The sequence below is a fragment of the Hemicordylus capensis genome, chromosome 3 (assembly GCF_027244095.1).
Source record: "Hemicordylus capensis ecotype Gifberg chromosome 3, rHemCap1.1.pri, whole genome shotgun sequence".
Classification (NCBI taxonomy): domain Eukaryota; kingdom Metazoa; phylum Chordata; class Lepidosauria; order Squamata; family Cordylidae; genus Hemicordylus; species Hemicordylus capensis.
The window spans coordinates 261,124,215-261,196,303 of NC_069659.1; the positions used below are offsets into that span (position 1 = coordinate 261,124,215).

Here is a 72,089-nt window from a genome sequence, read left to right on the forward strand (position 1 = left end):
GTTGATGAAATGGGTTCTAGTCCATGAAAAAGTATGCCATATTAAGTCTGTTCATTTTTAAGGTGCCAAAACCAATCATTTTTGTTGCAACAACAGATTGACACAAGTACCTCTAGTCTTTTTCTAGCTGGAAATTTATCTCTTACTCTTTGGAGCCTTTAAAAAAAACAACAGTTCCTGTGCCCTCTAGTGGACCATCCCATTGATGCACTTATTCTTTTATTGGATAGTTGCCAGACCAAGACCATAAGCTTTGAATCTTCCCATAACCCTGTAAAGTACATTCTGACAAGAAATTATTATTACCCAAGGCAAGTAGTGGCATAGTGGAGTAAAGTTTTGAACTTGGACCTCACCGCTGAAAATCAAATACTCTAGCCACTGTACTTTATTAGTGTATTTTATTATATATAACTTATAACCAGGGTCTGTTGGAGAGGAGAGGCATGAAGTCCATATGGTCCAACCACGTGTACTTTTCTTTCCTCTGCTGCCAGGCTCCTTCTTCTTCTCTCTCCAGCAACTTTTCAAAGGGAGGTCAAGAAATCCACAATGGTTCCTGACTCTCATAATGGGCTAGAGCAGGGATTCTCAACGTTGGGTCCCCAGATGTTATTGGACTTCAACTCCCATAATCCCCAACCAAAGGCCACTGGGGCTGGTGCCTATGGATTGTTGGCAAGACTTAAAGGGGAAATGGTATAAGGACCTCAGCCTGGACTTCTCCAGGGCCAAACATTTCTCCCATTAATAACTACACACTACTATTATACAACAATGTCATTTGTTATCTGGCTGTATGTCCCAACACCACTTTTTGACTGATGTTTGTTATTTGGCTGCCACACTTGTTGACTGCAAGCTATAGTTTGCGTCTTCATTTCTTTTGCTAGAAGAAAAAGCTATTTGGGCTTCCTGAAGCCAAGGTTTTGTGAATGCCTACTAGGTTGTTCTTGCTTTTCTTTTCTTTTTAAATTAAACCACAAGACAATCTAATAAAGTCAATTTTAAAATTCATTTTCAATAGAGTTTTATTTTAAAGTCATACAGGGCAGTTGATTGGCTTTTAAAAAAAGGCTACATGCGACACAAAAATGCATTCTTAGTTTCACCTGTGACAGAGCCCTTGTGATCATACAAATTTAGGCAGAGGTACCTTATGAAAATGGTTTCTCTGCTTTAGTAAAGTCATGCCATCTAATATGTTTCTAGGATTGGTTTGAATGGGATCAAGGTTGAGCCAAAAATCTGTAAGAAAGTAAGGCAGCCCAAGCTAGTGGTGGACATGCTTCCTTGACTGCAGGCTTATTCCATATATAAGTACATTTGGTGTGGTGGTGAGGGAACATAACTTTATGTTTTTGTTTTCATTTTTTACTGCAATGAAATCGGTAACATAGAAAACTGCTGTCTACTGAGTCGGACCATTGGGCTATCTAGTTTAGTTCTGTTTACTCTGACTGGTAGCGGCTCTCCAGGTTTTGGGGCAGGAATTTGTATCAGCCCTACCAAGACATGCCAGGAATTGAACCTGGGGACCTTCTACATGTTAAGCAGATGCTCTACCACGAAGCTACAGCCCACCTTCCAGTTCCGTGAAGCCAGTAGGTTATTAACAACTGACCATAAAAAGAAAGAGAAGCCTCAGGGTTGAGAGGAAGCTTTCTATTTTGACCAGGGCAGATACATCTCCTGAGTCCTGACACTGTAGAGGCAAGTCCTCCTGAGACCATTTTGCATGGTGAGCATGGTGAGGTGGAGACATACAAAACCTACAGGGTTTTGTTGTGTGTAGTTTGGATGATCACTCCTCTTATGCAAGTAAAAGACATCCTGACAGTGTGACAGGATGTCTTTTAGTGGTGTGGGGCGGGTGTGTTCTCAGTGCATCTCTGCCTTCAATGTGTGTGCTGCCAGTGATCATGTGATCTGGCCCTGTGACTGCTTGTACAATCACCCATTCTACAGCACTGAGCAGTGCTTCCCTCTAACAGAGATCCCCAGATGTTGTTGACTACAACTCCCAGAATCCCGAAGCAAAAGCCATTGCAGCTGGGGATTCTGGGAGTTGTAGTCAAGAACATCTGGGAACCCTTGTTAGAGGGAACACTGGCACTGAGGCTTCCTTATGAGTCTGTAGCCCCAAGGTGGTATGCAGCAGCTCTGCACCACTGTGCATAATGTCAGCCGCTGTCCTTATTCAGGCTGCACCAAATGTTTATAAAGTTCTTTTGTCTGTGTGCTAAAGATGTCATTTAAGGAACCATGGTGTTTTGTCTGAAAAATCAGTACCTCACCCTGAAAAAAATTGTGTTTGGTTGCAAAATGCTTGTCCTCCATTTCCCCCACACAGTTATATTCTTTAGAATTATATTTCTGGGTTTTGAAACCACCTTTCCCTGAATACACCATGTTCTTCTTTGGACTCCGATGGGGGTCCACTCAAGGGAAGAGCAGAAGGTTTCAAGTTCCCTCTCTGGCTTTTCCAAGATAGGGCTGAGAGAGATTCCTGCCTGCAACCTTGGAGAAGCCGCTGCCAGTCTGTGAAGACAATACTGAACTAGATAGACCAATGGTCTGACTCAGTATATGGCAGTTTCCTATGTTCCTATGTTCTATACAAAAATGTTCTATTTTAGAAGTGTGGATACTGTGCTTCCTGTGCTCCCCAGTTTCTTGCCCGTTAGCTGCAGTTGGGTATGTGATTCAGTTTTGGCAGGTAGACATTGTTTGACCCTCTGTTGAAACAAATTTTACCTTTCCCCACTTAGCTTTTGTGAGAAGTGGAACAAGTTGTGAGCATCAGTAATGTGGTAAGTTTCAACATAATTTAATTTCTCCCTTGAGTAATTTTTTTTTTTTTTTGCCTGTCCCTTTATTCCAGTTTTCTCATATGTGCATCTGAGGGTTGGGGCAGGCAGGAATGTTGTGATCTGGTGAATTTAGTGATCTATGCTGGAGAATAATAGGGAGGGTGCAAATTGTTCTGCTTTCTCTTTTCCGTTTGCCAGTTTACTGTTTTGGGGTGGGCACCTGCCACTACTTATCTGGGCTTTCAATATTGATTTAAAAAAAGGTAAGCATATGATATGAGAGACCAATGCTGAAGCAATCTTTAAAGGTAAGTAATGCACAGGGGAGGTGTGGGGAACACGGCAGATATTGTTGCTGCTGCTGTTTGTCCTTGTGAAGCACTGACTCACAGGCAAAAGGGTCGAGTTAAAAATGGCTTATTTTTCTGTATGTTGCTTGGTTTGGGGGTTGAGTAGGAAGGTGAGCATCTATTGTCAAGTGCTGGAACGTTAGTTATGGTTTCTAGGGGGTATGGCTGGATTTGATTGATGGGAGGAGTTTCAGAACCTGGGCAAGAGGAGAGAATGCAGTGGGGAGTCAATTGTAGCAGAAGTCGCTGGCAGGTTGCAAACAAGATATTTAAGGCAGGGGCATAGTAAGGCTGGAGTGGGCCCTGGGGAAGTGAAGATGGACCATTCCCTGTCCCCGATTATTGTCTTTGTTGAGGTGGGAACGGGAGAGTGAAAAACAAGCTATTGCTCAGCCGGTGGGCCCCTCTCCCTCAGGGACCCAGGGACATTTGACTCCCATCCTCGTTCAGTTACAGTTATGTGCCCCTGATTGACTGACAAAGACATTAGTTAGTTAAAATATAAAGGGAACAGTATGTAAATAGAAGAAGGAATGGTGGACTTATGTTAGGAAAAGGAGCTGGTGGAAGGAAGGTTAGGAAGAAGTGTGAAATGTTTTTAACTTCATTTTCAAAATGGCTCCTGTGGTCAACCCAACCACTTATATTTGCCAGAGTGAAAGATCAATGTTATCAGAGAATGAGGAACAACCAAAGACTGAAAGGCCATTGAGAAATCCTACAAATAGTTATCATTCAGTTTCTTTAATTAATTATAGAAGGACAACCTTTTGGGAAATAATACATTCTCTTTACCTTCTTACTCAATGGACTAATTCCCATGCTTTACAGCATCTACCACCTACAAAGGCAGTGAAGTGAACCTGACATATTGAAGGGAGAAAACATAGTGAAGGCAGTAATGAATAAATGGTGGCAGTGGATCAAGCAAAAAGAAAGACAGGTTTGGTTGCCTGGCTGTAAAGTGTCTGAACCATCACAGTCCTAAAATCAGTTTGAGGAGTGCATCTTTCTCTGCTTACCTTGGCTTATAAAACCTGTTTTGTTTTTCTCCAAGCAGGCAGTGTTGGATCTTTCATTCCAGTGCCAAAAGCTATCTCACCCACTGTCCAGTATTGTGAGTGGCAAATAACATAAACTTCAGTGTAATTGTTTTTTAAAAATTTACATTCCATTTATTTCAATTTAATTTTATTAAAAATGTAATTTGATTTCCATTTATTTCAATTAATGTAATTTCTTTAATTGTAACTTGATTCTTTTAAATTTAATTTTATTTATGTAATATTTTAAGAATCTAATTTATTTACATCCATTTTAATTTCTTAATTGGATTTATATTTGCATTTTCCCTACTCCTAATCTCTAAGCTACTCTGTTTAAGTGTGTCTCACATTGCAGGAAGGCTTTAAAAAAACCCAACTCAGCAGAAGAAAATATTTGTGTAGCATATTTGCAGACACTAGCAGTTTAGTCTTCTTGGGCTTGGAGGAGGTAGCTCACAGACCAAACGATGCACCTCCTCAGGAACTCCTTGAGAAGCATTGTAAGAGATCCTACTGAGAAACCCCTATCAAGTGTGTGGCACCTTTGCTTATTTCTGATTGTTAATCTTTCTGGAACTTCCAAAACAAATTATAGAATTTAACAAAAATTAAAAAGATTTTATGACATCATTTGTGTCTCTTTGGTAAATTTAAGTTGCTGGTGTTTAGGGTGGTGGTGAATTTTAATCTGAAACCTATAATTTTGTTTGCTTGCTTTTTCAAGATTTCTTTCCCCCAGGCAAGTTGAGAGAGGGTGCAGAGAGCAAGATGAAACTTAGGGCCAATCTATATATTACCCTTCTCATGGGAGGAAGCTAGGAATTGCCTCCTTCCAATGGCTTCGCACTAACGGCTTCACACTACTCTAATATGCAGCACAGCTGGTAACATGGTTCTTCCACTTGGTATGGACAATTTTGCCTGCTCACTAACCACTGCCATAATGTTCAACACTGGTAGGGGGACGCTATGTAATAACTCAACTACTTAATAGAAAGCAACATGAATAAGCTGTTACACAGAAACCTTTTTTGCTGCTTTCTCTGAGTGATGGAGGCACTGTGTAAATTGTTCCTTGCTTGCCATTTTCTAGTTTCCATTCCTACAAATGCTTCCTTTTGAGGGGAGAAGAGAGGCATTTCTTCACTACATGAATTCCAAGGATGGGGAAAAACTGATGTTGCTTAAATAGAAGAAGAACCTTATTCTATAGCATTCAATATACTGCAGATTATGTGCAGCTCTGTTTACTTGGAGCAGTTCCAGCGTTGGGACTCGAGAGTGATATGGTCTCTGTGTGTTTTAACAACTAGATAAGATAACATACTTAACTTTATAACAACATGCCAAAGGTCAAACTTTAGATACATCAGAACCAATCTCTCACTCCTTATTACAGACGCAATCTCTCATTGATGTCAGTCTGAGCCAGTTTGTTTGGAGATTTCACAAGTGCTGATCTGCAGCTCACACACACACGTTCTTATTTTACTTAAGTTCCTTGTGTTGTATTCCTAAACTTTGTTAGCCGTTTACACATAGAAGCAGCAGCACTTAAGAGAAGTGCACACACAATGTCTGTCTTACTGCCCTCACCATGTCCTGCCCATACCATAAGATCAGTTTCGTTATACTGGTCAAGCTACTAGTATATATGCCATTTTCCCTGTAGGTGGAACAAGATTGCTTCTTCCTATTAATTTGTACTGAATGATGTGTGACCTAGCAGCGTTGTGGACCTTCCCAGTCCCTGTGCTAGGGAGTGGTGGGCAGGCAGGAAGGCAGAGAGGCAGCCATGAGCGCTCTTTGCCTCAGCCAGCCCCCACTCGCCAGACAACTGATCATTGGGTGAGGGGGAGCAGGGGCGTACCAAGGTTGGAGTGGGCCCGGAGACGAGATTTTGAAGTGGGCCCTCGCTGCCTTCCTCTCCTTCTCCTGGCCCCATGTCTCTGCTAACTATCCCAACTACAGTTACATGGTGTAAACAGCAGTAGAACCAACTAATATGACCGTATCAATGAACAACTTTAATAATTGCACATATCCCAACTCAAGTCCTTGAGCTCCATAACTTGCAAGTTCCAGCTATCTGAAGGCTCCAACTGTATTATACTACAAGGAGGGTCGGCGGGGGGGGGGAGGAGGAGTTATTGTTTGCATGACAAACATGCCCCTAAAGCCTTGTCTGGTAATTAAGCAATAAATGAATAAGGCCATTTCACTATTTTCACTTCCCCCCACAATATATGCACCTGAGGTTATACTTGATGTACCCAATGATGTGGACTGTACTCCATGAAAACTTGAGCTATAATCCATGTATTAGTCTTCAAGGTGTGTTACAAGACTCTTCATTGTTTCTGAAGAATAAAGACGTCCTGCCAAAAATAGCAAACAGATGAAACCTGGGATAAAGCTAATCTGGTCAGGAAATTCTCATCCAACCAGGCCTCATTGAATTATGCGGGGAAATTAATTCTCAGCCTTTGCTTCATATCTGTAAATGGGTGCAACACCAACCATACACTGTAGACACATTGCAGCTCTAACTACATGAAGTTTGAAGATTTATCCCTACTGTTACTACCCTTAACAAACTCCTTAGCCCTGGTTCCCTTCCTACCATCCCTGTATTCTCTAGGCTCAACCCTTACTCCACTCTGCCTTCTCTTTCTCTCTTCTTGTCACTTAGTCAAGCAACTTCCTCAAATCAACCTCCTTTCTCACCAATCCCTGGCACCCTTCGTACCAAATTCCTCCCTCCTTTGCTCCTTCTGCAATGGTCCACTTCTCTCTTCCTACTCTTAAAATAACCAAGACATCAGGGATGTTGCAACATATCCTTTGCCTTTCTGGCCCAACAACCTTTCCAGTTAAAATACTAATAATTATGTAGTAGGGCTGGGAGAGGCCTCTGCCTAATTTAATATCAGTGTTGAAAGCTATATAAACCTTCTCGTACAGAGGCAGTATGCCTTGGGAAGCCAGAAGCTAGGGACAAACACCAGGGAGGGTACCCAGCTTTTAAGTTCCACAGAAGCAACCGGCTAGCACTGTAGGAAACTGAGTGTTGGGTCACAAGAACTGTTCATCTGTGCCAACAGTTTTCTTGTTATGATTAATTTTTTTTTAAAGTCTGGAGCTAGAGTTTTGCCTGCATCACACCCCTCCTCAATGATTGTGCTCCCCCTTAATTCCAGACCTGAGTGGGGGATAGCCATGGTGAGGGAAGGAAAGCACTTTGCACATCCACGGATGAGATGTAATCTTTTTGTTACATATCACGTTCATGAGAACAAGTCCATGGGATTGTTGTTCTTCAAGACTTAACATGTCCACCCCTGCCACTGCCCCAGTAGGTCTTCAATGCCTTTAACAGGAAAACGAAAGCAATTCTTACAGAGGAGGAAGTGACCATGGTACTCTTAGCTCAATTAAGATTACTCTTGGCTCAAATTACAGTGATTACCATTAAAATAATTTGACTCCTATGATGTTCCCCTTCTCCCACCCCACTGGCCCATATTTACTTCTTCCAAGAGTCCCGTTTGCTGCTGTCTATCCTATGTGGGATGAGGATTTCTGGAGAGTTTTCTCTCGCATCTTTGGAGTTTGCTAATAGCTACTAAAGTAACAATGCAGGAGGGGAAGAGCAGCTCAAGTGGTGGAGTGTGGAGACTAGGATGTAATGGCCCGCCACCGCAGCAGCAGTCCCTACCCTGCTTGCTCTGGAGCTTCTCCTCCTTGTCCCCTCCAGGTCCTTGGTTCAAGGGTTTTTTGGGGTTTTTTTTTTGGCAATGCCTCTGGCCAGGCTGGCCAACCTCACCACTGCCTAGCTTCCTGTGTGTGCTTCCATGCTGCTCACAATGCACACAAGGCAGACAGGTGGCTGATGACCTGCCCCGCCACCCTGCCCCCGTCCAGAACAGAAGAGAGAGGGTGCACAGGCACAGCTGCTCAGGCCTTGCCTTGAAGGCAAGGGAAAGCCTCCCCCATTGCCACCTTTGCCGCACCGAGGCCACTGGCCATTGCGTGGCCTGCCTGGGTGGTCGGCTGCAATCAGGTGGCCGCGGTGGCCACGGGGGACAGGTGTGTGTGACTGGCCTCTGGAGGGCCCTATGAGGCAGCGGGCCAGGAGACAACTGTCTCCTTTTGTCTAATGGACGGTACGCCCCTGGGGGGAGGAGAAGTAGCAGCCTGCGTGCATGCCGGGAGAGCCTCCCATTGACGAGGCCAGGCTGCTGGCGTGGCAGAATCTCTGTTGGTGCCAGCGTGGGAAGAGATTCCTGGTGGGTTGCGGGAGGCCTGAGAGTGAGTGCCACATGGACTTGGATGATAGTTCCGAGATGATAGTTTTTAACACAAAAATGTACAGGTACTACTTATATCAGACATCTTTTCTTAAAGCAGTGCAGTTGTACAGTAACTCAGACACTGAGAGGGATGCAGATGTGTTGCTATGAAAATCGTTTTATTTTCAGCCAGCAGTTCCATTGCAACAATAAGTGGTTGTTGCAATAGGGTTACTTGAGTGTCATGGGCACTTACTGGATAATCCTTGTGCCAATGATGCAACTCTACTATCTCATAACTAACTATAGACCTTTTAGCAATTAATAACTCTATTTGGAATCTGAGCAGCACTACCTCACTATACCAGTCTCTCAGCACTCCTTTGTAGACAAAAGTGCACAAATGGCGTATACCAGCAAAGTTATCCTCCATATACAGTCCCAGAAATGTTCCTGTCATTTCATGAATATCCTTGTGGGGTGGGGGGAGTTATAAAGATATGTTGTCCACCAATATGGTCTACAGGAAACTAGTTTAGTTCTATACACTACCGTTTCCTTCCCAGTACATCAGCTATACTGATTATGGACAATAGCTTCAGAAATATGAAAATATTTGTAAGTTTCTTGGGGCAGGGACCATTCCTTTTTGTTTATGGAACTCTATAAAGCAGTCATGTTCCACTCCACTCCATTAGTATATATTTTGTGGCAACATGGTTTATTTGTTTGTTTGTTTATTCTACCTCTTCCATAACCCTCCCCATTCAGTCCCCCCCCCACCACCATTGCATACTGTTTTGTTTTTACCTTCCTACTTCTCTGACTTTCATTACTACCATTAAAGTAAAGTGTGCTGTCAAGTTGATTTCAACTCCTGGAGCCCACAGAGCCCTGTGGTTTTCTTTGGCAGAATAAGTAGGGGTTTACCATTACCTCCTCCCGTGCAGTATGAGATGATGCCTTTCAGCATCTTCCTATATTGCTGCTTCCCAGCGGGGATTTGAACCAGCAACCTTCTGCTTGTTAGTCAAGCATTCCCCCACTGTGCCATTTAAGGTGACCATTACTACCATTGCTATCTCCTAATTTACTCCAGCAGTGTGCACTGCAACTGGGTACAAATGGAGGACCTCCAGGGTGCTAAGGAGAACCCACAGCCCCAGTAACTGTCGTAAACCTGCCAGGCGAATCAAGAGCAATATATCAGCAGACGGAGCAAGCAGCAGGCTAAGGGTCAAAAGGAGAATGTCAGAGCCAAACAGTAAGCAATGTCCAAACCACAGCCAGTCTGAGTCATTATAATATCCAGTCAGTCAAACCAAGTCCAAGTCAAATTCCACAAACAGAGTCTAAACGGTCCGGAGTCAAAGCACAGTCAAACAAGCAGGAACACAGCTGGGTAGCTCACCAAAGCACGTCGTTGCTACCAGCAATGTGGCTGTGGCAAAGCTGTCTTAAACAGGCTGAAGCCATGTGCTCTCAATCATGGGTCCCTGACTCAGCTCCTCCTCTACAGGAGCTGTCGTACTAGGCTCTGTTTCTTTTTCAGCGTCCCATGAGTCGGTCCCGCTTGCCTCTGCAACTCATTGCCTTTGAGGTAGCTGCACTCCCTCCTCCACTGTCACACTGTCTGCCTCCTCCTCCTCCTCCTCCTCCTCCTCCTCCTCCTCCTCCTCCTCAGAGTCCAACAGCATGCCCATGACAGTAACTCTGCATTATCCTTCCAGCCTCAAGAAAGATCCCCCCGTAGTGCTTCAGGACTGCCAACATCCCAAGAGAGCCTACAGCCCAGCAACCTCCTCACCTCCTCCTTCCAGGCCATGAGCGCCCATAGGTTGCTGGGTGGCCAACCCAAGAAAGTGCCCCCACAGTGGCACATGGTTGCCAGGGCTGGACCACCACCCCAAGAGAGCCCGTAGGCCCAGTATCCCTGTCTCCTCTTTCCAAGCCTTGAGTGTTGTAATGAAAAGGGAGAGGGATAGATGGAGCATTTTCTCCTCATTTCCTTTTCCACTTCCAGAACGGAAGAGGAAACAGAGAGCAGGAACTCCATATGGCCCTCCCCTTTTCATTAAAGCACGGAAGGAGGGGGATGGACAAGTAATGGATAAAGGAGGTGATGTAGTGAGCACCCTTGCCCAGCACCCCCCGCTTCCTCCATACTCAAACTAAGATCAGGGGAGAACTGGAGATCTATGGCACCCATGAAAACATTTGGGGCAGGTAGGGCTAACACCCCTGGTGTGCAATTGTTCTATCTATCTATCTATCTATCTATCTATCTATCTATCTATCTATCTATCTAATTTGTATGCTGCCCCAAACTTCCATCTCTGGGTGGCCTACAACAACATAGAAACAAACCAAAACACCAAAGTAAAAACCTTAAAACAATTTAAAACCACAATTAAATTAAAAAGCTTGGGTGAAAAGGTAAGTCTTTAATGACTTTTTTAAAGTTGTCAGAGATGGGGAAGCTCTCATCTCAGCAGGGAGTGCAATCGAGAGTTTTGGGGCAGCAACAGAGTTAGCTCACTTCTGCATAGCCACCAGAGGAGCTGGTGGCAGCTGCAGGCGGACCTCTCCGGATGATCTCAATGGGTGATAGGGCTTGTGGTGAAGATGTTCTCTTAGAACATTATGTCAGGTATTTGAGCTTTAGTAATTCAATGCACAAGGGCAAAACTGAGCAAAACACCCCTCTCCCATGCAAAACCTTCTTACATGCTCGTAGTTGTGCTGATTAGGAAATGTTTGCTGTTAAAACAAACAAACAAACAAACAAACAAACAAACAAACAAACAAACAAACAAACATCAGATTGGCGGCAGCTGAAGCAGATCCAGAAAGTGAACTTGCTGAATGTGAAGAAGTATTCTTGCCCCCCCCCCCCCGCCCACCAAAACCCCCACGTTAACCCTATCTTTACAAGACAGGCTTAATATGGAACTGGACAGAAAGTGGTCTTTGTATCTTTAAAAATTAGTGCTGTGGCCCCTGATCCAGCCTTGGAGTGTAATCAGGCAATCCAGATAGTAAACTTGCTGAATGTGAATATTCAGGAGGATCAAGGGGTGCTTTCTGGATGGAGAGGTTGAACTCCCTAAATCTGACTTGTAAAAAGGCCTTGTAACTTTGTAATCTTGAGGGAAGGTTAACTGAGGATTTCTAACACATCACAAGGGTTTCCAGAAGTATATTTATCAGAACATGGGGCGGAAGAGAATTATCAGCAGAGTCCATGTGTATCATTTGTGGGCCATGAAATATTGCCAGGTTGATAGCAGTCAAGAAACCAGGCGTCAAGTCAAGTAAGGTCAGGGTCTGGAAGAAAAGACATAGAGGTAAGAAAAGGACACAGTGAAAAGACACAAAGATGAGAGAAGGCATATGCTTTACAAAACTTAACTACTGGAAAGGTTAGACTGAAATCAGTTCAAACCCTTACGGTAGAATGGCTTGAGGAACCTCCATGTTTTCAATATTTACAAATTAGTTCGACTGTGCAGAAGGAAATACAAAAACAAGGTGGAAAGCTGAGATACTTAACTGAATTTGAAGAAATAATAACTAAAAATGCTGACCATTTATTGGGATTGATATATAAGCTGTTGCTAAAATTTGACACAGAAACTGCACAGATCAAAGATTGCATGATTAAATGGATGCAAAACATAAATAGAACAATTAATTTTTATTTATTTTACATTTATATCCCGCTCTTCCTCCAAGGAGCCCAGAGCGGTGTACTACATACTTAAGTTTCTCATCAAAACAACCCTGTGAAGTAGGTTAGGCTGAGAGAGAGGTGACTGGCCCACAGTCACCCAGCAAGTATCATGGCTGAATGGGGATTTGAACTCAGATTTCCCTGGTCCTAGTCCAGCACTCTAACCACTACACCACACTGGCAATTGCTCTTCAAGATTGGGAATACTAATGGAAGACGAACATTAAATTTACAGCCAACAGTAATTTAAGAGAAAACTGGTACAAAATGTTTTAATTATTAACAAGATGGATAGCAATTACCCAGGAGACTGTTGGAAATGTAAATACCATGCGGGGACATTTTATCATATGTGGTGGACTTGTAGCAAAGCTCAACAGTTTTGGGAAAAAACTCACTGTAAGATGCAGCAAATCTTAAACATAAAATTCCCTTACTTACCAGAGCTTTTTTTTGTTAAATGTGACTAAACCTAGCATACCCTCTAAATACACAGAGCTATCTTTATATATGATTACCGCTGCCAGGATTCTTTATGCTGCCAATTGGTGATTATAGATAACTCCAACTCTGGATGAATGGCTATTAAAACTATGGGAGTATGCTTCGACAGCTAAAGTTACAGCTTATTTGGGCCACAATTCAGATGAATCATTTGCGTTAGTCTGGGAACTTTTTATAAATTTTAATATTTTGCAAGGTCATCACCCACATCCAAGATTCAGTTTTTCTTAAAAAGGACATTTGATGTATATTACCTATATTTGTATGTTTGGCTTAACTTAACTATGGGGTAAGGGTGTGTAACCAGGTGGAAGAAGTGTTTCTGTATTATTTGCAATATCTTATATGCAATTATGGTAATCTGGAAGTTCAAGAGACGACAATGTAATCATGTACTTTTCTTTTAAATAAAAAATTCTAACCAAAAAAAAAGAATAAAAGAGGCAAAGACACAAAGATAAGTAAAGAACAGAGAAGGAAATGGGGAGACACAAAAACAGAAACTATATAAAGAGAAAAAGTTAAATTATGTGACAGCAGAAGATAATCTGGGAAATTAAAGATGAGTAAAACAAGTTTTTATGCTCTTTTCCCCTATTTTGTTTGCAGACTTGCCAATACCACCATGGTTGTGTCTTTCAGTTTCATGTCACTGCTGAATGAAACAGGCTTCCTTTTAGATATTATTATGCTGCCCTAGTTGTTGCACCTCCCCAAGCAGTGAGACATTTCAGGAGTTTTGCAGCCTTCCTTGGAATGCAGCCTTATGGTATCTTTGTAGATATGGTATGTATTCACCCAAATATACAGGTTGATCACTGAATGAGGCTGAAAGATAGAAGATCATTCTTAGAACTCAGTAACTGATTGCATTACTTGCTTATATATTGCCCTTGTATCCCTAAGATGCTAGGCAGTTCCTGCCCAGCCTCTGGTCTCTGTCTTGCCACAGTTTGTTTGCTCTTTTCATACTAGCTTAACACACATGCACACTTTGCAGGAGAGTGGGAAAGGAAAACAGAATGATATCACTTTCTGTTTGTCCTTTCAGGGGACAAAATCATCATCACCACCACCACCACCACCACCACCACCAATTAAACAAACTTTATTTGTTATCCACTCCATAACAAATTGTTCTTTGGGTGGCTCACATCACAGCATTATAACTTGAAATAAAAACACATAACACATGTGTTTGTTGTCAAACCCATCATGGCGTCACTCATTCAGATTAGCTAAAGCCATTATCAGCCATGGAAGAAACTTCACCCATCAACTGATGATTAAAACCTGATTCAGGCATTATGCTTTTGAGTGTATAGATGTCTGTACACTCATACACGTTTGAGTGAATGACTGTACCTGTGTTCATTTAAAAAAGTGAACCTGGCTACAGGCCCTTCAAATGCATGGTATAGATATGAAGTGTACTGCTGTACCCGCATTCAGTATGTGAATGACTGTACCTGTGTACACTGTACACTCATTGTACAAGTATTGAACATAACACAAATGGGCCTTAAGTCACAAAAGAATGGCTAACCAGCTTAATGACCTGTCATTTCTCAATAATATTTATTTTTATTTTCAACCTGCCCAGTCATATGGACCAGCAGGGCAGAAACACTGCACAACTACGCACTACAGTGAACAGATAGACATTAAAATATAAAGCAGTACAAAATACACAATGTACATTGTTGACATTTATTTGCTTGTGGATGCTGACAAACTCTTTACCTGGGAGAAAACAATGACCTTTTACATTTGGACTTTTACATTGGTGTCCTGCAAATGTTAATGACAATTTTAATGGGCTTTAGCCACATTTTATTCTGCATTGGATCAAGCTGTAAGCTTGCAAGCTATAAGGCTGTTTACCTGGGTGTTAAGGCTGCCACCTATCCATGTTTCACCCAGATTGTACAAGAATCAAAGATCTGTATTGCATGCCTGGATTTTGAGTATCTTGGATGCTCAAAATCCAGGTATGACTGAAGAAAGGAGAAAATAGGTAAGGCTACTATTTTCTGTTTCCTGTCTTCTTCTGGCACTTGGCTTTAACATATACTCTTCCACTTGAGAGCCTAGGCCTGTGGTCAGAAAGAGCAAAAAACCTGCTTACACAACAGGGGCGTAACTTTAATAGGGCAAGGGGAGACAGTTGTCTGGGGGCCCACTGCCTTGGGGGGGGCCCCAGAGGCAAGTCACATGGCTGATATTTTTGAGCACCCTTAAACTGCAATCCCTAAGAATTTTTGGATGGGATGCCATGCTAGTTAAAATGTTATATAGGCAATATACAAGTGCAGGGGTACAGATCTCCCCTAAGCATTTGTGGAGTTTCCCACTCATTTTCTCTCCCCGCCAAATCGAATGTCTCCCCAAAACTGAGTCCTTTCTCTCTCCCGCAAAAATTTAAATGAGATGCTCTTCAAGCGTTCCTTCTATCTATTCTACACCCCTGAACAACTGTGTGTGACCATGCGCCTAAAGATACGAATGAAATAGACAGACGAGAAAGAAAGGCTAAAAAAGGAGAAAGAAAAGGCAAAATACTGTCAGAAAAAATAGATAATTTATACTAAGGCGCCCAGAAGGAATTACAAGGAAAAATCGGAAAACCGCAAAACCGCTTGAGAAGCTTTTCTACGCCTGTCTCTGATTGGTTAGGAACGAGAAAAGAATGCACTAAACTGGATCAATGACTGGCATAACTCGCACAGAAGCTTAGCCTATAGGAAGCGGGCACAGTTAGGGGAGTCGGTATCGCTGCACCGTGATTGGTCTGGGCGCGCAGGTGAAGCCAATGGTGCGTCATGGACGCGGCGTGACTTTTTAGTAGGCTTGTGACGTGGCTGGTCTTTTGAGCTGTGACAGGCGCCGGGGGAAGTCTTTTTCTCGTGGCGCTCTTAGCGGAGGCAAAAGACGAGTCGGCTCTCTTGAAGGTACGGCCTAGGGATTCGACACGACACCGGGAGGGGCGGGGTAGGGCAGGGCCATGGCCATGGTGTCGTCCTGGTGGCGGTTTCGGAGCCGTCCTTCCCCGCGTTCTCCGTGCGGGGACCCGTCAGTCTGGAGAAATGCCGGGGAAAGAGTAGTTTGGGCTGGAGCGGGCCTCTGGGCGGAACCCGGCCCTCGAAGTACGATGCTTTCTATTTTAAGGTCCTTTTCTCTTAGTCCCCTCAGCGCCTTGGTGGTCCACACAGCCCCGCTTCCTCCAAACATCATGACTTGACTTGCTGCAGAGTCGAGCCCGATGACCTCGTTTTATTACCAGGAATCTGCTCTAGAAGTAGGCTCTCCGAGTCTATCCGCAATGCCCCCCCACATCCCCGCTGATTGATTGCATGTATTTCTTTGTAGGCTGAAAAATGTTAGGTGGAGGTGATACGTTTGAGCCACGGAGTCTTGCTTTAGAAACGTATGCATTGCATCCAGCAGCCTGTTAAAATCTACGAAGCAAGCATGATCTCTTTCTCTTTTCCTCTCGCTCATAGATCCTTGCCAGTCCCTTCCTCCCAGTTCGGTAGAGCATAGGGACCAATCTAGCTCCTATTGGCATGAAAAAGAAGTATCTAGGCACCTACTTTCTTCTAGGCTCCTCATAAGCAAAGGAAATTGGCTTCTTTCTGTCTGGAAACTTTTGATTAGAAACTCTTCATCCTTTCATACCTTCTCTTGTCCAGGATGTACTACTTGTGCAAAGTGTAACAAGACTACTGAGAATGGGGATGGACAGTCCTCCTTAAGAGTTCTGAAGTAGTTCAAGTAAAGAGGCTTCACTGCACATTCCTGTATGTGTTTCCCCCTACTCTTGCCTCTGGTCAAATAAGCTTTTGTGATCTTGAAAAGACTTGAAAAACTTGTTTACCTGCTGCAAAAGAGGAATATGTATCCTTGCCTTGACCAGGGACTTCTCCTTTTTATACAGTGGCTGGCATCCTGACTAATGAAGCAATGGTGCAATGGGAGAAGCACCAGTGTGTAGTACCAGCACCTCTGAAGAATTTCAGCCTAACACTTCATTGATGCTAGTTCATATGTGTGGAATTTCAACAACCTCCCTTTTCTCTGGGAGCCTTCTGTCAGGCAAAAATATGTCCATGAGGGCTGTGTGACCCTGAAACATATTTTTCAGGTGGCACAGAGGTGCTTCCTGGGGAAGGTCGTCAAATTTGTGCGCGTACACACACACGCCCCAGCCAATAGTGGAATTGAGTTGCCTGAACTCTTCAGAAGCACTCCTGCTCCTCCAGTTGCAACAGTGTTTTCTTAGTCAAGATGTTGGCCATTGTCTCAGACTTTTGGGGGATGACTTTTTTCCAGTTAATCATGTCCTTTCCCTGTAAACTTGATGGGCCGAATTTGCTTCAGGCTTGAATACATTCCTCCCCCCGCCCAATTTATTCATTTTACATCCTTCTTCCATTATTGTGACATGATATGTCTATGAATGTTGCCATTGAGTATGTTTGATAACCAAATTGCAAAATTAAAGAAATAAATAGGAAAACAGATTAGAGAAGGTACCATTTTACAGCTTTCAGATTAAGAACATCATTCAGAACCAATACATAATTAGACTCAGTATAACTTACTATCAGTTATGTCAAATCCATCTTTTTAAAAAGTATATACTTCTAGAATATTATTTGGAAGATTTTTTGCCTTATCTCCTTTTTCCAGGCCCTTGTAATTGCAGATTTTTAAGGCAATCAGGGCACCCTTTCCTTCATGCCATGATAAGGATGCAGCAGTCTCTTTTATGGCAGTTGCAATTCATTCATATTGGAACTACTCATTTTAATAAGCAATATCTGTTCAGATTCCTTGTCATGCTTATTAAATGAACTGCTTTTTTCTGTGTGAAGAGGGTGTTTTAGGGGTAGGTCTGTGCAGACCTATCGTATTGAGTAGTTCAATCTGATGTAACTTCCAGTGATGCAATGTTAAAATTTGGGTTTCATCCAAATGTTTTGTAGTGATGTACTTACTCTCTTTGTGAAATCTTTAAATGTCATGCTTGAACTCTGTTAACATCCTGTGTTAATATTAACAGAATACCAATTGACTCTTCCTGAAGAATATACAACTTTGTCAGCTCTCTTCATATGAGTGTGAACAGGATGCAACAAGGTCTTAGGAATGTGCTACAAAACTTACTCTGACTGCAGAATTGTGTAGTAGGGTACAACTTAAGTGTGTGTTTAGTTCTGATGCTTACAGATATGAAAGAGGCAGGGATGTTTCTGACTTGACTCTTTTGTGCTGATCTTATTAGCAGAAGTTATGCAAATAATCCTTGTGGATGAAGTGATTTAGTTATACTGCTCAAACAATTTGTGCCATATGAGTGTGTGTGGCTGGTTAGCTTTCTTATATTTGTCTGAAGAGCTAGGTGGGGGTTGGGTCTGAACTTTTCTCAGCAAGGTATTAAGTTTCATGTTTAATAAATGCTATTACTTAATCAGCACACATGATGTCATTAGTTTGATGGCAATTTGGATAAATTGAGCAGATGTCGGTGTAGATGTCAATTTCTTAGCTTGAAGATAAAAAGCCTGAGTTTGACCTGGTCATACCAGATTAGTTTGACTAGGAGATCTAGCATGTGACTGCTACTGCCATGCACTTGTGTCCTAACACATTTATTTGCACATTGCAAATGTTAGTAAGAAACTAAAAATTCAGCATCAGAACATTGTTATGCAATTAACCCAGTTTTCCCCAAGCACAAGTATTGAGATGTTTTAGGGATGGTGCTGCTGGATTTAGTTTCCCTTGGATGAAAGAACACTAGGGACTTACAGTGTCTATATTATACTTGCTGTACTTGCAAATGTGTGAGCAGAGTGTAAATGGAAGCAGACAGACATTTCAGCAAGGCTACATTGGATTACTGGAGAGATTACCCTGCACCCCAGAGTGCGTTACCTCCACTTAACTTTCAGAGTGCACAGTTCCTCTTTCTCTTCTAATTCAAAAGAGCTGTGTGTTCACACTCTCAGGTACTAGACTTTTCTCTACCTCTGGAGATCACTGTCTGGTTCAGGAAAGATCTGCAGCTTTGAAAGGAACATGAATGCTCTTTTGTCACTTCCATTAGACGTCAGTATGGTTTTGCCTATTGTGACAGACACCTTCAGAGTATTCCAGGCAGGGTGGATTTGATTTTAATCAAACTGATTTAAATCACGATTTAAATCACGATTTAAATCACTAGCAGGGTGGATAAAAATCAATGATTTTTTTTAAAAAATAAAAAAAATCTGATTTTAATTTTTTTTTAAATCCATTTATTTATTTTTTTTAAAAAATCATTGATTTTTATCCACCCTGCTAGTGATTTAAATTGTGACTTAAATCGTGATTTAAATCAGTTTGATTTAAATCAAATCCACCCTGATTCCATGGCAGGGTAAACTCAAACAATACTGTATGTTCATTGTCTCTTTAGTTGATCTGATACAGCTGTGAACTGAAATGTACTTTCTGCACTTAAGATGCCCTTGAAATTTGGTGGGTCCTTGCTAGTAAAATATAGTTCTAGCTTGCTTGCTGTAAGGCAGGACTTCTCAAACTTGGGCCGCCAGTTATAGACCTACAACACCCATCCCATCTTTGGGGCAACAACATCTGGGGACCCAAGTTTGAGAACCCTTGGTATAAGGAATTGATCACTTGAGAATGGCACACCAATCTGATTTCCTTCCTCCTTAAAGATGGAAATGATTTGTTTGTGTTCAGTACAAGTGAATTGTTCTGACATTTTTACATTGTGTATTTGGGAGACTGTATTTTGCTATAAAACACACTTTCTGTAACTGAATTTTTAAAAATAGCACTCAGTTCATCTTCATAAAACTTCTGTGAGACTATTTCTTCTCTTCTCACCCTGCCACATTCAGCATAATACTCAAAATATTTCAAGGTCCCAAGTCATAAACAGAGATATTAAGGATGCAGGAAATGGATTTCAGACACTGAGCCTTTAAATGAAGTGCTTTTAAATCATTGCATCATTGTAGTTTTCTTCTTGTTAGTAACTTTCTAGATAGAGTAATCTAGACCACCACACAGTTTTGCATTACAGTTTGTGTACAAACATTTCATTTGAATTTGGTCCTTCTTAATATATTAAATGAAATATTGGAGTAGGATGAATAGAAAAGCTTAACAAAAAAGTTTGCCCTGTTGATGCAATCTGCATTTATCTTCATGGTATCTGTGAAACTAGCAGACTATTAAATTTTGGTGCCACTGACTAATATTAAAGTTGAAGTAGTATGCGGGTGATAGACAAGAATATTAAATACAAGAAATTGAAAATCCACTTATCAAGGGCTTGTAAAATATCTTATATAAATTAGGGCTACTGGTTTATATTGAATTGGAGATAAAATCTCTCAGTCAAGGCTCCCCAGTGACCAAAGTCTTTATTGCAATTTTAGCTGTTCAGAATGTCCCAAAGTATACATTCCAAATAAATGGCTCTCCATTTATGGAATAGCCACCTACTTAAACACCACACATTTTACATGATCTGACTTGAAAGTTATTGAAGCCCAGGAGAGTAGTGGTGGTAGAGGTGTCTGGACTGTGAGCTTGCACTAGAAATAACTAGTGCTATTGAGGAACATTGGCACTGAAGCACTATAATAATGATATATGAGATAACAACAAACCAAGCTGATGAGCACTACTCTGTGGTAAAACTCAATATTTCTGCTTATGGGTAGCTTGGAATTTAGGATTACAGAAAAGGCATGGACACTCTACTGTAGCAATAAACCATCTGATGAGATGAGAAGAGGTGCTGCATGTGCAATATAGCAAACTTTTACATTAACTTGTTCCTATACAGTATATTTCCTAAGAAAGCATGACCACATAGATCAGTTTAGTAATCCTTCCAATAGATATATAAGGTATTTTGACTAAAGGCTAGTGAAACCTCATGGCCAGGGCGGGGTGTCCAGACCTTATATTTCTTGCCTGGATAAAACTCTTATCCTTATTCCAGCTAGTCATATCGGCAATGATGTGTTCTTGTTTTTGAGAGTGTTCTGTTTGGCTTTTCTAGGGGAGTTCCACCCTTGTGGATGCAAAGCAAGTGTATCTCCTTGAATATGCTCTTAACTAGAGGTTAGGGATAGATGTGAGGGCTTTCAGGAGCCTCCCCTTTATGGCTGCCCTGCTTTCAGAGAGCTTTCTAGTTTTCCAGTTCAGTCTTCTTCCAGCTTAAAGGAAGTGGAGAGCTTGCTTACATAGGCTGGGAATGAAGCTTGGAGATCAGGTCTTACCTGTTGCTATCCAGGAGTCCATGGCTGAGCTATGGGCATTGAACCTCATGAGCATAAGGTTGTGTGCATACAGTGAAAATTGAGCCCTCTTACTTGCCCCAGTGGGCTAAACCAATGGAAGAATATATAACTGGAAAAGCTCACACCAACACTCAGGGCACTAACAAATGGGTTTTACAGAAACAAATTAAAGTGGTTTATTCTTTCATTCAGCATTTTACACAAGAAACACAGGGAAATTTGAACTAGATGAAGGCAAAAATGAAAAAAGTAGCAATTGAAACAATTGTGTTAAATGCAGAACAATAAGCTCTTATACAGCTGTGCAGTTAATCAGTCCCCTTCCACTTCTTCTGCTTTTATCACTTGGAAGCTCTATGGTTCCCAGCAATTGACAGTATTAAAGAAAATATGTAGTTAGTTGTTACATAGGGTATACAGAAGAACAAGGACATAAAAGCTCCACTCCAGAAGAGTTCCATCTTCTCCCATTCAGAGGCCCAGGGTGAGAGGCTGGGGTAGCTGACCCGTGCCACTTTGTGTGGTGGTGGTGCTGCTGCTCCACCTGTTGGACTGCTGTTGCTGCTCCTGTGGCTGTTGTGAGTGGGAAGTGGTTACAGGACTGGGCCCAAGGCAGTGAGGGGTCATTAACATCAGCTAGCTGGCTCTGCTGGCCATATAGGCACGCTGCTTGTGGCAGTGGAGCCACCACCAAAGGGGCGATACCAAAGGGGGTTGCCCCTTTGGGGACCCACTTCAGGGAGATTGAGGGTGAGGGCCACTCCCCCTTGTTCAGGGGATTTGTGGGTGGGGTTGAATGGGTTGTGGGGTGTTTTGTTTTTAATCTGAAATTGTTTAATTCTGTTCTATATTGATATGGTTTACTGAGTGGGGGGAGAAAACAATGTGTCTGGACAGGAAAGGAGGGGAGGAAACATTACTGGGGGCACCCATCTCTGTAATGTTGGGCAGGGGGAGATAAGGTGTTGGAAGGTGGAAGAGATTAATTGGGAGAAGGGCTGTTAGATGTTTTAAAGTTATCACCCCTTCCAGGCTGCCTCTCAGCCAGAAGACTTTGGGGGATCCTGTAAATTAGCCCACTTCTCTGGTGCTGCTGAACTCAAGATCAGTCCAGAAGAAAACACTGGTCATCCATGACTTAACTGTAGATGAGGGGGCAGATTTGGCATGTATTACTGAGACCTGGGCAGGTGATTAGATTCGCGTTGTCTCACCCAGCTTTGAACCACGCCCCCCCCCTCCCCCGGTTACTCAGTGCAGCACTGTTTCAGATCAGTGGGGCGGGGAGGAGGTGTTGCTGTGGTCCATAGGACTTCTGTCTCTCTTACCAGTGACCAAACCGCTCTGTGACAGAGTTTGAGGGGTTGTTTCTAGGATTAAGTCAGAGGGACAGAATAGGGATGCTGCTGGTGTACCGTTCACTCCATTGTCCAGCAGCCTCCCTGGCTGAGCTGGCCAAGGTAGTCTCGGATGTGGTGTTGGAGGCACCTGCCATGGTGGTGCTGGAGGATTTCAACATTCACACTGAGATGACCCTCAGTGGGATGGCTCAGGTCTTCATGGCCTGGTTGGTACAGGTTGGGGGGAATCCGTTGATAAGCGGGTTGGTGGTGAATCTGTTGTCATGGACAGATCATTTGCCGTTAAGATTTGGATTCATAGTGGCAGTTTGCCTCCATAGGGATGAGGGACCCATTGAAATGGTCCGTCCATGGAGACTTATGGAATCCGTGTGAGTCCTGAATGGTCTGGGGGAATTACTGGTTGGCATGGATGGTGGTCCTGCTGAGGCCCTGGTCTCTCTATGGAATCGTGATGACTAGGGCCATTGATATGACCGCTCCCAAGTGTCCTCAACATTCTTGTGGGACCCGTAGAGCACCCTGGTATGCTACAGAGCTCCGGGTAATGAAATAGGAGGGTCAATGGCTAGAGCACAGGTGGCGCACTTCCCAATGCAAGTCTGATTGAGCATGGGTTAGAGCACATCATTGTGCCTACCATGTGGTGGTCATGGCGGCGAAAAGAACCATTTCTCCACCACTATTGCATCCTTGAGTAGCCATCCTACAGCGCTTTTTCAAGTGGTGAACAGCCTAGTGACATCAGGCCAGGGAAAGGATGGTATTGTGCCCTTGGAGACCTGCTGTGATAAATTTGCAAGGCACTTTGAGGATAAAATCATTCTGATCCACATGGGATTCAAGGTCACGCCTCAGGATGGTCTGCTGGTGTCCAGAGAACTGTCTGGTTCAATTACTATGGATCAGTTTCAACTCTTGCAGTCTAAGGATGTTGACAGGTTGCTTGTAGGGGTCCGGCCAGCCACGTGTCTCCTGGATCCTTGCCCGTCATGGCTGATAAGAGCTAGTCGAACGGCTATAGCTGGGTGGGTCATGGGAGTGGTTAATGCCTTGATGCGAGAGGGGGCTGTTCAACCGGCTCTTAAAGAGGCGGTGGTGTGACCCCTCGAGATCTTCCCTAAACCCAGAAGTATTGAATAACTATTGCCAGGTTGCTAATATACCTTTCCTTGGCAAGGTACTGGAGAAGGTGGTGGCGATGTGGCTTCAGGCATGCTTGGAGGAAGCGGATTATTAGGATCCATTACAGTCCGGCTTCAGGCCTGGTCATGGTTGATGACCTTTATCGGGAGAGGGACAGAGGCTGTGCTACCCTGCTGGTTCTCCTTGATCTCTTGGCGGCTTTTGATACCATTGACCATGGTATCCTTTTGGAAAGGCTTCGGGAGTTGGGGGTTAGAGACACTATATTGCACTGGTTTTGCTCTTATCTCCAGGGTTGCTATCAAAGAGTTGTCATGGGGGAATTGTGTTCGGCTCCCTGGGAATTGACCTGTGGGGATCCTTAGGTCAATCTTATCTCCTGTGCTTTTTAACATCTATATAAAGCCACTGGGAGAGGTCATCAGGAGGTTTGGCTTGAGGTGCCACCAGTATGCTGATGATGCCCAGCTCTCTCCCCCCATCTCAATCAGGAGAGGAGGTTGAGGTGCTTGACAGTTGAATGGAGGCGGTAATGGGCTAGATGTGGACCAATAAATTGAAACTAAATCCAGATAAGTCGGAGGTGCTGTGTGTCAAAGGCTCTCGAGTCCATGAAATGGTAGTACCCCAGATGGAACAGGTGTGTAGCTTGGGGGTGCCCCTGGATTCATTGCTGTTGCTGGAGGCCCAGGTGGCAGCAGTGGCCAGGAGTGCCTATTTGCAGCTCAGGCTTGTCTGCCAGCTATGGCCCTTTCTGGACAGAGATAGCCTGGCCACTGTGATCCATGCTCTGGTAACCTCCAGACTGGACTATTGTAATGCACTCTATGTGTGGCTGCCCCTGAAGACTGTTTGGAGGCTGCAACTAGTGCAGGATGCAGCAGCAAGACTGCTGATGGGCACTTCTGGCCGGATGCACATCACGCCGGTGTTAAAGGAACTGCACTAGTTGCCAATTTGCCAGTGAGCCCAATTCAAGGTTTTAACATTGACTTATACAGCCCTGAACAACCTGACCCCCCAAATACTTGAAGGTACACCTTCTCCCATATAGGCCTGCCCATCAGTTAAGATCTGTAGGAGAGGCTAAATAAATACCTACATACATACAATTGCAATTTGAAGTCTTCCAGTTCTCAGGCAAGAGAATCTTCAGAAATTTCCAGAAGTTAAGACCCACTCTAAATTATTTAGGGAAACATGCTATTCACTTTGGGAACTTGTAAGAAGAGACAAAACACTCCAACCAAGATTCTTTTTTTTCTTTTTTTAGGATACCAGAACGCTGCCTTATAAGGCTGTCCAGCCTGGGATGGAACTCCTGAGGCAAGAGGTCCTCCCTAAAGAGTAGGAAGGATATTGGAAGCAAAGCTAATCTGGCAAAATCAGAAACAAGTAGTTTGAGTTAAATAGGAAAAAGCAAGGGAAAGTGGAGGGAAGATAACCTCTCAAAGGGATTTGGCTTATTTCCCAAAATGATTAGAAAAGACCATAACATTCCAGACCTCTGAGCTTTATACCCCATAAGAACAGCCCTGCCGGATCAGGCCCAAGGCCTATCTAGTCCAGCATCCTGTTTTGCACAGTGGCCCAACCAGATCTCTGAGAATCCCACAGGCAAGAGGTGAGGGCATACCCTGTCTCCTGCTGTTGCTCCACTGCAACTGGTATTTAGAGGCATCTTGCCTCTTGAGGCCGGAGGTGGCCCATAGCCATCAGACTACTAGCCATAGATGGACCTAAGTCACCCCAATTTTTCCAGCTTATCATTGGTGGTTTTTTTTTTAGCAACCCAGCCCTATTCATATTACAGTTCTATGTTATGTAATAAGGCATTTCAAACTTGTTCGTGTTCTTTTTATAGGAACCAGAGACACCCTAAATTGTTGCAAGTAGTATCAAGGTTATTGGAGCCTGTGATCCTTTCATGGTACCTTTATATTCCCCTGGCAAGGAGTTAATCAAGCCCTAATCACTGGCTATCCTTGAAACTTCTTTCCCCCCCTTTATCATTGTTAATGCATTTAAAATGCAACATTGTTCTTGCTTAACCAAACTGCTGACCTAATTGAAAAGCAAATAGTGGCTCAGCAGTGGTGACTTGCTTTTATTTAGCATGGGGAGAGCAGCTGTCACTATTCAACCTCAGCACAGCGGTCCCTCCAGTGCTTGTTGCTGGTGTTTGTCTGTTTTGTTTTCTTTTTAGATTTTGAACCCTTCTGGGACAGGGAACCATATTTATTTTCCTGAGTAAATGGGAACCTTTTTGGTTAAAATAGTATTGTTAATAATAAAATATGGAACCTTACAGGCAAGTCGTCTTGACACGCTTAGGGCAAATCATGTCCAGGGTTACATACAGTATTGCTCAGTTATTGAAAATCTGCATAAATATAACCTGTCTTATGATATGGACAACTCCTGATGCTAAAAGTTAAAACAGGCCGTATTTGTCTTGAGGATTATTCTGTGTCTGCTGTCCATTCTGCAGTGGTCCAGAGACAAGGGTTGTATTGTAACTCAGATTAATTGTTCTTTCAGAGGTTGATAAATGAATGTGCACACAGAGTCCAGTAGTCTTGAAAAGTATTATCCGCTTATTACCCACATCAGAATTCTAGGAATCCAAGCAACTAGGATTTGGGAGCTATATACATTCTTTCGTATCTGAGGCTAAGTGGTTCTACCACTGTGAAAACATGTTTTAGTATATCTATGCTATTGGTACAGAAATGTCAATACTGTATACCTGAATAACAGATGCTGGATTTAAACAGGGAAGGACTGTTGTCTTCATGCCCTGCTTGTGATCTGGCCATTATTGGAAAGAGAATGCTGGTCTAGATAGACCTCTCTGATCTTATCCAGCAGGGATCTTCTTATGTTTTAAAACTTGCACTTCTTTAAAATTGTCTCTTTCTTTTAGCATATTTACTATGCTCCTCCTTTTTCCTTCTATATTCCTGCAGACCAGGACTTTCATCCTGTTCTGCAAATGCCTATCTCTTCATTCAGTTTACCATCCTCTATAGTTGTTGCACCCTTTGTAGAGCAGTTTAAAGAAACCTTGGACATACTGGATTCTGCACAGCTGGAGCTGGCTCTAGAGAATCTAAGACTAGTAGAAAAGGCCCACCCTCCAAATCCTCACTCCAGTGAGATTGTGTCCTTTCTCGACTTCCTCTGGGTCACAGTGCCCCTGGTTCACTCTATGGCCTTTAGGATACTGAAGTGAGGGCAATGGGGGCTGTCTGCTCACAACCTCTTTATCCCATCTGAAAAGTAGGAGCAATATTGGCTGTCTTATGAAGAACTCTTAGCCATGTTGTCTTGACTATGTTGAAATGTGTCATAAATACTAAAGTTGTTCAAAGATATGCAGGTAATCACAGCTATTTTTTTTTACAGATTTATGTTGCAAAAGTTACTAGGTACTTCTGCAGCCTTACTGCGGAATCTGCTGTGAGTCTCTTGGATTCTTACATGTGTTCCTGTGTTAACTCTTCTGTTTTTAGACTGACAGCATCTTGCAATCATGTTTTCTAAACTTGCCCATCCACAATTGTTTGCTGTTCTCCGTCGTGGTGTTCATGCTTCAGTGAGTTCAGCTACATCGGTTGCAACTAAGAAAACGGTCCAAGGTCCGGTATCATCAGACCTCATATTTGAACGTGAGGCCAAGTATGGTGCACATAACTACCATCCACTTCCTGTTGCTCTTGAAAAAGGAAAAGGTATGGGTTTTTTTATCCTACCTAATGCATTCCTAGGCAATAGCATTTTTAAAGTATCATTGGGCTGAGTAGATCTTAACCATCTACTGTTGGGATAAGGAACATGTGTTCACCCCACCCCCAGTGATGACAAATACACCACTGTTGTGACCAACAGTGGGAAACAATGGCTACTGTATATGCATACCCCCCACCCTCCTGCTAGCCTGATTGCACACATGCTTCTGGTTTTTTTTGTAGAGTGAATAGACTGAGACCAGGAGTTGTTGCATTCTGCTGCATTTCCCCTGCTGAGAAGCAGCCCAAAATGCTGTGATTTCTCTGTATACTTTATCTTGGCTCTCATATCGAGAGAAAGAGGAGCAGGTTTGTATATCATGCCAGTGTGGAAATGGGGTGGGAGGAAATGGCTAAGGAAAAGCAGCAGAAGTCTCCTCTCCCAATGCCTTATCTGCAAGGCTGAGAAATTTAAAAGGATGAAAATTAGCTGCTTATAAAAATTGGGAAAATGTAAATGAAGGCAATAAAAAGACTTGAGCAGCATTGAGGGCAGCTGTCTGCTGTTGACAAGGAAAATTCCTTAGGTTCTAGACTAAAATGCTTTTTTCTTTTCTTTCTTTCTTTCTTTTTGCAAGCAAGTCACTTTCAATCCACATCAGGAGGTGGAGGGTGAAGTAGGGAAAGTTGTACTCTGCCCTATAGTTAAATCTAGGCACAACTCGCTTACTCCTTTTCCAAATCAGAATTTCTTTATTATGGCCAAAAACCTCCAAAGAGAGAGAGAGGGGGAGAACGCAATTGACAGTAACTAGTAGATCAAGCTGAAAGGTAACTTTAGTTTTAAAAAAGTTACCATTGACCACCACAACCTAGTAGAGGCCAAGAAACAGAACTTGGCAACACTGTAAGTAACCTGATACTTATGATCTACTAATAAAAAACAATACATAAAAATCATCAGAGTGACTGACCTGGAAATTCCAATAAGAAAGGAGGGATCAATGTAGAGCATAAGTCAGAATAAAATCTATAATATAAAAGCACATGTGTCATTGATTCAATTTCTTCCATACCACAAGGACACAAACGATGTGCAGTGGGGCTTTTGCAGTATCTGCCCTTGAGGAGCATTGAAGGGATACTCCTCTTATCTGAAATGGGAATGAAATAAGGTAACTGCAGTGGACCAGTGAGAGGAGCATTCCTTTTTTACTGCCATGGTGTAGTCTTTCTGCTGTTTCTCCTGTCTTTTGGGGAATGCTGGCTGGGATGCTCCAGTAAGAATAAGGTGGCTTTTCCTGGCTTTCATGCTTATCTCTCCCAACCTTGAATAGTCAAGAAAAGGGGCAAATGGAAGAAGTTAACAGCGGGGGGATGATGGCATTCCTCCATCGTTGGTTTCAGTGTCTGGGCAGCCAGTTGTGAACCTCTTTCCTAAATTCACTGCTCTTCTTTAGTACTCCTGGTTAGCCAACTTTAACTTAATATGCAGAGCAGAGTTATTGTAATGTTCTGAACAGGATGGGAGCATGTGTACTTTGAAAGATAGGCAGCAGTTACGGTTTGCCAATTTCCTCTCCCTGATGAGACATGGGATTTTGTGAAGTATTTCATGAAGAGTTGTGGGGAGCAGCCTGCACCTGTCACTGACAGAAATGAATCTCTGACCTGATCTCTATTTTTGACTAGTTAAGTATCACTTGGCATGAGTCTCACTTGGTAGTGATGGCATCACATCTTTAAATCCGAGGAGTGAGAATTCTGCCAGTTTCTATATGCGCAAATGCAGTGTTTGTGTTGGGCTGTAAAGGGAAGCAAAAAAGACTATATTCTGAGTGATGCTTGTGGCCTGCTCCTGTCAGAAAACATGCTCTGCTGTTTTGGCTTTGTTTTTTCACAGGCAAAGCTGCTGTTTAATAGTTCCTTCAGACAGCTGTAGATGTTATAGTACATTTTTCTCAGAAAAGGTGAGCGTCAACTGCAAAATCCCAAAGCGACAGTAACATTGAACATTTTTATGGAGATGTAGAGTATAACTATACTAAATAAAATAGTTTTATTTATATAAGAGCCCCTGGTGGCGCAGTGGTAAAACTGCCGCCCTGTAACCAGAAGGTTACAAGTTCAATCCTGACCAGGGGCTCAAGGTTGACTCAGCCTTCCATCCTTCCGAGGTCGGTAAAATGAGTACCCAGAATGTTGGGGGCAATATGCTAATCATTGTAAACCGCTTAGAGAGCTTCGGCTATAGAGCGGTATATAAATGTAAGTGCTATTGCTATTTTTATTGGGATTAATTAAAATTAAGCAAACTTAAAATTAAGTGAGCAAACCTTTGAGCTGATCAGCTTTTTTGCACCAAGCATGCTCTAACATAATTGTATCTGAATAACACCTTCCTAAGTCTGTTTTAAGACTACTACAAGGTAGAGCTTTCCAGCAATACCTTTTTTTTGCTCTCTCCTCTTCCCCCTCCCCCCTTGTGTTTTGCTGAAAATAAGTTCTTGTGAACTTGAAAGCTTGCTCACTACTATGACTCTTTAACTGGCCCTAATAAAGGCACCATGCTACTACAGCTTTTGGATTCCTAATGGACCAGCATAGCTGTCTGCCACCTTACAATGTTTAGAGTGTTGGACTAGGACCAGGGAGACCAAATCTTTGTTCATCCATGAAATGCACTGGGTGACTCTGGACCAGTCACTCATCTTTCCGCTCAACCTAGCTGACAGGGTTGTTGAGGATAAACAACCATGTATACTTTTCTGGGCTCCTTGGAGGAAGAGGGTGATATAAAAGTTGTAAGTAAATAAGCTAATGTGAATTAAATCTGAAATGATCTCCCTTAATTGTATCTGATCATATTCAATGACACCTTCTAGAACTCCTCTGGGTCACCAAAGATCTCTCTACTTATATCAAGGGGTGTATGTCACTTTAGAAAACATAGCAACACCACTTGCTGCATTTATGTAATATCTTTGGGTTAATATGACCTTCCTAATTTTGTTCTCATCCCCTATCAATTTACGTATTTGTGTCTATCTTGTTAAGCAATGGTCTTTCAGTTGAGAGTGGCCTTTTCTACAGCTAGAGGGTACAAAGGCAATATAACATATGTCTACTTAAATATGAAGTGTGTTTAAGGCTTATTGTCAGTGTGCCATGTGCAAATTCCCTAACAGTCCCTTTACCAAGTAAGCCCAGTGAGCACTTTGTCTTCTCATTAAAAATATTCTGCCACTTGGCCCTATTGGGAGAGAGGACCTAACTTATATTACTAGCTACACAGCTAGAGCTGCTTCAACTTCTTTACTCAGCTATTTTCATCTTAAGATCACTTCATTTTTAAATGTGAACAAAGCTTTTGTATACCTGTGAAGCCATAATATTTGTTGCTTGTACATGCCTGTTGCATGTTTCTGTGATACATGCACCCTGGAGCTGGGATTGAGCTTGGCTGTTGCTCACTGCCACATTTACATGTGATGGCAAGCATTCATTTGCTGCCAGGAGGAGGTGCTTTGCAAGTAGATGCTTTGCAATGGGGAACAAAACAGAAGCAGGCCTACCCAAAGGCTCACAGACATGACACATTTAGGCTAAGGGAAACAGAAAGGGTAGGGAGCTAGAAAACCCAGCCAAGTGAGTTCAGCAGGGGGAGAGGGGTCTTTAGTCATCCGAATATAAACAAGGACGAGCAGGTCAGATACCATAGTGTGCAAAGTGGCAAATATATTAATGTGCGAAGTTAGCCTTGAATTAGCTCTAACAGGTTACTGCTGTAGCTCTAGTCACCAAAAGTTGAAGAGACTGGTGATAGGATTCAAAACGGATAGCTGTGGCTTTGCATGATGGTTTCTTAGATGTATACCACCTGTGGATCTTTTTGTTAGGTCCTATACAAATGTAGCAATAATACAGGAGGACTTCATTATACGTGGATTCTATATCTGTGGTTTCACATATTTGCGGGTGTCTAATTGACAGCCAGTTTCAGTATCTGCAGATAATAAAGGGTTAAAACCCATGTATCTGCAGTTCCTAGAGGACCAGAAGGTCACTCCCCTGAGGTCACTCCCTTAGGGTTGAGTGTCACTCCCTGCTGAGGTCACTCCCACTCTAAACTTTGTGGCTCGTTTCCTAGTATTTTTTGCAGTTTGGGGGGGTGGCATTTGGCTGTCTGGAGGGCATTGCTGGGCGCACAAGAAGATCCCACAGAGCATGGTAGAGGGCTTTTTTCACCTTTTTTTGCCATTTTTCTCCCATCTTAGTGTTGCCATATTCTGGCTTTCCAAATCTGTGTGCCTAATTTGCATATTATGTAAATTGGCTTGAATAATTTTTGAGCAGAATAGTGACTACGCATTTTGCTCCATAGCTCAGCTTCTACAAGGGTTAGAACGTAGCTTTTTTTTTTTTTAATGAAAGCTGAAATCCAGGCAAATCTGGGTGGGCTAAGCAATCTGAGTGAGATGCTTAAAATCTGGGTGAAACTCTACCCTTTCCCCCCTCTTAATAAAACTAGTATTTTCAAGCAATTCTTTTTTGTTTTGTGGAGGGCATTGCTGGGCACAAGGAGACCCCATGCAGCACACTACAGTAGTTTTGTGTGTGTGGCTTGTTTTATTGTTTTTTGGCTTCTTTACAACTTTTTTGAGTATTCTGGAATGTAACCCCTCTTTTCCCATAGGAATAATGCCTCGTTACTCATGGTGATAGGCAAGGAATGGAACCCCCACAAGTAACTAGGTTCTCCTCCAGTAATCTCAGAGATTAGCAGTACAAAATAGATAAGGCGGTCATATTGGACCATTTGGACCAATGGTCCAAAATGGACCATATTGTCACCTTCCTATTTATTGGTGGCTAGATTGTAAGCCCTTTGAGGGAAGGGAACCATCTACTTGGCGTTCTCAAAGCAGTTTACAAAGAAGAACTCATTTGCTGAAAAATGGCATTAATTAAACTTTGTAACTAGAATAAAATTTAAAAATACAGTAAACGAACTCCCCCCCTCCCTTTTTTGGTAGAGAATGTCTTCTGCAGAGTAACTGTCACAAAGAAATGCACATAAGATTTTTTCCCTCCCTTCCCAATATTTTAATTGTTACAAAAGTTAATATTTGGATCTATAGGCTATATAGACTGAACATGTTACTGACTTGTGACTGCTGCGCTTATCACATGTTTATCACCTGATCCAAAGTGCTTCTGAACCCTTACTATATTTGGCAAGGTTTAGCACAGTATGAGAGAACATCTGTAGTGTTAGTCTAATTAGAAGCTCAAATAGTGTCAAAGTCTAACTGTTTGCTTGCCACTGTGTAAACTCATGTTAGATTAAAGGTTGTAGTAAAACATAAATGTCTGGAAACTGTTTACCTGTTGACTTTTATTGGCTTACAATTGCAAATTAACAGCTTTGTAGAGTAATACTATCTCCCTGAACATGAGTTTGGCAGCAGCTAGATAAGCGTAGCAAAGTACAGAGTAATGTACACCCATATCTTGTGCTTCCTTGAGGACAAGTAAACAATTGTTTCACGTCTTACAGCCTGCTAAAGTGCATTCCTTCAGAGGGGCAGAGGGGCAGTGGGGGGGAGAGGCAGCTGCCGTACATCTTCAGCCTTGGTGCCAAAGCCTGCTGCTCAGTAGCTGCATTGTTCTGGCTAACTCTTGCTAAAGCAGCCACTCCATTTGTGAAATGCACTCTTACGGAAGTGCCAAAATTAAGAAATGTTCAAAATGTATTTGTTTGCATTATACCTGATGTGTCCTATCCCAATATCTCAACTTTGATTGTCTAACATTTACAGGTGTTTATGTGTGGGATGTAGAAGGCAGAAGATACTTTGACTTCTTGAGTGCTTACAGTGCTGTCAATCAAGGCCATTGTCACCCCAAGATTGTAGGTGCTCTGAAATCCCAGTGTGAGAAACTTACCCTTACCTCAAGAGCCTTTTACAACGATGTGCTTGGTGAATATGAAGAGTATGTCACTAAAATGTTCAAATATAACAAAGTGCTTCCAATGAACACAGGTAATTTGCTGTTTTGTTCTCCAAAAATCATGTGAAGGAATAGCTTTAAAATGGAGGGGAGTGTTATAGAGGACTGCTGAGGATCCCTGAAGCTTTGTGAATGCTCGTGTTGGGTATACTCTCCCCTCAGGAAGAGCTGTCTAGAGAGTTTTCTGGGAATTTATGCTGATTAATATTGCTCCTCTTTCCAGGGCCAAGGCCATCCTCTCCTTCTTTGGTCTTGGTAATGGATACTCTTCTTCAATCGTCTCTGCATGGTGTACATCTGTATTTTGTCCCTTTTGGGGGTTATGATTAACAGGTTCCCCCTTTGTTACATAACCTTTATAAACTATATTTTGTGTTAGGTGTGGAGGCTGGAGAAACGGCATGTAAGCTGGCTCGTAAATGGGCGTATACCGTGAAAGGAATTCCAAAATACAAGGCAAAGATTATTTTTGCAGGTATTATTTGAAAATTGATATCAGAAAAACTTGCTGCAGGTGTTTAAGGCAAGGGTGGTGGAAACTGCAGATTAATGAATCCTGTATCTATAAAAAAATTCTAAGAATACATTTCAATTAAAGAAGGGTTTCTGTGCCTTTTACTTAAACATGACGTGCTGATAATGTATTCTGTTGCTTGAACTGAATTTTATATGAAAAAAATCATTTAACCAAGTTAAAATGATGCATAGAATTTTACTTTCTAGGAATTTTCATATCCCTGCATTATTGGTTCATGTATTAACTCAGTGTTGTGCTATACATGATTCAGCCTTTTTTTTCTGTGTCTTGGACTGTGCCAAGCAGCACACTATAACTTTGTGTACTTTTAGCATGTATGAGAAAATACAAATTCTATTTTTATTTAATTTTAAGCAACTGCAGCTAAGGCTGGTTTTTTGGGGTTTTTTTTTGGCACTTAGTATAAATGGTGCATGTAGTTAAACAGTAATTTGATTAGTTCTGCAAGTTCCCTTAATTGATGTCCTTTACTTTAAATGCTGTTTAAAGTCCAGAGTTGGGTATGAGGTAGCTTGTAAAAGGTAGTTGATGTATGTGAAAGAAGCGGTAGAAGTCTTAAATAACTAAAAACCAATTTGTTTAGGTATGTACTTATTCACTTATCAAGAGAATATGTGCTTAAATGCTGTCCTTTTTCCATTAATCATTAAAGTAGTTTTGCATTACAAGAAATTTATAGCAGAAATCAGAACATGCCCACTTGTAAACTAGCATTTATCATAATAGATCTGTTTATACTGAGAGCCAGGGCTACATAGCTTTGACCGTGTCTCAGTTTCCCCAACTCAAAAGATGGTAGAAAGTTTAAATGTGATAAAACTGAGATCATAATTGGTAAAAGAAATTGATCTAAATGAGAAATATAAAAATCTCTACTACTTTGGAAATATTAGGGTAGGATTACTGAGCTAGCTGGGCCACATAATCAGATCCCCTTTATTGACTAGACACAAAATATGGAATACTGAAGAAAATGTTTATTCACTATTCAACCTTTTCCCCCCACTGCCAGCTGGCAACTTCTGGGGAAGAACGATGTCCGCTGTCTCGAGTTCTACAGATCCTACTAGCTATGATGGATTTGGACCATTTATGCCAGGTTTTGAAGTAATTCCATACAATGATTTGCCAGCTCTTGAGGTACCTTGCCATCTTTCATTCTGTAAACCCTCTTTGATTATGTATTTGTAATAACCATGAATCTGCCCACTCTGTAAGATCATATAGAAAGACCCTCTTACATGTGCTGCCTCCATTGGGGGCTCATTTGGGGGCTAAACTACCCTGAGCCATTTTTGGGAGGGCAGTATATAAATGAAATAAATAAATTTGGCAAACACATGAGAGAGGGCCTTCACTGTGGTGGCCTCTGCCCTGTGGAAACCACCCTATCCTGGGAGACTTGACTGGTCCCCACCAGCTTTCCTCCCCATCCGGTTTCTAGCAAGGGGTAAACACCTTTCTACCGTAGCCTTGCAGAAACTGAATTATCTTGAAGGATGTGTGTGCCATCCCTCCCTTGGCACAGTTTTAGTTTTTTGTTGACTGATTCTTAGTGATTATTTAAAGCCACATTGAATTATTCCTACTAAAGGCAGGCTATACACTTTAAAAAACAATATAAATATCTATATAATCCTCAAGGTGATTGTGGCATGCTTTATTGCTGTTGATATACAAAACCTGTGAATACTTATTCTTGCCACAATTACACAACAAAACCATTTTGCTCTGAGTTTGCTGTAGTTGCATTAGTTTTCTCTTTTGGAACTAGACTCTGATGAACTAAGTCACATTCATAGCAGTAAAGCTCTCTGTGAATCAGTTAAAAAATACAGCTGCACATGGGAAATTTGCACAAAATATTTGATACACAGAAGCAATACCAGTAGGAAAATGCCCTAATTACTATTTGCAGAAACCTGGTTCTTTCGTTTGAATGATGGGCACTGCTAATAGGTTATTTTTGGGTACCTTGCTCTCTCTGTTCAGAGTTACTAGCTCTGCAGGACATTGAGGTTTCTGCTGAATATTCTCCAAGTTTATAGCCCATGTTTAGTTCTAGGTAACTAAATTGCTGATACATTGTAGAAATCAGAGCAGGTAGACTGCATATTATTCTGTGATCTGGGAGTCTTGAGTTCAAAATCCTCTTCTATCAGTTCATTGAATAGCCAAAGGCATCACAATCTCGCAATATCTCTTTTGTCTTTTGTTCAGGTATTATAACGAATCCTTTTGAATAAATAACTATGCGCATGAACGGCTATAGAAACTCTCTGTTAAAGTTTCTTCATATTGGAGGCCTGCATGCAGAGCAGAATCTATTGCTTCAGAATTGAAGTGATAGAATATAACTTTGTAGCTCACGTGATGGCAAATGAAAGTTTTCAAGCTTTGTCTTATACATACTCCAAGGCCAGACATGCAGAATTAGTTATATAAGAGATTTGGGCATGCTGTACTCCTTCTTGGCCGACATCATAACTAATGAAGTGCTGGTGCTTTGAGATGCGTTGATCTTGTGAATATGTTCCAGACTAATATAGCATTGGTGTCAGCAGGAGTGGGGGATCTTGACTATTACCCCTTCCTCTGAAAGTCAGCTGTCTCAGAAAATGTGTCCCTGAAGGCTGTGCAACACTCAGACTTATTTTTGGGTGACTCAGAAAACTTCCATGCAAAGGGGCAAGTCGTCAAAATCCCCCCGCCCCACTTACAAGTGCTTATGTTATGTTTGAGGATGGAAATGAAGCTCAGTGTGTATCATGCACAGATTCAATCCCTGGCATATCTAAGTAGGGCTGGGAAAGATTTGTGCCTGAAACCTTGGAGAGCTGCTGCCAGTCAGTGGTAGGTAGTACTGAGCTAGATGGACCAGTGGTCTGACTCAGAATAAGGCAGCTTCCTATGTTCCCAATTTATTTGCAGCATGGGTGTACCTCGCAGAGCACCGGCACTTTGGTTAGGATGTTGGCCCTTGTCTCCAGGCCCTCCCACAGTGGGTGCTTTTTCAGATGTCCCAAGTAAATAATAAATATCTTATTTCTACATTCAGCTCCTGATGGTTTCGTTGTGGAGCAAAGGGGGAGGCGAAGAAAACCCCCACAAATGTTACTTCTGAGACAGAAATGTTGCCATAACACAACTGAAAGCTGCTAAATCCAAAATGTGGTTTGAGCAGAGAATTTAATGCTGATTTATGGGCCGCTTCCTAATGGGCAAGAGAGATTATCATAAGTATGACAGTTGGGAGCATTCTTGTTGGTGGTAGTAATGACTGTCAAGGTAATCACAGAAATGGCTGCTAGGTCCCAATGCAGCTGGTTTACATTGAAGTGTCTCTTTACGATTCTGATCCAGTGCTTGTGGGTAGTTAGCAGGTATGAACTGGTCCTAAGTGGGTTGTAGACTATAGGAGATCATGTTTCAGTTACAAAGAACAGATTTGGAAAGTAGGTAATGGCAGTTAAGCAATAACCTCCCCTGAGTGTCTTTTTTTCCCCAGTGGTTAGTGGATAAATATTCCAAATCTAATTGCAATATCAAACACTAGAAAGGATGGTATAGTGAGATAACAGGGATAATGTGTACTCCAGTTTCCCCAGTTTTCACGGAGTGGTACTGAGAGATGGGGAACAATAATATCTGTGCCATGGATAATCCTCTTGAGTATGCTATAATGCATTTTTGCAGAATCTAATTTAATTAAGCTGCTTTTGTGTTTAGCATGATGAGGATATTAGAAACCTTTTAATTAAACTCCCAAGCAAGCTAATACTTCCAATAGGAGGTGATGCGTGCTTGTGCTGTTTGAAATTAAAAATTATACCCTTAGTGATTCATATTGAAAGTTATTATGGTGTGTGAAGTCAGTGTGAGCAGGCCTATTGAAGGTTAGGAGATGGAATGTGATTTGGATATAGATTTTTGTCACAGGGACTGAAATGGCATCACTCTCTAACTGCCTTCAATAATTTTGTTTTCCCTTTTAGCGCGCTCTTCAGGATCCAAATGTTGCAGCTTTCATGGTTGAACCAATTCAAGGTGAAGCTGGTGTGGTAGTTCCTGATAAAGGTTATCTAACAAGTGTGCGAGAGCTGTGCACAAAGCACAATGTAAGTAAGTCTCTAAGATGTTGTACAAAGCATGGATGCTGTATTTGTATACTGTTTCCCTGAGAACATGCTTAGAAGCCATGCCAGTGTGCTCTGAAATTCTGCCTGTGTGGAGAAAAGAGGTATAACGGGGTTTCAGAGCAAATCGGCACAAGGGTGGAGCTTCCAAGTGTGCTTTCAGAGATGCTTTACAGGGGTACAGCATTCCCACTCTGTATAACATTTGCCTAAGATTTCTTTAACAAAGGAAACCATAAGCTCTGGAAAGCGGCAATGTGTTTAAACTACTAATATAAAGGGCCCCTTCTTGGGCCTTAGGCTGTGCTTACATATTTCAAGACACACTGCTAGTTTTGTGTGTTCAGTGTCTTAATTGAACATCTATTATGTAGCACTTTGACTCTTCCAAAGGTCCAGCAGCAATGGCGGCCATTACAAATGAGCTGGGTGGTGTGTGGGTAGGGGGCAGAAAATGAACTAGAGGTACAGTGCATGATGGTCTCTTCTTGTGTTGCCCCAGCTCCCCCTCTCTCATCTCATTCTACCCTGAGCCCAGTGGCCTAGTAATTAAGCTGGCTGAGGATCTAATTCCCCAATATGGTGGTTGGGGAGTTCAGCACCCAGATGAATAATGACCAGCTTGCTGAACTCAAGGTGGCATAAGACAAGAGAGGGAAAGAAGAAACTGGAGCATCATGTGCTGCACCCATGGCTCGTTTTCTGCGCCTCCAACTTGTTTATACTGGCTGCTGCTGACAAGCAGTGAGCAATATTGAATTTTTTGGGAGATATCGGTGTACTTTTTCTTGCCTCCAGCTAAGATGAGCCATTGCTCAACTCTGTTTTATCAGTCCTTCCCTATCTTAAGTAGATAGCAAGATTATTGGAGCATGTTTTGTGTACCCCTAAGCCTGGACTTTAACCTGCTTGTGGGCAGCTAGTAAATTGTCCTTAGGGCTGTTTTCAGAGAACAACTTAGTCTGTTCTATGGTACAGCAGTGGTGAATTTCACCTGTGGAATGTTTATGATAGCTTGCCTGCTTCCTAACTTACTAACCACTTGAGGTTCCACACAATGGAAGGCTGGATGAAAATAAATTCGAGTTACAGATTTGATTTAGAGAGCCATATGTCAAGATCCATATCTGTAATACGGTTGTGCAGTGTGTGTGTATCTTGTTTCTTAAATGACTTTACCCACTGAATGACAATCCAGACTGGAAATTTGGGTGACTTTCAAGAGCAATTTCTAATAGCTGCCCTGGGATCTTTTGTGAAATAGTGGCATATACATTTTTCTAAATGGGGCAAAGATCAGCTACTAAAAGTCCCATTCTCTGTAGGTATGAATGTCTAAGGAACCTCTCTGGATTGCACCTGTTTTTCCTCTGGTTCTTTTCAGTGGGAAAGACTATGGTGAAACCCTGGCTGTGCCATACAAATAACACTGAGACCTTCCAGAGTTAGAATTCCGGGAGGTGGAAACCCCAAATTGCTGAATCTTCAGCTACTGAAAATTCAGCTAACCTAGCCCTTTTCAGACACCACCCCTTATGTTTTGTGAACATGAAGGGAGGAATGGGATCATGACCATTCGGTTAGCATATTTGTGGAGGACTTGGTGGGCCATAGGTGATAGCCGACAGGGCGTATCCACATGATCTGGAAGGCGTAGCTGGTCCATTGTAGTGACCAAAACAGCAATGGAATGGCCAGGTAGGCTTGTAACAGAAGAAAGGGAGGCAGGCACATAGATGCCAGCTCTCATGAGAGGACAAATTTCTGGAAGTCTTGGCCTCTTGTGAGACTCATAACAACTGCTGGGAGGTATTTGGGTAGGGGACCAAACCCTGGAATAGGCAGTGTAGTCTTGGTGAATGCTAAGAGGACCAGAGACAGCAAGCTTTATAGTTTCTTGTTTACTTGACCTCCCCATTCTCCCATCTGCTTCCCCCCAATACATGAGGCTGCAAAAAGGGGTTGCAAACCACAAGGCAAGGGCATAGGTGTGGGCACTCACAATGTATCTGCAAGTGACCAAGCTGTACATACAGAGGGCTTGTCCCTCTGACTGACTGGATCCCTGGTTAATCAGGGTTCCAAATCATGTGCAGGAGCTCTCAAATATTCAAAATATGCAGCTGCTGGGAATGGGCGTGGTTAGCACATACAATCTCTCTTCTGTCACACATTCACTGTGTGTGGGGGGTGGGTGAGTGAGTGGGGAGTATTGCCTGAAAAGAGTTTATCTTGAGTAGAATCTACATGGACACAAATAGATTGAAATAATTTTAAAGATTTTCAATCAAGAGGTCTGGCAGTACCCTGCTTTAAGTGGGCAAAAAGTCACTTTTCAAAGTGGTGGTTCTCTTATATTTAGCAGAGGAGAAGCAGCTGGCCCTGTTCAGTCCCAGCAGTGCCCCTCTAATGGCTGCTGCTCCTGGTATCTCCCTTGTCTCTTTCTAGACAGTTAGCCCTTTGGGGACAGAAAAACATTTAAGAATAAAAAACATTGTTGTGTTTGTACCTTTGAAAACAATATCTGTCTTTATAGGAGTAACAGCTTATCCATTGTTCCTTATTTAAATGAAACAGGTTCTCTTTATTGCTGATGAAATTCAGACTGGGTTAGCTAGAACTGGGAAAATGCTGGCTGTGGATCATGAGAATGTTCGACCTGATCTGGTACTGCTTGGCAAGGCCCTATCTGGAGGTGTCTACCCTGTAAGTTTCTTCTTAAATGGTTGCCTGATTCTGAGCTCTTTTCCTTTTTTTGAGTTTTTGGCAAATAATGCATACAGTCAGCCTATGGAAAGGGCAACTGATAGAGTGAAGTCGGAGCTATTTTACAGCACCCAAGTTCTTACAATATGATAGTGCTCTGGCAAATCATTCCCCCTTGGAATAAACATGGCTGGCGGAGGGGAAATATGCACAACACTACCTCAAAGGAGGACATGTGCTGCTAGAGACTTGTGTCATTGGCAGTCTTGTTTCCCTGTGAGGTAGCAGCAGTGTTAACCCTTTCCATATTACACTTCAGGTGTTGCTGACCTGCTACAGATCTTCTTGGACTTGCAAATTTCAGAAAGGAAGCAGCTCCGGAATCATGTGATACTGTGTAGCAGTTCTGATATGTCAGGGGAAATAAGGAAACCGAGTCAGAGATATAAATGGTTCTCTACTGCAGTCTACATAAAATTCATAGAGTCAGAAAGGCCAAGAGATGCACCAGTCTCGTCTCCTCTTCAGAGAGAAGAGTGCTTCACTAAACTTAGTGTGACTTTAAGCCACACTTAATTGGAACTGTTTTGTTTATGCAGAATAACTGTATTCCCCGATTCCCTTTCCTTGCACATGTTTATGTAGTGCAGAAGCAGGCTGAGCTGATCCGTACTCGCCCTGCAGTCCTGAACTTCAAATGTAATCGTAAGACCTGTTAAGAGCCCTTAAATGTACTGGACTGAGATCTAGTATCGACATAGTCTGACACCCACTAGGATAGTTTTCTAAGGGAAAGTAGTTTGTCCTTTAAAACTGGCAACATCTAAATTCTTGGTATATTCAACTGGACGGAACAAATCATCATGAGGAGAAAACATTATCTATAGCCCTGAGCTCCAGTCTTTTTGAGCCCCACAAAACCAGGAAGAAATCGGGCTTGAGAAAGCTGTCAAGCTGTGCTCTGGTTCTGTAATGTTTCATGAGCTAAGCAGAGTCTGACTAATATGGGAATTGTTCAGTGGCTGACGTCCATAGCAGCATAATGCGGGTGTTCCGTGCTCTTCCTTAGAGATGAAACGTGTGTCAAGCAATGTGTTTCTGCTCTGATAGAGTGCTTCTGGAGTTCAGACATGATTCCTAATATATTTGTTCTGAGGACCATCACCACTTCAGGGAGAACATAAAGCACTGCCAGGACAAGTAGGACCTCAACTTGTGTGTCCACCCACACACAAGAACATGAAGCAACGCCAGGTCGCATTAAGTGGCTCTGGTTGTCAGCCAGTTTTCCTTAGGCTTGAACCTAACATACACTTGCTTGGAAGTAAGGTCTAGTGAAACAAGTGCCATCGCTTCCAAGAAACTACAGTCGAGATGCTCTAGCTATCTAGACTTGATCTACATATATTGACTGAAACAGCTCTGATGTAGAGAAATTCTTGCTGAGTAGGCTGAATGCTATAACCAGCACTTAGGGGCTCTCTTTTTGAGCTGCTGGGAATTTTAAATACAGTAAATAGGTCATCCCATCCACTTATGCTGCAATTGTCAAAGCACTTAGTTAGGAATACATGATCCAGAAAACGATGGGGTTCTCAAAATAAGTGTGCTTGGGATTACTGCCTTGGTGTGCCTTGGGATTGCTGCCTTGCAGTTGCCTCTGTATAGCAACTGTAGTGATAGGCAGTCTGCAAGGCATTATGTACTAGAAATTCATTGGCATATCTGTGTGGAATGTAGTCAGTCAATTGTCAATATGTGCAGAGACTTGCATTTTGGGCAGTATTAAAATATGTTAAATAAAAATAAATAAATATGCCACCTTTCATTATGGTGAAACAGAAGAACATCTCCCTTCTCTGTGTAAAGTTAATAATAAATGCATGTGATCTGAGTGCAACATTTCTACTTGTAGGTTTCTGCAGTACTGTGTGATGATGAAATTATGCTCACCATTAAACCTGGTGAGCATGGTTCTACATATGGGGGAAATCCATTGGCCTGCCGGGTGGCCATAGCGGCACTTGAGGTATGTGTGTACTACTTTTAAAAAGTACTTTTACTTCAAAAGTTTGAATGATTGTACTATAACCTTTAAACAGGCATTTCTTAAATGGTTTAGAGAACTGTTAACTTCCCTAAACTTGTCCAATCTTTTGAAAATAATAATATGCTAATCAGATTCTTCAGAAAAACCATCCACCTGCTTTATATATCGTACATCTTCTTGTGTTCTCAGAATTGAATTTTGGGAACCACCTTGCTCTGAATTGTATGGTAGCATTTGTACCAACAACTATATTAAATATCACATCATTGTGACTTGCAATCTTTAGCTTTTTTGAATCTGTCTCAAATTGTTTTAGGTCATTGAAGAGGAAGAATTAGTAAAAAATGCAGAAATCATGGGTAATATATTGAGGAATGAACTTATGAAGACTCCATCAGATATTGTGACTCGGGTCAGAGGAAAAGGCTTATTGAATGCCATTGTTGTTCGTGAAACTAAAGGTAAGGTTTTCCTACAAGGCCACACGCTAACACAGTGGTTCCCAACCAGGGTTCCTCCAGATGTTGCTGAACTGCAGCTCCCAGCATCCCCAACCACAATGCATTATAGCTGGGGATGCTGGGAGCTGTAGTTCAACATCTGGAGGAACCCTGGTTGGGAACCACTGCTCTAACCTTTGCAAGACTCTGCTCAAAAGCATTAGTGCAGTATCCCATCCATCCATAACGGATAGAATGGTGGTGCTCTAGAGGTGGGGAATTGGCCGCCCTGTTCTCTACACCCTACTTCTTCTGAAAAGGCAGGGTGCTGTATGCTTTAGTGGAAAATGAGGTACACTCTGTCTTTAAACAGGGTTCTGATATAAAGGTCCTGAAGCTGAGTTTTCTCTGGGGCAAGTAATCAGATCACTTTTGTTTCAGCTGGACTTTCGATAAAGCTGTAAGCTTACAGCAGTCTGAAGATCAACTCAAGTATGTAGTACACCGCTCTGGGCTCCTTGGAGGAAGAGCGGGATATAAATGTAATAATAATAATAATAGGTAGCTGATCAGAATACTTCACATATTCCCCTGCCACACACCCCCAGGAGTCCATAAGACTAGTAATTATGTGCTTCATGTGTTTGTGGGGACACAGCTGCCCCCATGTGGCCACAACTGAAATATTCCTGTCAGACCACTTAGAAATTGCAGCTTTGGATCTTAAAGTGCAGCTACTCTCTCCTGCATGCTTTATCATGCTTTCTACTTGTATTGGTGGTGGGGGGAATACCTAATGATGTCTTGCATTTTTATTTTTTTTTTAGACTATGATGCCTGGAAAGTATGCCTGCGACTCCGTGACAATGGACTGTTGGCTAAACCAACACATGGTGACATTATCAGGCTGGCTCCCCCATTGACTATCAAGGAAGAAGAGATCAGAGAGTGCATTGAGATCATCCATAAAACCATTTTATCTTTCTGAAGGCACAAGTATGCTCAAAAATGCACATGCAGGTTGACTCCATAGTGGTCCTGCAACAGTGTTACTCTGGAACCCCTCTCCTTCTCCATCAATATTTTTCAACCTGCTGGGGGTGGAAAAAACATACATCTTCTAAAATTGAAAAGCTTGCAACTCTTTAATGGACCTAAAGAAAGCAAAGAACCATTCTGAAACTGGTTTTTTGCTCCATTGTGACTAGAAAACATATTGGACTTCATTCAGTGAATTATGCATTTGAAATGTTTAACTATATCTTCTATATGGACCTCTTCTTAAATATCAATTAGGTTTTAGATATATATTCTATAAATATATGAAACTATTAAATTTTTTTGGCACTTTTACCCTTTTGGTGCTGTATTGAGGACTGAGATATTTATGTTGGTGCTAATGATTATCTCGTCAAATTCAAGTTTCAAATTTAAAAGGATCAAGACCAGTGTTCTCTCTAATTTTTTTCATTTGTGTACAGAATGAGTTTTGTTCTTGGTGGCAGTATCATGGCAATGTGTGCGTACATGCATTCAGAGTGGGACCTTCCTTGTTCAACTTGAGTGGGATCTAAAATTAACTGAGCAGACATCAAAAAATATGTGATCACACACCCCTTAGAGGGAACACTGATCAAGACTTGAGGAATTTTTCAGCTCTTGGGAAATTGTTCATAAACTTGATCAAACAGAATGTCCTACTAGTCAGCCTTTGTTTCTTCAGCAAGCAGATATTCTATTTCAGATGAATATAGATTGGCATTGGACACTGATTTTAGAGTGACCCTTTTCTTGCAAATTATAACCAATATGTATGTAAAGGTCAACTTTGTTGTAAAATCTTTTGTTTTAATGGAGGATGCTCACAGTGTAAGCTTTTGTTAATACAATTAAAAATAGTTAGCATAATATGCCCCTAGCAAAAGATTTGTAGTTTCATTATTGGCAACCCTGCCATATTGGAAACTACATGAAGTTGCAGCTTAAGTCTTGTTCTCTTCCTTGAGATTTTAACAGTGGCTGTATATGGTATGTGTGTTTAAACATTTCTCAGAAATCTTTTTCTTTGCTGGCCATCCCGCCCCTCCACATCAATCTAATTATAGTGGATGTTTCCAGCCGTACTGTTGCAGAAACATTCTTCAACAAACAAGATACTCCAACACTTGAGCAAAATGACATACTTGCTGTGCAGCACTCCACTGATCTAAAAACAGGGTGTGTTCACTGATTCCATGCATCTCCAAACCCCATCCATGCTGCTACAAAGCATAGAGAGGCTCTGTGGTGACAAAGAATTGCATCAGAGCTCTACCGTGTTTCCCCGAAAATAAGACAGTGTCTTATATTAATTTTAGCCCCCCAAAATGCACTAGGGCAATTAGCGGTACATCAGAAATTACTGTTAGGTCTTACTTTCGGGGTAGGTCTTACTTTCGGGGAAACAGGGTAGTGATGATTTCACAACTATTCCTAAATGGTTGATAATGTAAATATAAAAAAGTATCCTTTCAAAACAGGAGTTCTGTTTTTTTCCATACTGCTGCATTTGCCGCACATCCAAAGTGTAGCTTCCTTTGGATGAGAGAGAGTGCACTAGATGTTTATGGATTTTTTTTTGTTACACTTGTTCAATTTGGACATAAGTGAAACAGTTTGGAAGCAGATGGGCACTAATACAACAGGCTGCAGGTCCCCAGTTCTTCACCTCCAGCCCATTCACAGCTCCCCAATACCTTCTCTTTTTCTTTGTGTCCTAATTGAAACTGAAAGACTGCTGTTTATGTGTACACATCTACCTGCCAACCATTTGTTACACTGTCCCTGCAAATGAACACCCAATTCAGGGGATCATCTGCAGTCATTAACACTCTTTTTATCAAGCTCAGTGAGCTTTACTCATTCATTTACAGTGATCAAGTCAACCAGAATTGCAACAGTTCTGATAAGTAAAACCTTTTATTACAGAGTCTCTTATCAAGTTCTCGGCACTAGTAGTTAAGCAGAGATGTCCTAAGGAAGATGGCTACCTTTATTATTCCCCAACCACAATTTTTTCACACAGTAAGGTTGGTGAGAGAGACAACAGGATGAATAGTCATACTCCTCAGGAGCAGTTTTTTAAAGATCAAGTGAGAACACTTCAAGTTACATGATGTAACAGCCATGTCCAGGAATGTTCATTGGGGAAAAAAGGAGGTGGTAGCAGTGTGGGGAGAAATCCAGCCACTATGCATTTAAACTAGTTTGCTTGCAGGAACAAAAATGTTAGCAGTGTTTTTCAGCTATTGTGGGACACTACTGTTCACTTTTTCTAGGGCAGTGTTGTCCATTGTAGCCCACATCAACCTTAAGTGCAGCTCCCTGACTAATTGTTTGGGCCTGTGTGAAGCTTTGACTAAAACAGATGACCATTCTCATTGTGTAGTGTGCTTTGCTCAGTGCTGGAAGGTGCCTTGAAGGGAAGCAGAGCCCTCTTGAGCCCCTGCACTGTCTTGGAAAGCATGCATGGAGTGCTGAGAAGTGTAGCCCTTTCCAGTACCTTACTTCTACAGTTCTTGAAGGGGCTTCATCTCTCTTTAGGGGCCCCTCCCAGTACTAAGAAAAGCACAGTACTGTGCAGAGTTCAGCATAGTGGGAAACAGCTCTCATATTGAAGCCCCCCCCACCCACAAAAGTAAAGGAAAATAGTAAAGATTGCTGTTCTAGGAACTTGTTTTGCACTAAGCAAAAGACTTGATTTCTAGCTGGCCGGAAGTCTATGTTTTTGAGAGAGCAAGACCAATTAGCTTGAGTGGGGGATAAATTCCAGGTGAGTGATTCAGCTTTTGGGAGGGGTCACATTCTTGAGGAGAGTCAGGTTGCCAGCAGATCTTGAAGACAGAGCTTGGCCCACAGGAAATTTGTGAACAGGAGTTTGCAAATAGATATCGAAGGAGTTTTGCAGGAGTTTAGTGGGAAATTGGTGGGGAACTTTGTGGGGGAGATACATAAGTGGTCCCCCTTCATCAAAGAGGAGACACACAGCACAAGGATAAGGTGAGTGCTACTTGACCTCTGAAACTTTCTTGGAGAACAAAGCTTAAAACCTTTAATGAGTTGACAGCTGCACCCAATACATAGCTTCAAGTGAACAAGCCCTACATATTCTAAAGAGCCAATCAAACCAGTGATGCAAGTAGAATGCCAGCAGGGGGAGTGGGTGCTACCCAGTATATTGCACAGAGTGTTGTATGTATGACTATCTGCCTGAGGGGCATAAGTTCTTGATGTGTGCTTGGTGCAAAAAGCTCCTGGTTTTCAGGGAACAAGCTTGATCCTCCAAAGTCAAGGTGGCTGTCTTGGAGAAGCTCAGAGAGGTAGAGAGGAATGTGGATGAGACCCTCAGTGATGTGATAGAGGTATCTCACTCCCAGGCTGATGGCGCTTCTGTTGTCATGGAGAATGAAGGTCTCTGGGAAGAAGGTTATTGGTCTGAGGAAGAGAAACACTCCCTTACCACTCATATCCTCTTGCACAGAGGATACTCCTCTCGGGGGGGGGACCCTCCTAGTAGTGGATGATTTGATCATTGGGGGCATAGAGAGGTCTGTGACCTGCGTGTAGACCATATGGTGACTTGCCTGCCTGGTGCGAAGGTTGCGGACATCACATTGCATCTAGGTAGGCTGTTAGGCAGTGCTGGGGAGGAGTCAGCTGTTGTGGTACACGTTGGCACGAACGATATTGGGAAATGCAGTTGGGAGGTCCTGGAAACCAGATTTAGGCTGCTAGGTAGCATACTGAAGTCCAGGAAGCCTGGGGTAGCGTTCTCTGAAGTGCTGCCTGTTCCACATGTAGAGACAGCGAGACAGGTGGAGCTGAGGGGTCTCAATGAATGGATGAGATAGTGGTGCCAGGAGGAGAGTTTAGATTTGTTAGGCACTGGGATACATTTTGGGGTAAGTGATGCCTGTACAAAAAGGACAGTCTCCACCTGAACCAAGATGGAACCAGACTGCCGGTGCTTAAAATTAAAAGGTTGCAGAACAGCTTTTAAAATGACATCTGGGGGATTGCCAACAGCAACTGGGTGGTATCTGGTTTGGCCAAAATCCCCTAAAGTGTGAGGGTGCACACGTTTCAGATAAACCAGAAGAGGACAGAGTAGAGCCAGGAGTTGAGCAGAAGAAAACACATGACAGCTGCCAAAAAGGCCAAATGTTGGTAAAGGAGATAATGCACGCCAACACTAGGTAAGGGACCTGGCATATACGTGTCTATATACCAAAGCCAGAAGGCTCCGAGTGAAGATGGGTAAGCTGGAGTGCTTGGTTGCTAATGAAAACAGATATAGTGGGTGTAGTGAGAACTTGGTGGAATGATGAGAACCAGTGGGACATTGTTTTTCCTAGATATAAACTCTACAGAAAGGACAAGGAAGGGAGGATTTGGGCAGCAGTAGCACTGTATATTAAAGAAGGGATAGATTCCAACAAGCTAAAAAAAAACCATTATGGGTGATGATACAAGGAATGAAAGGAAATGTGTTACTGGGAATGTGCTATAGCTCTCCAGATCAAAATGCTGAGAGTGACCTGGAGTTGGAGAAGCAAATAAGAGAGGTGTTAACAAGAGACAGGGCAGTAATAATGGGTGACTTCAACTACCCACATATAGACTGGGTAAATTCACATTCAGGTAATGGAAGAGATTACTCTTTCTAGACATGCTAAATGACTGCACTTTAGAACAGTTAGTTGTGGAACCATCCAGAGAAATTGAGACCTTAGACTTAATCCTGAGTGATGCCTGGGACCTGGTACAAGATGTCAGAGTTGCAGAACCATTGGGGAGCAGTGACCATAGTGTGAACCAATTCAGCAATAATGTGTGTTGGGGGTGTGTGTGTTGGCAAGGAAGTCTAGCACAGATGTGTTGGATTTCAGAAGAGGAAACCTCAAAAATGAGGGGACTGGTAAAAAGGAAGTTGAAAGGGAAAGTCAGAGTCAAATCATTCCAGAAAGCATGGAACTTATTTAAAGCCACAATGATAGAAGCTCAGTTGGAATGTATACCAAGAAGGAGGAAAAGTACCACCAAGTTCAGGAGGACATCAGCATGGCTAACAAGTAGAAGAAGGGAAGCTATAAAAGGGAAGAAGACTTCCTTCAGAAAATGGAAGTCTTGCCTAAATGAAGAGAACAGGAAGGAACATAAACTCTGGCAAAAGAAATGCAAAGAGACAATAAGGGATACAAAGACAGAGTTTGAGGAGCATATAGCTAGAAGTGTTAAGGGGAATAACAAAAACCTCTTTAAATATATCAGAAGTAGAAAACATGCCAGGGAGGCAGTTGGCCCCTTAGATGATGAGGGTATAAAAGGGATTATTAAGGACGATAAGGAGATTGTAGAGAAGCTGAATGAGTTGTTTGCATCTGTCTTCACGGCAGAGGATACTGACTATATACCCTCTCTGGAACTGAATTTCTGAAGTTTAGAGACCAACAAACTGGGCCAATTTGAAGTAAGAAGGGAAGATGTTCTAAACTGTCTTGAAAAACTAAATATTAACAAGACACCAGGGCCAGATGGTGTCCACCCAAGAGTTCTGAAGGAACTCAAATGTGAAATTACTGATTTCCTAGCAAAGATATGTAACTTGTCCCTAAAATCAGGCTCTGAGTCTGTACCAGAAAACTAGAAAATAGTCAATGTAACTCTGATTTTCAAAAAGGGATCCAGGGGGTATCTGGGAAATTACAGGCTGGTCACCTTAACTTTGGTGGCAGGTAAATTGATGGAAAGCATACTTAAGGACAACATGTTAAACATATAGAAGAAAAGGCCTTGTTGAAGGAGAACCAGCATAGCTTCTGCAAGGGCAGGTCTTGAAGCTGCTCTGGGAAGAACAGAAGGTTTCAAGCTTCTCTCCCTGGCTTCTCCAAGATAGGGCTGAGAGAGATTCCTGCCTGCAACCTTGGAGAAGCCACTGCCAGTCTGTGAAGACAATACTGAGCTAGATAGACCAGTGGTCTGACTCAGTATATGGCAGTTTCCTATGTTCCTATCACTAACCTTATGGAGTTCATTGAGAGTGTCAACAAGCATGTGGATAAAGGTGATCCGGTTGAGACAGTATACTTGGACTTCCAGAAATCTTTTGACAAAGTTCCCCACTAAAGGCTCTTGAGTAAACTTAGCAGTCATGGGATATGGGGACAGGTTCATGTGTGGATTGGTAACTAGTTGAAGGACAGGAACTAGAGGATAGGAATAAATGGACAGTTTTCAAAATGGAGGGAAGTACAGTGAGGGAAATAAGTATTTGATCCCCTGCTGATTTTGTCCATTTGCCCTCTGACACAGAAATGACCAGGCTATAATTGGAATGGTAGGTTTATTGTAGCTGTGAGAGACAGAATAACAACAAACAAACCCCCAAAAGCCCAGTGCCCAAAAGTCAGCAATGGATTTGCATTGTAGTGAGGGAAATAAGTATTCGATCCCCTATCAACCAGCAAGATTTCAGGCTCCCAGGTGTCTTTTCACTATATGCAGGTAATGAGCTGTAGTCATGTGCACGGACCGGTTCGGAGGCCATTCTAAAGGCCTCCAGACCGGTCCGGGCACGGGGTGGTTTTGGTTTGGGTGGGGGGTTCCACACAAAACAGGGGGGGCTTTACTCACCCCTTCCATTAAACTGTCGTATTTTTTTCTAGTAATCCGGCGGCAGGGTGCCGCCCGCTTCAATCTACTCTCAGTGGTCCTCATCCATAATCGGGGCGGCAGGATCGCTCCCAGTCCCTGCCGCCCCTTCAAGCTGTCCCCCTCGGCTGGCGGCCGCCCCCTGAAGCTTCCCAGAGGTCCCCCGCCGCCCCCTTCTTTCAAAATCTGCCCCATTATAAAGAGGACGGCAGGAGAACTCCCTGCCGTCCCCTTCCCCCTTGCCGGCTAGGCTGCAAATGGCTTCTAGGAAGCCTTTCGCGCGCCTGTGCGAAAGGCTTCCTAGAAGCCATTTGCAGCCTAGCCGCCAAGGCAAGCGGACGGCAGGGAGTTCTCCCGCCGCCTGCTCGCTTGCCTTGGCGGCTAGGCTGCAAATGGCTTCTAGGAAGCCTTTCGCACAGGCGCGCGAAAGGCTTCCTAGAAGCCATTTGCAGCCTAGCCGGCAAGGGGGAGGGGGACGGCAGGGAGTTCTCCTGCCGTCCTCTTTATAATGGGGCAGATTTTGAAAGAAGGGGGCGGCGGGGGACCTCTGGGAAACTTCAGGGGGCGGCCGCCAGCTGAGGGGGACAGCTTGAAGGGGCGGCAGGGACTGGGAGCGATCCTGCCGCCCCGATTATGGATGAGGACCACTGAGAGTAGATTGAAGCGGGCGGCACCCTGCCGCCGGATTACTAGAAAAAATACTACAGTTTAATGGAAGGGGTGAGTAAAGCCCCCCCTGTTTTGTGTGGAACCCCCCACCCCAGTGCCGGACTGCAGCTCTGCGGTTCCGTGCACACCCCTAATGAGCTGAGATGAGGAACACCCTCTGTAAGGGAGTGCTCCTAATCCCAGCTTGTTACAGTACCTGTATAAAAGACACCTGTCCATAGAAGCAAGCAATCACTCAGCTTCCAAACTCACCACCATGCCCAAGACCAAAGAGCTGTCGAAGGATGTCAGGGACAAGGTTGTAGACCTGCACAAGGCTGGACTGGGCTACAAGACTATCGCCAAGCAGCTTGGTGAGAAGGTGACTACAGTTGGCACGATAACTCGCAAATGGAAGAAACACAAACCAACTGTCAATCTCCCTCGGTCTGGGGCTCCATGCAAGATCTCACCTCGTGGAGTTGCAATGATCATGAGAACGGTGACAAAGCAGCCCAGAACTACACGGGGGGAACTTGTCAATGATCTCAGGGCAGCTGGAACCATAGTCACCAAGAAAACAATTGGTAACACACTACGCCGTGAAGGACTGAAATCTTGCAGTGCCCACAAGGTCCCCCTGCTCAAGGCAGCACATGTACAGGCCCGTCTGCAGTTTGCCAGTGCACATCTGAATGATCCAGAGGAGAACTGGGCGAAAGTGTTGTGGTCAGATGAGACCAAAATCGAGCTCTTTGGCATCAACTCAACTCGCCGTGTGTGGAGGAGGAGGAATGTTGCCTATGAGCCCAAGAACACCATCCCCACCGTCAAAAATGGAGGTGGACATATTATGCTTTGGGGGTGTTTTTCTGCTAAGGGGACAGGACACCTTCACCGCATCGAAGGGATGATGGACAGGACCATGTACCGTCAGATCTTGGGTGAGCACCTCCTTCCCTCAGCCAGGGCATTGAGAATGGGTCGTGGATGGGTATTCCAGCATGATAATGACCCAAAACACACAGCCAAGGCAAGAAAGGAGTGGCTCAAGAAGAAGCATATGAAGGTCCTGGAGTGGCCCAGCCAGTCTCCAGAGCTTAATCCCATAGAAAATCTGTGGAGGGAGCTGAAGGTTCGGATTGCCAAACATCAGCCTCGAAACCTTTCTGACTTGGAGAGGATCTGCAAAGAGGAGTGGGACAACATCCCTCCTGGGTTGTGTGCAAACCTGGTGGCCAACTACAAGAAACGTCTGACCCCTGTGATTGCCAACAAGGGTTTTGCCACCAAGTACTAAGAAATTTTTTGTGAAGGGATCGAATACTTATTTCCCTCACTACAATGCAAATCCATCGCTGACTTTTGGGCACTGGGCTTTTGAGGGTTGGTTTGTTGTTGTTCCGTCTCTCACAGTTACAATAAACCTACCATTCCAATTATAGCCTGGTCATTTCTGTGTCAGAGGGCAAACGGACAAAATCAGCGGGGGATCAAATACCTATTTCCCTCACTGTAGCAAGTGGGGTCCCTCATGGATCAGTACTGGGACCAATGCTCTTTAACTTGTTCATAAATGAGCTAGAACTTGAGATAAGGAGCGAAGTGGCCAAATTTGCAGATGACACTAAACTATTTAGGGTTGTAAAATCCACAAAAGATTGTGAGGAGCTCTAAAAAGATCTCACCAACTGGGGGGGAGTGGGTGACAAAATGGCAAATGTCAGATGTAAGTAAGTGTAAAGTGATGCATATTGTGGCAAAAACCCCAACTTCACATATACGTTGATAGGCTGTAGGTGACTGACCAAGAGAGATATCTTGTAGTCATGGTGGACAGCTAATTGAAAATGTCAACTCAGTGAGTGGCATCTGTGAAAAAGGCCAGTTCCATGCTAGGGATAATTAAGAAGGGGATGAAAATAAAAATGCTATCATTACTGTGCCCTTGTACAAACCTATGGTGTGGCCACATCTAGAGTACTGCGTACAGTTTTGTTCACCATATCTTAAGAAGGATATTGTAGAACTGGAAAGGTGCAGAAGAGGGCAACCAAGATGATCAGGGGCCTGGCGTACCTTCCTTATGAGGCAAGGCTACAGCATCTGGGGCTTTTTACTTTGGAAAAGAGGCAACTATGGGGAGACATGATTGAGGTGCATAAAAATATGCATGGAGTGGAGAGGATGGACAGAGAGGAATTTTTCTCCCTCACTCACAACACCAGAACCAGGGATCATCCCATTAATCTGAATGTTGGGAAATTTAGGACCGACAAAAGGAAGTATTTTTTCACACAGCACATAATTAATCTATGGAATTCTTTGCTATGGGATGTGTTGATGGCCACCAGCTTGGATGGCTTTCAAAGGGGCTTATACAAAGTCATGGAGGACAGGTCACAGGAACATAGGAAACTGCCATATACTGAGTCAGACCATTGGTCTATCTAGCTCAGTATTGTCTTCACAGATTGGCAGTGGCTTCTCCAAGGTTGCAGGCAGGAATCTCTCTCAGCCCTATCTTGGAGAAGCCAGGGAGGGAACTTGAAACCTTCTGCTCTTCCCAGAGCGGCATCATCCCCTGAGGGGAATATCTTGCAGTGCTCACACATCAAGTCTCCCATTCATATGCAACCAGGGCAGACCCTGCTTAGCTATGGGGACAAGTCATGCTTGATACCACAAGACCAGCTCTCCTCCCTGGTCTATCAATGACTACTAGTCTGAGGGCCTTAGGCCACGTCCAGCACCAGAGGCATGATGCCTCTCAATACTAGTTGCAGGGGAGCAACAGCAGGAGAGAGGGCATGCCCTCACCTCTTGCCTGTGGGCTCCCCAGAGGCCTCTGGTGGGCCACTGTGTGAAACAGGATATTGGACTAGATGGGCCTTGGGCCTGATCCAGTGCTGTTCTTTTGTTCTTATGATTCAGGATTAAGAGTCCATAATGATTTTATAATACAGTAATCTCTTTCCAACCACGAGGGTTCCGTTCTGGCAAAACCTCACCGTTGGCAGATTCACAGTTGGTGAGCAATTGAAATCAATGGGAAATGGTGTCAGGGGAACTGCAGTTGCAAAAAGATCGAAAAAAATCAAAGAAAAAAATACATTTTTCCCCAAATCCCCCAGAATCCCTTAAAATCACCAAGAATAAGCAAGGGGAGTGAGCAAACTGAACCTCTGGAAAATTCTGAACTCTCTAAAATCACTCAAAGGCACATTTTAACCCCCCAAATCTCTCAAAGTCAGTTTAAATAACGAGGGGTTGGCAGGGTCAGCAAGAGGAAGGAGAGGATTTAATCTCTGAACCCCCCCCAAATTGTGGGACCCCTTCCAATCACTGAAAAATCTCACCAAACCATGGATACTTGGGTCACAGTTGGTGAGACCGGTCACAAATTTTCCAATTGCAGATACTCAAAACTGCGACTGGGAAAACAGTGGTTTGTGAAGGATAACTGTACTTCAGTCTTGTGTACTTCATTTTCGTGTGCTCTTCACTGTTGAGGTCAGCTAAGTGCAACTGAAGAGTTGATGCTGTTTTTGTGAATTGAGCTGACCAACTCAACTCACTGAGGAGGCAAATAAGCGAGATGCAGGCAATAACTACTAATGGAAAGCAAGAACAATATCAATGACAAGCCCACTGTCTCTGTAGAAAACTATAGCTCAAAACCTCTGCCTTGTATTCAGAAGGTGTGTTTGGGTTTGGGGGTTTTCTTGAAGCTGTTTCATTTGTAATATGTGTTTTAATAGTTTGCCCTGATAAACTTTGAGGCCTTTTAATACTTTCTGCAAATATCTCTGTTCCTTTCTACTGCTGTGAAAGTTTATCAAAAGGCAAGAATCTAGCATGAGTTGAAACAGTGCTACAGGTGGACTAGGCTACTGGGAATGGCTGTTTTCTACGGAGTTTCTTTTGACTAGTGAACCAGTTCTCAAAACTTGCTTGTGTAAAACCCTTGCTAGGAATCCCTCTTGAGCTTTATTTATTTTTTAAAGACCATTTTTTTGCCAAAGCCCCAAAGTGGTGTGCAATATATGACACAGAATAAAATATTAACACACAGGTTGACTAAAAACTAACAGTTCCAAATCTACATCATCCAGGAATAATTTGCATTAAAATATAGAATTAAGGATCAAGTTGGTGCTTACTGTGTGTGAGTATATATGTACTATTTTTGTGTGGTAGGAAGTTGACTCATGATAGGCTATATTTCACTCACAGATCCCTAAAATATCTTCATATTTGAATCTAAACACAATCTCATAAAATAGTAAGCCCTTTTATCCTTTCTCTCAAATCTATTTTTGTGCTTAGGGCTCTTGAGTAGCTGACCATTGGAACATTCCTTAACCGCATGAAAAGTATAATAAAATAAAAATTCTTTTGGATCAGCAAGCCTGTTGGCTTGGAATGTGGATAAGCTTCTCATAGGCTTTGACAGTTTGCTTTGTCTGCTTTATTTATGGAGTTGTACCTTGTTCCATTAGTTCTTTGTTCATTTGAGATCTTTAAACACACAGCCAGAAGATGGTGCTACATACTTACCTTTACTGTGAAAAGAGAAACTGAAAACTGAGGTGGTAATGCTATGTTGATCTTTATGCTTCTGTACCTTGCTAAGCCACCTAATGGCACAGTGTGTAAATGCCTTGAATAGCAAGCCAGAGGTTGCTGGTTTGAATCCCCACTGGTGAAATACCTATATTGGGCAGCAGCGATATAGGAAGATGCTGAAAGGTGTCATCTCATACTGTGAGGGAGATGGCAATAGTCAATCCCTCCTGTATTCTGCCAAAGACAACCACAGGGCTTTGTGGTTGCCAGGAGTCAACACTAACTCAACAGCACACTTTACTTTTACCTTGCTAAAATGAGATATTTTAGAACATTTGCAACTACATCTGTGTCCTGCATCTAGTCTAAGTTCACTAAGTCTCTAAGTGGTAAAAACATCAAATTTAAGAACAGAATAGTGTAGCAGTTTATAAAAATACAAAGGTGCAGAGTTAGTGTTAGGCAGGCAAAGCCGTGAGTCATCAATTTTCACCTCCTCTCCCATTTTTTCATGTGCTAATCAGGTGCCTGATTAGATTTAGGGAGAGTATCTGAAATATAAGAATGTGGATTTTAAACAGTGAGACATGAACACTGAAGTTGACATCTGTACGTCAAAACGTCTGTTCTTTATTTGTAGTTTTAAATTTTCTTTTAATCTACACAATAAAAAGGTCTGGAGAGAAGAATTTGGTGTAGATCCATTATGTGTATTGCGTTGCCAGTAAATCAACTAATTCAGAATACAAAGGTTCAACAAGGCAATGGGCTGGTTCTCATAACCGACAAATGAGTAGGAGCAGCATCCAGAAAGGCTCCAAGCCTTGTTTGCACTACTGAGAAATGGTTGTATGTTGGCAAAAATCAAGGAAAGAGGAGGAAGAAGTTATTGTGGGCTAGCTGTGGTTTGGTGGGATGGTGGCGGTCAGCCCACATGGTGTACCCAACATTACATAAGAACAGCCCTGCTGGATCATGCCCAAGGCCTATCTAGTCCAGCATCCTGTTTCACACAGTGGCCCACCAGGTGCCTCTGAGACACCCACAGGCAAGAGGTATGGGCATGTCCTCTCTTCTGCTTTGCTCCCCTGCAACTGGTATGTAGAAGCATCTTGCTCTCTTTGAGGCTAGAGGTGGCCTTTAGCCATCAGACTATTAGCCACTGAGGGACCTCTTCTTCATGAACTTGTCTAAGTCCTTTTTAAAGCCATCCAAGCTAGGGGCCATCACCACATCTTGTGGCAGAGATTCCATAGATTAATTATGTGCTGTGTGTAAAAGTACTTCCTTCTGTTGGTCCTAAATTTCTTGGCCCTCAGTTTTATGGGGTGACTGCCTGGTTCTTCTAATTTTGTGAGAGAGGGAGGAAAAACTTTTGTCCACTCTTTCTCTTCCATGCATAATTTGTATACACTTCAATAATGACAACCCTTAGTCGCCTCCTTTTCAAACTAAAAATCTCCAAATGCTGGAGCTCTGCAACAGCCACAATATTGTATCAAGACTGAAGGAAATGCACAGCCACACTGTCCTACCCAGAGGTGCACATGATCACCTCCCTACCCCCTCAATGTTTGCCATCACACAACCATTTCTTGGAAGCATGCATGGGGCTTGGAGCCTGGCTGAATGTTCCTCTTACCCCGCTGATGCTCATGAGATCCAGCCCCCTGTATAATTTGCAAATACCCTTCAGTCTCGCACCAGAAAGCAGTGCATCTGTCCTGCTACGTGGTAGGTCTTATAGAAACAAGCAAGCCCCCTCCTTCCCCCGCTCCCCTTGCAAAGTGTTTAAGATTGGCCCACAGTTGGCTATTGAAAACCCATAGAATCAGCATGGCCTAGTGCAGACAAAACTTGATTTGGATCTGAGGCAGGTGTGGCTTAGGACAAACATAAATACTTTCAAAACGTTTCAGATTAGGATGCTGTATATTTGGGTCTAGTGATGTGCCCGGACCGGTCCAGAGGCCATTCTACAGGCCTCTGGACCGGTCCGGACATGGGTGGTTCGGGTGGATTGGGGTGGGGGGTTCCTTTAAGGGTGGGGGAGGGTTTACTTACCCCTCCCGCCGCTTTCCCCCCTCCGGTGCATGTATTTTCTTTAGTAATTGGGGCAGCAGGATACCTCCCTGCCGCCCCTTCCCCTGTTTGGCTGCAAAAGGCTTTAAGAAGCCTTTTGCGCGCACGCACGTTGTCTTCTAAAAGGCTTCTTAAAGCCTTTTGCAGCCAAGTGGGGGGAGGGGCGACAGGGAGGTCTCCTGCCGCCCCGATTACTAAAGAAAATACGTGCACCGGAGGGGGGAAAGTGGTGGGAGGGGTAAGTAAACCCTCCCCTGCCCTTAAAGGAACCCCCAACTCCAGTGCCGGACCGCAGCTCCGTGGTTCCATGCACACCCCTACTTGGCTCCCCAGCTGTTGTTGGATTACAACTCTCATGATCCTCAGCCACAAAGGCCATTGTGGCCGAGGATTATGGGAGTTGCAGTACAACAATTTAGGAGCATGAGAAGCTGCCTTATACCAAGCCAGACCATTGGTCCATCTAGCTCAGTATTGTCTACAAATTGTCTACACAGACTGGCAGCGGTTTCTCCAAGGTTGCAGGCAGAAGTCTCATCCATATCTTGGAGATGCCAGGGAGGGAACTTGAAACCTTCTGTATGAAAGCATGCAGATGCTCTTCCCAGAGCGGCCCCATCCCCTAAGCAGAATATCTTACAGTGCTCACATGTAGTTTCCCTTTCAAATGTAAATCAGGGCATACTCTGCTTAGCAAAGGGGAAAATTCATGCTACCACAAGACAAGCTCTTCTCCCATCTGGGGACCCAAATTTGAGAACCTCTGCTGTAAATGATAAATAGTAGTAGTAGGATAAAAACCACAGACAGCAGGTTTGTGTTATTTGTGAAATAGGGGCACACATTAGTTACATAGGAAGCTTGCATTTACTGAGTCAGACCATTGGTCTATCTAGCTCAGTATTGTCTTCACAGACTGGCAGCGGCTTCTCCAAGGCAGGAATCTCTCTCAGCCTTATCTTGGGAGAAGCCAGGGAGGGAACTTGAAACCTTCTGCTCTTCCCAGAGTAGATCCATCCCCTGAGGGGAATATCTTACAGTGCTCACTCTTCTAGTCTCTCATTCATATGCAACTAGGGTGGAACCTGCTTAGCTAAGGGGACAAGTCATGCTTGCTACCACAAGACCAGCTCTCCTCTCATAATGTTCCTGGAATGAATGGAAACTGAATTGCATGGCCCATTTTGTTCATGTTCAGTTTGTTTGGAAACAAACCAGACTGCGTGAATGAGGGTTGTTTTCAGAACCCTGTTTGTTACTAATTGTTTTTCAGTCTGTTGTTGAATTAACAAATAATAACTCTTCTAATGTTGCCATCTCCCTTGGATTTCTGGGTATTTATCAGATTTTAAGCAGGTTCCCTGGCATCTGGTTAGCTCATTAGCTTGCCTGGATTTCCAGCTTTCATTTCATTTTCGAAAGTGTTGGGATATAAAGTCTGGGTATAGTGCTCATATAAATGATCAGGTAAAAAGATCCTCCCCAACTATTCATAGATATGCAGAACAAATACAAGTCAAATGGACATTGCATCAGTTAATTTGAAGAATATGCAAATTATTTGCAGGCTAATTTGTATAACATGCAAATTAGGGTGCCCAGATTTGGGGAGCTTGAATACGGCAACCCTATTTTCACCTCATCTTGTGGCAGCAGCTTCAATGTGCAGCCATCTCCTGGCAAGCACCATTGTGAATACTTGTAGTGCTCCCAATAGGAATGTGCCCAAACTGTCATTCAAAGCATGGTTTGAGCACTTCTTAAAAAAATAGAAAGGGAACTTTAAGAAAAAGGTGAGCAGGTGCTTACCTGCTCTCACTGCCCCTTCCAGCTTCCTGCTGGGGCACCACACATCCCCCAAAGCCCCACATATCGTCAGCATACATGGTTTTTTGGGATGCACACTGCCCCAGCTGGAAGCTGGAAGGGGCGGTGGACAGCACGTAAGCACTTGCTCTCCCTTTTCATAAAGTTCCCTTCCAATGTTCCAAGTGCTCAAACCATGCTTTGAACTGCAGTTCTGACACATCCCTATTAGTTCCAGGATGCAACAGCATGCTGGAGTAGTGTGGGGGGAAATGAAAAACACCATCTTGTAGCTTCATTTTTTTTTAAAAAGGGGGATGGCTTTTTAAGCCACTGCCCTGGGATGATAGTGCAGTGTGGCTATTCAGGAAACAGAGTTACAGTAAAAACGTAGTGACCAACATCCACACTAAGAGTTGCATGTGGAAAGCACTTCTCCTTGTGAATGGGAGGATTAATTTTCAGCACTCCCCCTCACCTTCCCTTTTCAGCTACTTATATATCCTGAAAATATGTGCCTGAGGATCAGGCACATATTTTGTGCCTGCCACAGCATATTTTTATGCCTGCCTCACCTGCCACAGGATGAGGTGAAAATAGGGTTGCCGTATTCAAGCTCCCCAAATCCAGGCAAACTAATTTGCATGTTATGCAAATTAGCCTGCACCCTCAGCCCTCTGTCAGGCAGAGGGGACTGCAGAGGAAAGGGGAGGATATTTGTCCCTCCCCTCCATGCACAACAGGGGCATAAAAAGGTTGGATTGGGCCCAGAGATGAGATTTTAAAATGCCCCCCCTCAAAGTCCAGGGCCTCCACACACCCCAGCCCCCAAGGATTTAAGTCTGATATTTCAAAATAAGTATGCTGCCTAGAAATACATTTCACTGAATACACACATGCACACTTCACAATATATAGTGATATACATTGAATATTATATATTTGTGCTACTTTTAATGCTTAGAACACACTAGAAACACTAATTATTAAAATAGGCCCCTCGCTGCAGATTAGCAAAGGAGACTGTCAAACATGCAGTGTGAGCCTGTGTGTGTTTCCTCAGAATTCTGAACAAATTCAGTAAAGTTAGATTCCAGGAGGTTTTTCACATGGGGCTTTTAAAGCTCTTTAACACACATTTCCTCTGGAATGGAGGTGCTGCATTCCCATGTTGGCCAGATTTACCCTGAAATCCCTGTGAGTTATTGGGGAGCAGTTCACATGCAATTCAGGTTTTTCACTGCTCATTAGAGTGTACCCTGATTTATATTGAGATTAAAAAACAAAAATCCACTATTTTGCGTTGGTTCTTTGGGACAACTTCAATTTTGCAGTAAAGCCTGCTGTGTGTAAAAGTCCCAGGTAAGTGTGTGGAGAATTGCAGCCTCAGGCAGCAAATCTAACCACATTTAGCTGGAAGTACATTTCATTGAAATCTAAAGGACTTACTAGCAAGGAAAGCATGTCTACTTAAAAATAAACTCCATTGCATTCAACTGTCTGAGATCCTTCCCTGGTAAGTGCATATAGGATTGCACATGCTCAGGGATGTAAAGCAAATTGCTCCCTATAGGAGACCAATAAGTCCCACTGAAGCAAGTAAGATAGGTGGGGAGAAACAGAGAAAAGAGCAAGAATTAGCACCATTCCTCAGGAGAAAAAGAGGTGTGTGTGTCGGGGGTGTGTGTGTGGGGGGGAGAATGAGGAATCTGCCTCTTCTTGGTAAAATTTTAAGATAGATGAGACATGCCAGGACTCAAGGAGCTCCTGAAGTTACACCCTCTGTCCTAAAAGTCATTCTCCCTGCTTCCCAGTGTGGACGTAGGGCTGGTTGTGGTCTCTCAGAGATTTAAAAAACACTCTCTGCAGGTGCTCAGAAGCAAGGTCATCCCTAGTGGGGTGTGGGGCAGGGGGGCAAATCAGCATGTGCAGGGCCTCCTTAACATTTCATATCTATACAGAATCATACTGACTGATGACATACAGTGTAAATAGTGCGAGTGAGGTTTTTGGATATGCCCAACCAGCTTGGCATTTCTAAAGAAAAATAAAATAAAAGCACAACACGTGCTTCACAGTTCTCACTCAGACCTTCTGGACTGCAAAACAACTTGAACATAAGTGCATTTATAAATGAATGAATGCATGAATGAATAAAATATTGTTTGTTCCAGAAGTTTTTGTAATTTTCTGCCATGAAACAAGTCACTTATAGGACTTTTTAGATAATTTTTTTTAAGCCAGCAGATTTTCTAATCTGTTTCAAATATTCAGAGACTTCTCAGTCTCTCCCCTGCCCCATATCAAAGCTTTATGACAAGCAGATCCTTATATATTGAGGTGGGGGGTTAACCACAAAAAGGAATTCACATCATACCTCCATTACTAAGGAGGCAAAGGCTGGTCTGTGCTGGGAAGAGGGTCTGCAGAGAACTGTGGTGGATAAAAGGCAGTCAGCGATGGCCACTCTGCCTGCCTCCTTCCTTCCTTGCTGCCTGCCTGTTGGGGCACTCAACTTGAGGCTTCAGGGAAGCCTGCACGGAGACCTCTCTGGAAGCTCCGCCCACTCACTGATCAGCTGAGAGGCAGGGAGAGAAGGAGCTCCCTAGCAGCTTGCAAGCTGGCTGCTTAGATTGCAGGCCAGGAGGGGTGGCTGAGGGTTCTTGGGGCTGGGCAGGCAGGCGGGCAATGGGGAGTCATGTGACATGTCTCTGGGGGACCCTTTGAGGCATTGGGCCCCCAGACAACTGTCTCCCCTTGCTAAACAGTTACACCCATGATGCACAATCAGAAGTGCTTATTGCCCATAACTCTTTGTCTGGATATTGGTTCAGATGAAAACTGAGTTTTAATACCCTATCAAGAACCCATATAGTTCACAAGGGCCCCAAATGAGCAATAGTAGCCTCCAAAATAAACAGTATTACAAAATATAGCTTTGAGGGGGGGGTATGCCTTGTGGAATATTTTTCAATTTAAATACAGGGGGATGTTTGAAAAAGCAGGAGATGTTTAAAAAAAATCAATATGTTGGCAGAAGTAGGTATACAAGATATTTATATCCAGCTAGAAACCTGGTAGAGTTGTTGAAGCATTATTGCACCCTATGCCAACAGAATTAGCTTCGTCTCTCTAATTTTCATCTGCTGCAATGTATTATATGAAATAAAGAGCTACCGAATCCTATTCCAAAGAGTTCAGTGTCTCTCTAGCAGCTGGAGTTAGGGAAGGATCTCAAGAGGGTGAAACGTTGCTTAAAGAAGGCTGCTTTTGTTTGTGTTAGCTTTTTAAATACACCTGTGAGAGGCAACCTGGACTTTCTCTGTCGTCATATCAGCCTATGTAACTGCAAGCCTTCAAAGAATGGTTGGCTTGTTCTTTCTCTGCCGCTTTTGGTTAGGTGTTTAGGAAAGAACCCTTCTGTTGCTGAGTGGCTGGAAAATACCTGGCTCATCAAGGGAATAATATGACATCATCTGATATTTCCTTCCTCTGCGTGTGTTGGACAGCAAGCTTGATTCTAATTTTAGCTAGCTGCAGGGCTCATCTGTTAACAGGCAAATGTGCTCTTTGACAGCCTTTGGATCGAAACTGTAATTGCTTCTATAAGAAAGAGCAAAAAGAACATACATAAGAACAGTCCTGCTAGATCAGGGCCAAGGTCCATCTAGTCCAGCATCCTGTATAGCACAGTGGCCCACCAGATGTCACTGGAAGCCACAGGCAGGAGTTGAGGGCGTGCCCTCTCTCCTGCTGTTACTCCCCTGCAACTAGTACTCAGAGGCATCCTGCCTTTGAGGCTGTAGGTGGCCTATAGCCCTCCGACTAGTAGCCGTTGATAAAGAAAAGATAACGTTATACCTGTTTTCAAAACAACTATCCATTAAGACTTGTAGACTTTCTACCCCAAAAGTTCTTAAACTGAGTTGTAGTGAGTCTTCTGCTTTGCCTGAGCTTATCTGTAATTACTGCTTTGGGCTCTCATTCCCCCTAAGCCGTGATAAATTCTAGGATCAGTGTGACCTGGGTTTGGTTCAGCAGAGCAGTGACATTGGCACAGGCCTCCTTCTCGAATTTTTTGCTGGCCTGCCCACACTGTTCACTCACTGCAGCCTCCTGCCCACCCACTGCTAGCCTCCATGCTGGCCCATGCTCATCACCGCTGTCAATTGCCTCCCATTATACTGCTACAACATGTTATAATGATATTACCACCTCTGCACGCTTTAATGGGAGACAACTGGCGGTGACGGTTAGTGGAGCCCACTTTGGAGGCCAGTGGCAGTTGGGCCATTATGGCCAAGAATGGCAGATGAGCATGGCAGCTCTCCTCCATTGGCCCATGTGCAGAGCACATGGTTCCTCAATTGTAGATCCACCCCTAGATCCACCCCTAGTTTGCTTTTTTGCAGGGAGAAAGATCACTGCAGACTTACAGTGTTTGTTTAATATTTGCTTTTATTTACAAATATACAGGCAAACAGCCTGTATATTTGTACTAGCTCAGGCAAACAGCAGATACTTCTACAAGGCAGCTGATATGCTATTTTACATCAGATTCCTGGAGAGAGGACCTGCAGCTACAAGGTGCTTTTATACTTCAGATTACTCACATCCCTTATATCCGGCTCCTCCTTTTCACTGGGGGTGGTTGAGCCTTCCCTAGGTTTTGACGGCTATCTCTTTCAAAATGGTCTTCAACTATCCATTGTGGACTATTGACAAGCAATCTCCGTAACAAGGGGATTCTTGCCCAGTTCCCATAACAATAGTTTGAGGCAAATTCCTCCATTGATTTCAGCAAGCTTAGGTGGTGTGAAGACTACAGCCCATCTTTCCCAAATAAAGATGTATATTCTCCCTTGGGAGAACATACAAGACATGCATATTCTCCCTTGTAGCTAAGGGAGAACATACATGCCTTGGTCCCTCATAACTCTTACCTTCTTTCTGTACATCCTTCTTTGGTTTCTATTGCTTCAGCCCCAAACAAAATTTGACATTTTGTCCACACAAATATATTTATAACCAGAATAATGTGCAGTCGCATCTAATCTTCATAATACATTCAAATAATGAAATGCGGGGTTTCTGTTTGAAGAAGTTAGGATTGATTTGAGTTCAGGATGCTATAGCTCCCATGGGTGTAATTCCATTTTAAAGGATTTTTTCAGACATTGTTCCTGCTGAGCAAAAACATGGAAGACAAATTGCTATATATTTCAAAAATAGGTTTGGGGAATGGCAGAGATTTGCCCAATAGGGGTCTTCTTTTTCTACACGGATGAAAGTATAGTGTTTGAGGCAAATGGAAAGCATGGAAAAGGCTCTGCTCATTTCCCAAAGTCTGGCAATGCTTGCTTTTTGCCAAGGGATACGTTTCATATTTCTACCCAGTCTGCTTATAAATGAGAACCATGCTTACAAATGCAGTCTTAGGAAATTAAGATAACGTTTGCTTTACCAAGGATTGCATGTATTCTTGCATGTTAGGAAGCTTCAGGATGTACAGTGAGGGAAATAAGTATTTGATCCCCCGCTGATTTTGTCCGTTTGCCCTCTGACACAGAAATGACCAGGCTATAATTGGAATGGTAGGTTTATTGTAGCTGTGAGAGACAGAATAACAACAAACAAACCCTCAAAAGCCCAGTGCCCAAAAGTCAGCGATGGATTTGCATTGTAGTGAGGGAAATAAGTATTCGATCCCTTCACAAAAGATGTCTTAGTACTTGGTGGCAAAACCCTTGTTGGCAATCACAGAGGTCAGACGTTTCTTGTAGTTGGCCACCAGGTTTGCACACAACCCAGGAGGGATGTTGTCCCACTCCTCTTTGCAGATCCTCTCCAAGTCAGAAAGGTTTCGAGGCTGATGTTTGGCAATCCGAACCTTCAGCTCCCTCCACAGATTTTCTATGGGATTAAGCTCTGGAGACTGGCTGGGCCACTCCAGGACCTTCATATGCTTCTTCTTGAGCCACTCCTTTCTTGCCTTGGCTGTTTGTTTTGGGTCATTGTCATGCTGGAATACCCATCCACGACCCATTCTCAATGCCCTGGCTGAGGGAAGGAGGTGCTCACCCAAGATCTGACGGTACATGGTCCCGTCCATCGTCCCTTCGATGCGGTGAAGGTGTCCTGTCCCCTTAGCAGAAAAACACCCCCAAAGCATAATGTGTCCACCTCCATGTTTGACGGTGGGGATGGTGTTCTTGGGCTCATAGGCAGCATTCCTCCTCCTCCACACATGGCGAGTTGAGTTGATGCCAAAGAGCTCGATTTTGGTCTCATCTGACCACAACACTTTTGCCCAGTTCTCCTCTGGATCATTCAGATGTGCACTGGCAAACTGCAGACGGGCCTGTACACGTGCTGCCTTGAGCAGGGGGACCTTGCGGGCACTGCAAGATTTCAGTCCTTCACGGCGTAGTGTGTTACCAATTGTTTTCTTGGTGACTATGTTTCCAGCTGCCCTGAGATCATTGACAAGTTCCCCCCGTGTAGTTCTGGGCTGCTTTGTCACCGTTCTCACGATCATTGCAACTCCATGAGGTGAGATCTTGCATGGAGCCCCAGACCGAGGGAGATTGACAGTTGTTTTGTGTTTCTTCCATTTGCGAGTTATCGTGCAAACTGTAGTCACCTTCTCACCAAGCTGCTTGGCGATAGTCTTGTAGCCCAGTCCAGCCTTGTGCAGGTCTACAACCTTGTCCCTGACATCCTTCGACAGCTCTTTGGTCTTGGGCATGGTGGTGAGTTTGGAAGCTGAGTGATTGCTTGCTTCTATGGACAGGTGTCTTTTATACAGGTACTGTGTCAAGCTGGGATTAGGAGCACTCCCTTACAGAGGGTGTTCCTCATCTCAGCTCATTACCTGCATATAGTGAAAAGACACCTGGGAGCCTGAAATCTTGCTGGTTGATAGGGGATCGAATACTTATTTCCCTCACTACAATGCAAATCCATCGCTAACTTTTGGGCACTGGGCTTTTGAGGGTTTGTTTGTTGTTATTCTGTCTTTCACAGCTACAATAAACCTACCATTCCAATTATAGCCTGGTCATTTCAGAGGGCAAACGGACAAAATCAGCAGGGGATCAAATACTTATTTCCCTCACTGTACAGTTAGTTTTCACTATGTTTATATCCAAAATTATACACAAAAAAATCATAGCTATATTCCCGATGTGTTTTGGCTACCATCAAGTAAAATCACAGCCTAGAGTAGTAATCTTCAACTTTTTCAGATGCCAGACTGCCACTAACAGACACCTGCCCCATTAAGTACACCTGCAACATGTGATCTACTTTCGCTTTTTCTTTGTTTATCTGCATCTCAGTGTAGGCAGTGGTGTATCATTTGGCACGGTTTTCCTGCCTTGACCAAAATATTGCTATAGCTAACTTCTCTCAGACTGGTATAAAATGTCTTTCCTGTATTCACTGCATCCAGCAAACACCACAAAGCTGTGGTATGGTATACAACCACTTATTACCACATGAGCAAAGAGCTCCTTCTCTAAAGGTTCTGCAAAGTTATAATACTGTTTATGCATTGTGCAAGAGTGTTCATTTGCATAGCATGCAAATGAGTAAAAGTAAGGCTCATGCTCCCTGCACTCTGAAGTTAACCTTCAAAAGCACAGAAATGAAAACAAGATTAATACCAACCCAGTTTAGCATTCCAGTGCAGCTAGTCAATTTTTAGCTATTATATTTGCATCATTAAAATCATTAGATTCATGCCGACAGCAGCTATCCTGAGGATGTCTTTCTTTTAATGGATGAAGCAAACACAAAGATGACATTCTAAAAGCATAATTTTGTATGACTCTATATGTAAATTAACTGAAATAATGTTATTAGAGAGGATGTCTGCAGAATTGGCTTTTCCTAGATGATCACTCTGTTTAACAATTTGTCTGCAAGCATGAGTCATAGTGAATGAACCATTTGTTTGGCCTGCACACCCTACCACTGTACAGGCGGCCCTTGTTATCTGTGATCCTGGCACCTGTGATTTTGTGTATTTGTGGTTGGACAATGGAGACCCGACCTTTTAATACACAGCTGAAGAAAATGGCAAAATTTTGCTTATCCTAGGTGACCAGAAACAAATAACCTCTGAGGTAATTTCTGGCAACCATTTTGCTGAAAGGAGCCATTTTGTGGATCTTTTGTTAAAAAAAAAAAGGGGGGGGGGAGCTAGAAATTTCCCTATGATTTTTCATGGAAAACCAATGGAACTGGGATTTTGGGGGGGCATTGCTGGACAGCTGGAGACCTGGAGAGCATGGCACTGTATATTATTGCTCTTATTTCAGCCTTTTTTGGCTTTTTAAAAACCTCCATGAGCCTGACCCCACAATTCCCATTCACTCAAGGTCACATCATCCGCGGTTTCGTTATCTGCAATTGTAGCCAAGAACGGAACCCCTGCAGATAATGAGGGCCACCTGAAATTTTGTGAAGGGAATTGCTTAGCATACAGAAGCTCCATTATGATTGTTTGTTTTGTTTGGGGTACTGTGCTTTTGTGTGTCCCAAAGTTTGTTTCTATTTAAAACAAAACAAAACAGTCTGTGCTCTAAGAAGCAATTTGGTCTTCCACTTTCAAAAGGCACAACTGTGAAAAAATACAAAATATAAAACAGTGAAAATATAAAACTGTTAAAAAATACAAAAAATATAAAACACGACATGGAATTAAAAATTTCTTCATCAGTGTTATGCCAGGTCTTACTAGTGCTTCAAGAAAACTGCTAGTCTTAGAATTGGGCATATTTCCAAGAGAAAGAGGATGGCTGCTAACCAACCACCAACAACACCTCTTGGTGTGCCCACCAGCCCTTGTCATGAACTTGTCATACAGACAAATTGGCTTGTTTGTTTATTTGCAGTATTTTTTGCCTGCCTTTCAACATTCTCAAGGTGCTAACATAACTGAAATGTTAAAACTCTATAATGCTTAAGAACACAATTTAAAACAGCATTATTAAAACACTATTAAAAAGAGCATCAAAAACGCTAACATGTGGTTGGACATAGGAAGCTGCCATATGCCGAGTCAAACCATTGGTCCATCTAGCTCAGTATTGTCTATGGCAGCGGCTTCTCCAAGGTTACAGGTAGGAGTCTTTCTCAGCCCTATATTGGAGATGGTCTTCCTAGAATGGCCCCATCCCCTTAGGGGAATATCTTACAGTGCTCACATGTAATCTCCCGTTCAAAATTACAATCTGCTTAGCAAAGGTGGCAATTCATGCTTGCTTACCAGAGCCCCTGGTGGCGCAGTGGTAAAACTGCCGCCCTGTAACCAGAAGGTTACAAGTTCGATCCTGACCAGGGGCTCAAGGTTGACTCAGCCTTCCATCCTTCCGAGGTCGGTAAAATGAGTACCCAGAATGTTGGGGGCAATATGCTAAATCATTGCAAACCGCTTAGAGAGCTTCGGCTATAGAGCGGTATATAAATGTAAGTGCTATTGCTAAGTGCTATTGCTACCCCAACACCAGCTCTCCTGAAATTCTCCCTCCAAATGAACTTTTCTCCTTCTGTGCCCCCCAATATATTTCACCTGGTGCTGTCACTATGTGTGAGTGTGTGGCAAGTCATCCAGGCAAAACTGATTCCCAGGAGTTCTAGGTGAGGGCTCAGGCAAGCAATTAAAATCCCTTTACAGTTTATGAACCTGGTCCTAAAGCTACTTTAATTTCAGACTGTTGTGAGTGGGGGAGTGAGAAAAGATAAACATAACCACCCCCAACCAAAAACTGTACACAGGGAATGTATAGGGTTCATTTCAGTTCCACAAAGAAACATTCATTCTGAGAGAGACATTTCTATGAAGAAGGGGCTTCAAGCAATCCTGGAGCCAAATTCATGGGAGCTCTCAGCCCACTGCATTTGAGGGCCTCTTAATCAAGAAGAGAAGGGCTGCACTGGGCTGCCAGCAGTTCAGAACACTCTTTGACAGCCACACTGGTGGCTGCCATCTTTTTTTCACCAGGCCTCAGGGTCAACCATTCACTTCGGCGAATTTGTGCTTTTGGTCAATACCTGAGTTGGCTAACCCTGACGTCTGCTTTGGCTTTAAGACATCCAAAACCATTCTCTCACCTTGCTGCATAAACACAGTAAGTGTGTCAGCTGTCTGGAAAATAGGGTGGCCAATTGTCCAGGCTGCTGGAACCATTATCCATGACTAGAGATTAATTTCCACCAACCAGCAATAGGTTCATTGGATCTCATTTAAGAGACATTGTGACAGTGCCAATGTTTTAATCCTAAAGCTTGGAACATAAGAAAAGCCTTTCTGGATCAGGCCCAAGGACTATCTAGTCCAGAATCCTGTTTCATACAGTGGTCCACCAGATGCCTCTGGTGAGCTCACAGGTAAGAGGTGAGGGCGTACCAATCTCCCCTGCAACTGGTATTGAGAGGCATTGTGCCTCTGAGGCTGAAGGTGGTTCAGACCCCAGCCTAGTAGCCATTGATGGACCTGTCCTCCATGAATTTGTCTAAGCCCCTTTTAAAGCCATCCAAGCTGGTGACCATCACCATATTCCATGGCAAAGAATTCCATAGATTAATTATGTGCTGTGTGAAAAAGTCAGTCCTAAATTTCCAGTTTCATGGGATGACCCCTGGTTCAAGTGTTGAGAGAGAGGGAGAAAAATCCACTCTCTCCACTCCATGCATAATTTTATACACTTCTATCATGTCTCCCCATAGTAGTCGTCTCTTTTCCAAAGTAAAAAGCCCCAGATGCTGTGGCCTTGTCTCATAAGGAAGGTGCTCTAGGCCCCTGATCATCTTGGTTGACCTCTTCTGCACCTTTTCCAGTTCTACAATATTCTTCTTAAGATACAGTTAGGGGTATGCATGGAACTGGCTGGTCCGGTTTGGTTTGAGTCTGGATTGGACCCGAACCAGACTGGACCAGTTTGGTCCTGCACCCCCTTGAAACCCCCCCCCCCAATTCAGTTCAGTCTGGGGGGAATTCATGAAAAAAAAATTAAAATTAATTTTTTTTAAACTTACCCCCTTTGAGGGAGTTGTTGGAGGTGTCAGGGGGTCTGCAGATGTTCCCCCTTCCCCCTGGTGGCCTTCCTTCATGCCTATACCGGCTGTTCGGCCGGCTCTTCAGCCTGTTCAGGCCTTCCCACTCCCGCCACTCCTGTGCAATTGGCCTCTGTGTGGCCTGGGCTTCTTATATGCTTCTAACTGGAGACAACAAATAATCCCACGGTAGATGAGTGGTTATTAAAGCTATGGGAATATGCCTCTATGGCTAAGGTTACTGCTTACTTATGGAATACTTCAGATGAAACATTCGTTTCAATTTGGGAACCTTTCATAATTTACAATTTAGCACAGGGTCAACACCTACATCCGAGATTTGATTTTTCTTTCTAGAATAGACGGCTAATTAAAGTGTTATTTCTGGGTTTTTTTGCAATACTTGGCAAGGGTGGTGTGTGTGTGTGTGTGTGTTTGGAGGGTTGATAATGGAGGGCTGTTGAATTCCCGATTGATGTATGTAATTACGAGATATTTAAGATATTTTAACTGCAAAGTTACTTTTATCTTTCTTCTTTTTAAATGTTCCTTTCCTATTTCTGCTATCTCATTGGAAAAATAATAAAAAGATTTTTTTTATAAAAAAGATACGGTGACCAAAAGTGCATGCAGTACTCCAGAGGTGACCACACTATAGATTTGTACAAGGGCATTATAATATTAACATTTTTATTTTCAGTCCCCTTCCTAATGATCCCTAGCATGGAATTGGCTTTGGCCAATTGTGGGACTCTGAACTCCAGCACGAATTGTGGGACTCCGAGCTCCAGCACGAAAAGTTCTTAATCATTAAGCAATATTCATTTCCCCACTTGGGATGAGTTTCATTTCTTCATTTGTTTGAAACAATGACATGTATTCTCTTTTGCTGGCTGAGTTTTCCAGCTGATAATGTTGCCCATGAGTCTAAAAAGGTGAATCAGCTCATTGAAGTTCTAAAACTGGCTGTCAAAATCATAATGCATGTAGAATTTTAATTATTTGTCTTCTAGGTATTTAGCCATTAGAATAGATGGGCTTTT

The 72,089-nt window shown here is 43.0% G+C and overlaps 1 protein-coding gene across 3 annotated transcripts; it reads left to right on the forward strand.

The window, feature by feature from the left end:
* Nucleotides 1-15,534: 15,534 nt before the first annotated feature.
* On the forward strand, nt 15,535-44,544 carry OAT (ornithine aminotransferase). 3 transcript variants are annotated; one of them, XM_053309240.1, is made up of 10 exons: nt 15,535-15,689; nt 27,091-27,309; nt 33,129-33,353; nt 33,701-33,796; nt 34,872-34,999; nt 37,855-37,977; nt 40,573-40,701; nt 42,617-42,730; nt 43,068-43,212; nt 44,019-44,544. In XM_053309240.1, exons 2-10 carry the CDS (start codon nt 27,111-27,113, stop codon nt 44,177-44,179), a joined length of 1,320 nt encoding a protein of 439 aa, XP_053165215.1. In that variant the 5' UTR covers nt 15,535-15,689; nt 27,091-27,110; the 3' UTR covers nt 44,180-44,544. The 3 variants fall into 3 exon arrangements, with proteins under 3 accessions (XP_053165215.1, XP_053165217.1, XP_053165216.1); XM_053309242.1 differs by lacking the exon at nt 15,535-15,689 and adding an exon at nt 15,776-15,884; XM_053309241.1 differs by lacking the exon at nt 15,535-15,689 and adding an exon at nt 21,534-21,646.
* The last annotated feature ends 27,545 nt before the right edge of the window (nt 44,545-72,089 follow it).

Excerpts from the sequence above, each read along its gene's own strand:
- OAT (XM_053309240.1), top strand. The coding sequence starts at position 27,111 with ATGTTTTCTAAACTTGCCCATCCACAATTGTTTGCTGTTCTCCGTCGT. Across the intron at positions 33,797-34,871 it reads GGCAAAGATTATTTTTGCAG|CTGGCAACTTCTGGGGAAGA; the intron begins GTATTATTTGAA and ends CCCCACTGCCAG. Across the intron at positions 35,000-37,854 it reads ATGATTTGCCAGCTCTTGAG|CGCGCTCTTCAGGATCCAAA; the intron begins GTACCTTGCCAT and ends TTTCCCTTTTAG.